General features: G+C 45.4%; 1 protein-coding gene across 1 annotated transcript; it reads left to right on the top strand.

Moving 5' to 3' along the window:
- Positions 1 to 26559: 26559 nt before the first annotated feature.
- Positions 26560 to 62448, top strand: LOC141155003 (cytochrome P450 2G1-like). Its single transcript, XM_073641595.1, has 9 exons — positions 26560 to 26827; positions 27314 to 27476; positions 33043 to 33195; positions 52297 to 52457; positions 52813 to 52989; positions 54093 to 54234; positions 59540 to 59727; positions 59846 to 59987; positions 62184 to 62448. The coding sequence occupies exons 1-9, from the start codon at positions 26648 to 26650 to the stop codon at positions 62363 to 62365; spliced, it is 1488 nt and encodes a 495-aa protein (XP_073497696.1). The 5' UTR covers positions 26560 to 26647; the 3' UTR covers positions 62366 to 62448.
- Positions 62449 to 72089: the final 9641 nt, after the last annotated feature.

Genomic DNA, 72089 nt, shown 5'->3' with positions numbered 1-72089 from the left:
CGTCTAAGCACAATAGCCAGCCCTCGGTCCCTCAGATGTGGACAAGTAAAAGACCATTTCCTCCTAGCCATGAGAAAGCTAAGAGGTTGAATTTCACCATCTGCAAGCTCTTGGCTACAGAAATGCTGCCTTTCCACCTGGTGGACACAGGATTTTCGAGACCTTATGTCCGTCGCAGTGCCCCAGTACCAGATGCCCAGTCGGCACTACTTCTCAAAGAAAGGTGTGCCTGCGCTCCACCAGCATGTCGCACACAACATCACCGCTTCTTTGAGAAACTCTGTGTGTGACAGGGTGCATTTCACCACAGACACTTGGACGAGTAGGCATGGACAGGGGCGTTACATGTCGCTGACTGGGCACTGGGTAACTATGGTGACAGCAGGACAAGGGGCTGCTGTGAAAGTCTTGCCATCCCCACGAGTTGTGCGTCAATCCTCTTTATGTCAAAGTTCCTCCACTGCTTCTGCCTCCTCAACCTCCTCTCGGTCTTCCACCTGCACCCAAAGCCTGTCTGGTCATGCCACAAGCTTTCTAACTGCGCAGAAGGGATCCTGCACACCTCCTTACTATGCTGGCAGTGGGCTCAACGTCATCAGGCGGTTTTTTTCTTTGAAATGTCTGGGAAATGTGAGTCACACAGCTAAGGAGTTGTGGTCAGCTCTGGAGAACCAATTTCATGAATGGTTGTCTCCACTGGACCTGAAACCAGGGAAGGCCGTGTGCGACAATGCTGCAAACCTGGGTGCGGCCCTTCGCCGGGGCAATGTCACACACGTGCCTTGTATGGCTCAAGTGTTGAACCTGGTTGTCCAGCAATTTTTAGCACACTATCCCAGACTAGATGGCCTTCTGCAGAGGGCACGGTCACTGTGTGCTCACTTCCGCCGTTCGCATCCCGCAGCTCAGCGACTTACATCTCTACAGAAGTCGTTGGGCCTGCCACTTCACCGGCTAAAATGCGATGTGCCTACCCGGTGGAATTCAACTCTGCACATGTTGCAGCGACTGTGGCAGCACCGACAAGCCCTGGTGCAATACGTTCTGACATATAGCCTGGGCCAACGAGATCCAGAGGTGGGGCAAATCACGCTGGAGGAGTGGTCTCAGATCAGGGACCTATGCACCCTTCTGCACAGTTTTGAAATGGCGACGAAGATGTTTAGTGCTGACGATGCCATTATCAGCATGACTATTCCGGTGATTTACATGCTGGAGCACATGTTAAACAGAATTCGGAGTCAGGAGGTGGCACAAGAGGAGGTGGAGGAAGTAGAGGAGGAGGAGTTGTATGCGGAAGGGCTAACATCTGCAAGGTCCAGACGGTCGGCAGCACCAAGGCGGCAGGCATGTGAGGGTGGGGGAGATGGTTTTACCAGGGCGCATGGTAGCAGCCAAACTAGTGAGGAAGGTGCAGGAGCCCAGGAAGAAGTGGAGGACGAACTGATGGAAGACTCATCAGATTAGGGAGACCTTGATCACATTTCTGTTGTGCGAGGTTGGGGCGAGAGGACAGAGGAAGGAAGCATGATTGTTACCTCGCCACCAACACAACAGGGACTTGGTGCTCCTGGATGCGCAACACACATGAGTGCCTTCTTGCTGCACTACCTGCAACATGACCCTTTCGAATTGTGAGAATTAGAAATAATCCTGACTACTGGGTTGCCACACTGTTAGATCCCTGGTACAAAAGTAAATTTGCTGAAATTATTCCTGCCATAGAAAGGGATGCACGCATGCAGGAGTATCAGCAGAGACTGTTGCAGAATCTTACATGTGCTTTTCCACAAAACACCAGTGGTGCACGTAGTGAATCTCACAGTTCCAACTTGCCAACCGTGGAACCGTCAAGTGTTCAGCACTCAAACCGTAACAGAACCACAGTATCTGCTGGTAACATCAATTTTGCGGAATCATTTCACCACTTTTTTAGCCCATCCTTTGCAAGGCCACAGGAGACAAGAAGTCTGACACATAGTCAACGCCTAGAGACGATGGTACAGGAGTATCTCCAAGTAAACATTGAAGCCATGACTGTGTCACTGGACCCTTGCTCTTTTTGGGCTTCCAATCTGGATAAATGGCCGGAGCTAGCCACTTACGCCTTGGAGATCTTGTCATGCCCCGCAGCCAGCGTTCTGTCTGAACGTGTGTTCAGCGCTGCTGGTGGTGTGCTGACAGATAAGCGCACGCGGCTCTCCACTGATAATGTAGACAGACTCACGTTCATAAAGATGAACAAATCATGGATCCGAAACGACTTTTCTACCCCTGTGTCATCCTGGGGAGAGTAAAAGCTTGATGATTGGTTAAAATCACCCTACCAACCGTTTTAAGCTTTCAAATTACTAATCATGTTTATCTGTATCTTGGCTGGAAAATAATTTGGGCTTTGTAGCAGTGTGCAGCACTGATTCTATTAGGCCATCTATAATAAGCTCCACCAGATTTAAAATTACTAATCATGTTTATCTGTATCTTGGCTGGAAAATAATTTGGGCTTTGTAGCAGTGTGCAGCACTGATCCTATTAGGCCATCTATACTAAGCTCCACCAGATTTAAAATTACTAATCATGTTTATCTGTATCTTGGCTGGAAAATAATTTGGGCTTTGTAGCAGTGTGCAGCACTGATCCTATTAGGCCATCTATACTAAGCTCCACCAGATTTAAAATTAATAATAATTTTTAGCTGCATCTAGCCCGGAAAATAATTTTGGGGCTCCGAGATGCGCAAGACACATAAGTGCCTTCTTGCTGCACTACCTGCAACATGACCCTCATATTGTCAGAATTCGAAGTAAACATGACTACTGGGTTGCCACACTCTTAGATCCCCCAAACTTTTCAATCAACCTTTTCATTTTAATAAAGACCAAAAAAATGGTCATTTTTGAAATTATAAGCATTAGCAGGTTATTAGAAATTGAAATCAAACAGTTTTCAACTCAAAACTTTATTCTAGGTGATGTTACAATTTCACATAGGACCCCTTCTTCGAAAGGAGCTTCTGAACTCTCTCGTCCATTGAATTTGTCAGGTTTTGGATGGTTTCTGCTTCAATTGTTTTGCATGAGGACAGAATACCCTCCCAGAGGTGTTGCTTAGATGTGAACTGCCTCCCGCCATCATAGACACTCCTTTTGATGATGCTCCAGAGGTTCTGAATGGGGTAGAGGTCAGGGGAGCATGGGGGTCACACCATAAGTTTGTCCCCTTTTATGCCCATATCAGGCAGAGATGCAGATGTTTTATGTGCAGCATGAGATGGTGCATTATCATGCAAAAAAATGATCTTGCTGTGAAATACACGGTTCTTCTTCTTGAACCATGGCAGGAAGTGCTGTTTGAGAAAATCCACATACATTATGGAGTTCATCTTTAGCGCCTTCAGGGATCCTAAAGGGGCCGACAATCTCTCTCCCCATGATTCCAGCCCAAAACATTACTCCACCTCCTCCTTGTTGGCGCTGTAGCCGTGTTTGCGTGGGGTGTCCATCAACCAGCCATCCTCCACTCCATCCATCTGGACCATCGAGCGCTGCACGGCACTCATCCGTGAACAAAACAGTTTTGAAATCAGTCTTCATGTAATGTTTAGCCCACTGGAGCCGTTTCTGCTTGTGTGAAGTGGATAAAGGAGTTCGACAGGATGGCGTATGCACAGCTGCAAACCTCTGAAGGACCCTGCATCTTGTTGTTCGGGGGACGTTGGAGGCACCAGCAGCTTCAAAAACTTGTCTGCTGCTATGACAAGGCTTTTTTGCCGCTGCTCTTTTAACTTGACGTAATTGCCTGTAGGAAAGAGTCCTCAATTTGCCCTTATCAGCACGCACACGTGTGTACTGTGAATCAGCTACATACTTCTTGATTGCCAAGACACTTCATCCTGATCATCGCACAATGTTGATTGTAGTCATGCCTTGACCTAAACACTCCACAATTTGTTGCTTCTCAGCAGCCGACACATCCTTTTTCTTTCCCATTTTGGCAGAAAATGTAGGCTGCTTAATAATGTGAGACAGCCTTCTTAAGTAGTCTTGCCTTTCATTGGACACACCTGCCAAACTAATTAGCACAGGTGTCTCCAATTGCTTACAGTGATATAAAGAGCCCTGACACACATCACCATCAATGAGTTTAACTGACAAACAAACAAATTCTTCCCTTATCACTCCTAAACACTTTTTGCATAATAATTTGGAACACAGTGTACATGTGCTTTTCCACAAAACACCAGTGGTTCACGTAGTGAATCTTACAGTTCTAACTTGCCAACCGTGGTCTGTATGGAGTTGTTCAATAAAGGGCCCAAAATTAAGATAACATAGATGGGAGAGGTCTCTATGAATAGGAATTCCTAAGTATTTGATACCCTGTGAGGGCCAGGCAAAGGGAAAGTTGGACTGGATGGAATCCTATATGGATTTGGGGAGGGAGACATCGAGGGCCTCAGACTTCGCTGCATTGATTTTAAAATTTGACCATGTAACAAAGTGATCTATTTCAGCCATAACAGCATGGATGGATATATGTGATTGAGTGATATATACTAGGACATCATCAGCAAATAGAGAGCACTTGTACTCGGTGCCTCCCACCTCAATCCACCTAATATTGGGCTTATGGCGAATTGATGAGAGCAGGTGCTCCGTCATTAGGATGTATAAGAGAGGGGACAGAGGACATCCCTGCCTTGTCCCATTGGTGATTGTGAAAGGTGATGAAAATTTTCCGATGCACCCCCTGGGCCTTGGGCCCCCCCTCGAGCCGGACCCTTTTGGGTGGATGCTGGTGGTTGTAGTCTTCGTGGCGGCGACCCGGTTCCGTGGCTCAGGGTAGTCAAACCAGTGGCGGAACTATTTATGTGGTTTTGATGTTTAAATGTCCGACTACGCCACCCGTGGATTGCGGTCAGAGTGAACCGCAGGGCAGACCGCTGAGTCTGGTGTTGTGGGTGCAGCAGAGCGTAGCATAACTCCCCACGGGAGGAGTATAGCCTCAGGGCAGTGTATGCGGAGGATGGGGGTGATGGTGCAGGGCAGCAGCAGTAACGACACGGAGTCAGTGATGCAGTCCAGGGCCTTTACTCACAGTTCTTATTATCCAGACCACGTCTGCAGGTAACGGCTGCCCACGTCGTACTGTGCTCACCAGGTGAGGGGCTCAGACAACTCCCAGATAACTTTGGAGCGCTTCACAGGACCCCCTTTGTGTGTCCTTTGTCTGGCCTTTCTTACCAACCCTTCTGTCTGGCTGCCTCGGGCCTCCTCTTGGTAAACTTGGCGCCAGTTTCCCTGACCCTATGTGGTGCCTTCCTAGCGGGTGTAGCGAGGGGCTGCGTCACATAAAATGTCAGAGCCTCCGGTTTCTAACTGAGGGTCGTTTCCTGCCTCCACTAGTTTGGGGGACCGGTCTCCCCCTTTGGCCTGACCCCTCCACGCAGGTGGATTCGGGCGTGCAGTGGCGACTCGCCCGTCCGCACCCCTGGGATCCCTTCATTCCTCGTTCCTGGAGCCTTCTCCGCTCCTCTTCCTTCCTTCTCCCTCTTCCAGGCCTGGGCCTCTGTTACTAGGCCCGCCTCCGGAGCAGAGCTCATGCAGAGCCCCTGCTCCCTGCCACTTCTGCTCAGACTTCTCTGCACTGAACTAAGATGGTGCCCACCTTTTATACTCCCTTCTCAATGCACCCAGGAACTGCTTCCTCCCTGCTCCTGCACTACAGGGTTCCCCTTCCTCAGTGTTCCCTCCCCCCACTCCAGCCAGGGACAGGGACTGTCGTGCCCATCTCAGAGGCATATTGGTCGCCCTGCCCCACGGCAATGTGGTGTAATGCATGCAGGTGTCGGGTCCTGATCCACACTCCATCCTTACCTGAGAGTGAGATATCACACCTCTGGGTGAGGTGCAATACCTCTGTAGCAACCGAGCCCTCAGGGTGCTACAGTTCCATTTATCTTCAGCCTAGGTGACGTATTGTGATACAGGGCCGTGATTTTGGCTATAAAAGGGTCCCCTAGACCCCTACCCCAAGCTTTTTAAGAGAATCATATATGGCGTGCCAGGAGACTCTATGGAATGCTTTCTCAGCATCCAACGAGAGTATCTAATTACAAATTTTTAACTGCATCTAGCCCAGGAAATACTTTGTGCCTAGTAGCAGTGTCTGCTAGTCAGCGGATTATCCCGGCTGTTAAGCAAGCTACACCACCTGTAGTTTGGACACTTAATTTTTTCAAAGGAAATGCTTCGGGACCACGGGATACTCAGTGAAGAGCATCAGGAGGCACCCCAAGGCATAGGGGCTGGGACTGGCAGTAGGATGCCTTGCGGTGGACAGCCGAGCTCGATCCTTATAAAAGCTTTTTAACTGCAGCAGCTTTAGTGGACACTACTGGAGCTGGAATTACGCGGCTGCTGGCATGAGACTTGCCCTCCAATAGATCCTTGTAAATGGATTTAAAGTGTATTCATTCAAATTAGAGAGACAATTTAAATTAAAAAGTTTAGAGCTGCCTCCACCACAGGGGGGCTCGCTCGACCCACCAGCGGACAGGCACCAGTATTGGGAGAGGGGGGCTGGCCGTCAGGGTTCACCGCGGCTCTGGCACAAACCCGGCGACACGGAGGTGGCACGGGCAGGAGCGGACTGAACGTGTCGGCTTCTCACTTTTTGGATTTTAGAAGGGCATGACATGCCTTTATTTGTGTCTCCCCCTCCTTTTACTCCTCCACCTCTTTTCTTTTCGCATGACTATATGTACTTGTCACTTTTCCATGTGTTAGTTGTGTCTTCTGAGCAGTTTGTCAGCTTTTGGACACCTTTGAAGGTGTTTTCTATGTGTTTCTATGTGTTTTTGTTTGCCTGCCATTGGTTTTAACGGTGTTCGAAGGTGTTCGACGAACAGTTCGACGAACAGTTCGGCAAACACACGGGTGTTCGACGAACCGAACCGAACTCGAACACTACGGGGGTGGCTCAACACTACTAAATAGCTGTAATACGCTATCCCTAGTGCAATAGTTCACTGTACATGAAATTCAGATAAGAGAGGTAATATTGTAGAATATAAAATTGATTTAAATCTGCCCTGAAAAGATTTCAATGCACAACTGGCGCAGTTTAAATAACGTAGAAAATTTTCATGCTGAGAAAACATTGCAGTATTTGTATCGCAGTAAAATTTGCCCACGTCAGATGGATTTGTTACACTGCTATTGCAATATAACAATGCTATTGCTTATCGGCCAAGTCTGAATGTAAGTTTTCAACGCACAACTGCCGCCATTTAAATAGCATACAAAGTTTTGATGCTGAGAAAACTTTGCAGTATCAAATTTAGCACACCTCAGATGGATTTTTTTCACTGCTTCCACTGTATAGTATTGCTATTGCAACCAGCCAAGTGTGCCTATATGCTTTTAACACCAAATGGATCAGTATAAATGGTGTATAATATTTCTTTTCACAACAATTTGCATGAATAAGAGCAAAAATAATATTTGCAGCCCTGAGAAGGGCTATTGATATGAGTTCTAGCAGCAGAAAGAACGTGCTGTGAACCCGTTCCTGTCCTACAATATTCCTCCACAATCTCTCCCTTACTACTGCTATCAGCACAGTATTAATATTGATTAGAATGAGCCCTAATAAGGGCTGTTGTTGCAGATTAAACAAATAAATGTAGTGTGGAATCCCTGCCTATATGCAGCTGAAATTCTCTCCCTCGCACAGGAGCAGCTCTCTCTACTCTGTCTGTTTCCGGAGTAGACTGACGAGCATAGAGTCCCGTGTCTCTAATAGACCCAATGACGCTATGCGGCCAGCCAATCACTGTAATGCCACAACCAACGTGGCTACAGCATTACAGTGACTGGCAGGCAATCCCTCTATGTTTATTGGCTGTCTATAAAGCGACAAACATGCAGTATGGGGACTCGAGCTTCCGCCCGAGCTCTAAAAGCTACTTGCTGAGTAATGAGCATCTCAAACACAGTGCTGCTTGGACAAGTAACGAGTAGTGACGAGCATGTTCACTCATCACTAGTCTTGACCTCACTGTACATACCTCAATGCTGATTGTCTGCCATTTAGTTATTTTTTTAAATTATACTTATAATGCTCTATCATGTTTTTATAGTGTTTTATGGAGAACCTTTTGCAAAACTTTTCATGTAGAACTGGATGAATGATGTAATACTGACTGCACATTGGAATAAAACTATTTGCTTTTTTAATTTCGCCTCTCACCTTACGGAGAGGTTAGCAAGTCCAAGTAGATGTTATGAGATAGTTTTCACTGTGGGTGTGTAGCTATTCTTCCTGCATGAGTTGCCTAATTATAAGAAGGCAGAATCATCACAGAAAAATAAAACACCCACACCATAGCTTAGGATTCTCAGTGTGTGATAAGTAGTGTTGAGCCACCCCCGTAGTGTTCGAGTTCGGTTCGGTTCGTCGAACACCCGTGTGTTCGCCGAACTGTTCGTCGAACTGTTCGTCGAACACCTTCGAACACCGTTAAAACCAATGGCAGGCAAACAAAAACACATAGAAACACATAGAAAACACCTTCAAAGGTGTCCAAAAGCTGACAAACTGCTCAGAAGACACAACTAACACATGGAAAAGTGACAAGTACATATAGTCATGCGAAAAGAAAAGAGGTGGAGGAGTAAAAGGAGGGGGAGACACAGATATAGGCATGTCATGCCCTTCTAAAATCCAAAAAGTGAGAAGCCGAGACGGCCAGTCCGCTCCTGCCCGTGCCACCTCCGTGTCGCCGGGTTTGTGCCAGAGCCGCGGTGAACCCTGACGGCCAGCCCCCCTCTCCCAATACTGGTGCCTGTCCGCTGGTGGGTCGAGAGAGCCCCCCTGTGGTGGAGGCAGCTCTAAGCTTTTTAATTTAAATTGTCCCTCTAATTTGAATGAATACACTTTAAATCCATTTACAAGGATCTATTGGAGGGCAAGTCTCATGCCAGCAGCCGCGTAATTCCAGCTCCAGTAGCGTCCACTAAAGCTGCTGCAGTTAAAAAGCTTTTATAAGGATCGAGCTCGGCTGTCCACCGCAAGGCATCCTAGTGCCAGTCCCAGCCCCTATGCCTTGGGGTGCCTCCTGATGCTCTTCACTGAGTATCCCGTGGTCCCGAAGCATTTCCTTTGAAAAAATTAAGTGTCCAAACTACAGGTGGTGTAGCTTGCTTAACAGCCGGGATAATCCGCTGACTAGCAGACACTGCTACTAGGCACAAAGTATTTCCTGGGCTAGATGCAGTTAAAAATTTGTAATTAGATACTCTCGTTGGATGCTGAGAAAGCATTCCATAGAGTCTCCTGGCACGCCATATATGATTCTCCTAAAAAGCTTGGGGTAGGGGTCTAGGGGACCCTTTTATGGCCAAAATCACGGCCCTGTATCACAATACGTCACCTAGGCTGAAGATAAATGGAACTGTAGCACCGAGGGCTCGGTTGCTACAGACGTATTGCACCTCACCCAGAGGTGTGATATCTCACTCTCAGATAAGGATGGAGTGTGGATCAGGACCCGACACCTGCATGCATTACACCACATTGCCGTGGGGCAGGGCGACCAATATGCCTCTGAGATGGGCACGACAGTCCCTGTCCCTGGCTGGAGTGGGGGGAGGGAACACTGAGGAAGGGGAACCCTGTAGTGCAGGAGCAGGGAGGAAGCAGTTCCTGGGTGCATTGAGAAGGGAGTATAAAAGGTGGGCACCATCTTAGTTCAGTGCAGAGAAGTCTGAGCAGAAGTGGCAGGGAGCAGGGGCTCTGCATGAGCTCTGCTCCGGAGGCGGGCCTAGTAACAGAGGCCCAGGCCTGCAAGAGGGAGAAGGAAGGAAGAGGAGCGGAGAAGGCTCCAGGAACGAGGAATGAAGGGATCCCAGGGGTGCGGACGGGCGAGTCGCCACCGCACGCCCGAATCCACCTGCGTGGAGGGGTCAGGCCAAAGGGGGAGACCGGTCCCCGAACTAGTGGAGGCAGGAAACGACCCTCAGCTAGAAACCGGAGGCTCTGACATTTTATGTGGCGCAGCCCCTTGCTCCACCCGCTAGGAAGGCACCACATAGGGTCAGGGAAACTGGCGCCAAGTTTACCAAGAGGAGGCCCGAGGCAGCCGGACAGAAGTGTTGGTAAGAAAGGCCAGACAAAGGACACACAAAGGGGGTCCTGTGAAGCGCTCCAAAGTTATCTGGGAGTTGTCTGAGCCCCTCACCTGGTGAGCACAGTACGACGTGGGCAGCCGTTACCTGCAGACGTGGTCTGGATAATAAGAACTGTGAGTAAAGGCCCTGAACTGCATCACTGACTCCGTGTCGTTACTGCTGCTGCCCTGCACCATCACCCCCATCCTCCGCATACACTGCCCTGAGGCTATACTCCTCCCGTGGGGAGTTATGCTACGCTCTGCTGCACCCACAACACCAGCCTTAGCGGTCTGCCCTGTAGCGGCGGTTCACTCTGACCGCAATCCACGGGTGGCGTAGTCGGACATTTAAACATCAAAACCACATAAATAGTTCCGCCACTGGTTTGACCGCCCTGAGCCACGGAACCGGATCGCCGCCACGAAGACTACAACCACCAGCATCCACCAAAAAGGGTCCGGCTCCGGGTGTCCCAAGGCCCAGGGGGTGCGTCAGAACATTTTCATCACCTTTCACAATCACCAATGGGACAAGGCAGGGATGTCCTCTGTCCCCTCTCTTATACATCCTAGTGACGGAGCACCTGCTCTCATCAATTCGCCATAACCCCAATATTAGGTGGATTGAGGTGGGAGGCATCGAGTACAAGTGCTCTCTATTTGCTGATGATGTCCTAGTATATATCACTCAATCACATATATCCATCCCTGCTGTTATGGCTGAAATAGATCACTTTGTTACATGGTAAAATTTTAAAATCAATGCAGCGAAGTCTGAGGCCCTCGATGTCTCCCTCCCTAAATCCATATAGGATTCCATCCAGTCCAACTTTCCCTTTGCCTGGCCCTCACAGGGTATCAAATACTTAGGAATTCCTATTCATAGAGACCTCTCCCATCTATGTTATCTTAATTTTGGGCCCTTTATTGAACAATTCCATACAGACCACGGTTGGCAAGTTAGAACTGTAAGATTCACTACGTGAACCACTGGTGTTTTGTGGAAAAGCACATGTACACCGCGTTCCAAATTATTATGCAAAAAGTGTTTAGGAGTGATAAGGGAAGAATTTGTTTGTTTGTCAGTTAAACTCATTGATGGTGATGTGTGTCAGGGCTCTTTATATCACTGTAAGCAATTGCAGACACCTGTGCTAATTAGTTTGGCAGGTGTGTCCAATGAAAGGCAAGACTACTTAAGAAGGCTCTCTCACATTATTAAGCAGCCTACATTTTCTGCCAAAATGGGAAAGAAAAAGGATGTGTCGGCTGCTGAGAAGCAACAAATTGTGGAGTGTTTAGGTCAAGGCATGACTACAATCAACATTGTGCGATGATCAGGATGAAGTGTCTTGGCAATCAAGAAGTATGTAGCTGATTCACAGTACACACGTGTGCGTGCTGATAAGGGCAAATTGAGGACTCTTTCCTACAGGCAATTACGTCAGGTTGAAAGAGCAGCGGCAAAAAAGCCTTGTCATAGCAGCAGACAAGTTTTTGAAGCTGCTTGTGCCTCCAACGTCCCCCGAACAACAAGATGCAGGGTCCTTCAGAGGTTTGCAGCTGTGCATACGCCATCCTGTCGACCTCCTCTATCCACTTCACACAAGCAGAAACGGCTCCAGTGGGCCAAACATTACATGAAGACTGATTTCAAAACTGTTTTGTTCACGGATGAGTGCCGTGCAGCGCTCGATGTTCCAGATGAATGGAGTGGAGGATGGCTGGTTGATGGACACCCCACGCAAACACGGCTACAGCGCCAACAAGGAGGAGGTGGAGTAATGTTTTGGGCTGGAATCATGGGGAGAGAGATTGTCGGCCCCTTTAAGATCCCTGAAGGCGCTAAAGATGAACTCCATAATGTATGTGGATTTTCTCAAACAGCACTTCCTGCCATGGTTCAAGAAGAAGAACCGTGTATTTCACAGCAAGATCATTTTTCTGCACGATAATGCACCATCTCATACTGCACATAAAACATCTGCATCTCTGGCTGATATGGGCATAAAAGGGGACAAACTTATGGTGTGACCCCCATGCTCCCCTGACCTCTACCCCATTCAGAACCTTTGGAGCATCATTAAAAGGAGTGTCTATGATGGCGGGAGGCAGTTCACATCTAAGCAACAGCTCTGGGAAGGTATTCTGTCCTCATGCAAAACAATTGAAGCAGAAACCATCCAAAACCTGACAAATTCAATGGACGAGAGAGTTCAGAAGCTCCTTTCGAACAAGGGGTCCTATGTGAAAATGTAACATCACCTAGAATAAAGTTTTGAGTTGAAAACTGTTTGATTTCAGTTTCTAACAACCTGCTAATGCTTATAATTTCAAAAATGACCATTTTTTTGGTCTTTATTAAAATGAAAAGGTTGATCGAAAAGTTTGGGGGATCTAAGAGTGTGGCAACCCAGTAGTCATGATTACTTCGAATTCTGACAATATGAGGGTCATGCTGCAGGTAGTGCAGCAAGAAGGCACTTATGTGTCTTGCGCATCTCGGAGCCCCAAAATTATTTTCCGGGCTAGATGCAGCTAAAAATTATTTTTAATTTTAAATCTGGTGAAGCTTATTATAGATGGCCTAATAGGATCAGTGCTGCACACTGCTACAAAGCCCAAATTATTTTCCAGTCAAGATACAGATAAACATGATTAGTAATTTGAAAGCTTAAAACGGTTGGTAGGGTGATTTTAACCAATCATCAAGCTTTTACTCTCCCCAGGATGACACAGGGGTAGAAAAGTCGTTTCGGATCAATGATTTGTTCATCTTTATGAACGTGAGTCTGTCTACATTATCAGTGGAGAGCCGCGTGCGCTTATCTGTCAGCACACCACCAGCAGCGCTGAACACACGTTCAGACAGAACGCTGGCTGCGGGGCATGACAAGATCTCCAAGGCGTAAGTGGCTAGCTCCGGCCATTTATCCAGATTGGAAGCCCAAAAAGAGCAAGGGTCCAGTGACACAGTCGTGGCTTCAATGTTTACTTGGAGATACTCCTGTACCATCGTCTCTAGGCGTTGACTATGTGTCAGACTTCTTGTCTCCTGTGGCCTTGCAAAGGATGGGCTAAAAAAGTGGTGAAATGATTCCGCAAAATTGATGTTACCAGCAGATACTGTGGTTCTGTTACGGTTTGAGTGCTGAACACTTGACGGTCCCACGGTTGGCAAGTTGGAACTGTGAGATTCACTACGTGCACCACTGGTATTTTGTGGAAAAGCACATGTAAGATTCTGCAACAGTCTCTGCTGATACTCCTGCATGCGTGCATCCCTTTCTATGGCAGGAATAATTTCTGCAAATTTACTTTTGTACCGGGGATCTAACAGTGTGGCAACCCAGTAGTCAGGATTATTTCTAATTCTCACAATTCGAGGGTCATGTTGCAGGTAGTGCAGCAAGAAGGCACTCATGTGTGTTGCGCATCCAGGAGCACCAAATCCCTGTTGTGTTGGTGGCGAGGTAACAATCATGCTTCCTTCCTCTGTCCTCTCCCCCCAACCTCGCACAACAGAAATGTGATCAAGGTCTCCCTCATCTGATGAGTCTTCCATCAGTTCGTCCTCCACTTCTTCCTGGGCTCCTGCACCTTCCTCACTAGTTTGGCTGCTACCATGCGCCCTGGTAAAATCATCTCCCCCACCCTCACATGCCTGCCGCCTTGGTGCTGCCGACCGTCTGGACCTTGCAGATGTTAGCCCTTCCGCATACAACTCCTCCTCCTCTACTTCCTCCACCTCCTCTTGTGCCACCACCTGACTCCGAATTCTGTTTAACATGTGCTCCAGCATGTAAATCACCGGAATAGTCATGCTGATAATGGCATCGTCAGCACTAAACATCTTCGTCGCCATTTCAAAACTGTGCAGAAGGGTGCATAGGTCCCTGATCTGAGACCACTCCTCCAGCGTGATTTGCCCCACCTCTGAATCTCGTTGGCCCAGGCTATACGTCAGAACGTATTGCACCAGGGCTTGTCGGTGCTGCCACAGTCGCTGCAACATGTGCAGAGTTGAATTCCACCGGGTAGGCACATCGCATTTTAGCCGGTGAAGTGGCAGGCCCAACGACTTCTGTAGAGATGTAAGTCGCTGAGCTGCGGGATGCGAACGGCGGAAGTGAGCACACAGCGACCGTGCCCTCTGCAGAAGGCCATCTAGTCTGGGATAGTGGGCTAAAAATTGCTGGACAACCAGGTTCAACACGTGAGCCATACAAGGCACGTGTGTGACATTGCCCCGGCGAAGGGCCGCACCCAGGTTTGCAGCATTGTCGCACACGGCCTTCCCTGGTTTCAGGTCCAGTGGAGACAACCATTCATGAAATTGGTTCTCCAGAGCTGACCACAACTCCTCAGCTGTGTGACTCACATTTCCCAGACATTTCAATGTAAAAACCGCCTGATGACGTTGAGCCCTACTGCCAGCATAGTAAGGAGGTGTGCAGGATCCCTTCTGCGCAGTTAGAAAGCTTGTGGCATGACCAGACAGGCTTTGGGTGCAGGTGGAAGACCGAGAGGAGGTTGAGGAGGCAGAAGCAGTGGAGGAACTTTGACATAAAGAGGATTGACGCACAACTCGTGGGGACGGCAAGACTTGGACAGCAGCCCCTTGTCCTGCTGTCACCATAGTTACCCAGTGCCCAGTCAGCGACATGTAACGCCCCTGTCCATGCCTACTCGTCCAAGTGTCTGTGGTGAAATGCACCCTGTCACACACAGAGTTTCTCAAAGAAGCGGTGATGTTGTGTGCGACATGCTGGTGGAGCGCAGGCACACCTTTCTTTGAGAAGTAGTGCCGACTGGGCATCTGGTACTGGGGCACTGCGACGGACATAAGGTCTCGAAAATCCTCTGTGTCCACCAGGCGGAAAGGCAGCATTTCTGTAGCCAAGAGCTTGCAGATGGTGAAATTCAACCTCTTAGCTTTCTCATGGCTAGGAGGAAATGGTCTTTTACTTGTCCACATCTGAGGGACCGAGGGCTGGCTATTGTGCTTAGACGGGGTTGATAAGGGTGTCCCCGGCAAACTGCCGGTCTGTGAGGAAGATGCAGGCGGACATGTTAGGTTGCCTTGATCCAAAGGTGGTGCTATCGATGTCGGACAGCGCTCAAGACCAGCTGGTGTTACCACCTCCAAAGAAAATGATGACCTGCCAATCACGCTGGCTGTTGCGGGTAAAGAGGTGGCAGGTCTGCGCCCCAAAACAGGTGTGACTGCTGTCCCCCCAGTCACAGAGGATGAAGAGGCCGCGGATGCACAAGATATGGCAGACGGTGGTTGGCCCGGCCGGCTAGGCCGCATTGTAGCACACTGAGCTTCCCACTGCAACTTATGCTTCATGTCCATGTGCCGGTTCATGCATGAAGTACTCAAACTATGTATTTTTTGGCCTCTACTTAGCATTTGCTGACAAATGTTACAGATAACACGAGTTGGGTCATCTTTATCGATCTGAAAAAATGCCCAGGCTATGCAAGGCTTAGCACCCATGCGACCTGAAGAGCCACCACGACTTGTGGTGAGAGGCAGAGTTGTGTTTGAGGATGCAGTTGTTGACGTGCTTCCAGTACTACGTCTCTGTCCAGGAAGGCGCAACCTGACCTCGTCGTCACTAGCATCTTCCTCCACCTCCTCTGCTGACCTCATCTCTTGGCTGACTGTGGGTTGACAGTAAGTGGGATCTCCGACCTCATCATCATCACCCTGTGCGTTATCACACCCGTCGTCCTCAGAGCCAACCTGTTCCTGCCCTGACAAAAAACTAAAGTTGTCGCTCCAATCAGGTATTTGAGTCTTATCATCGTCTTCCTCATTGTCTCCACCAACAGGAGTTACAGTTTGGGAATGAGGGTCTACATTATGGTCAGAACCTTCTGCGTCTGGTCCTGGATCCGACTCATAAAGATTCTGGGCATCAGTGCAGATCATTTCCTCGTCTGGATTCACAGAAGCGCTGGAGTCGACCTCTGATTCCCAGGCTATAGTATGAGTAAACAGCTCTGCAGACTCAACCATCTGTTCTACCTCATACTCAGACGGGCAGCTGGAGATTTGGGAGCTGTGAGGAAGCAAGTGCGATTTGGGTGACACCTTTGAGGACTGGAGTATTTGTGATGTTGAAGTTGATGTGGAGGAGAGCCCACTTAAAGGAGCACTTGATATCCGTTGAAGCACCTGCTGTTTTTGTGCCTCATCTGGAATTTGTAGCGATTGGCGTGGCTGTAAGAAAGGGATCTTATCACATTGTACGCTAAAAGAAGTAGACATTTTAGTTTGGCTGGAAGATGGTCTTTCTTCTGCACCTACCCCACGGACACAACCTTTTTTCCCCTTCCCAACACGCCTATTCCCCTTTCCACCAGCAGCAGGCCTTTTTCCACTCATTTTGGTGGTTAACTAATTCACAACTCTGGAGTTGTTTGCACAAAAAAACAATGGATGGTAACCGAGCAGAGCTGAGTGGCCAAACTGTGGTATTAGGCCAAAACTATTGGCTGGGTTAGATGCAGAAAAAAATTATTTTTAATTTGCAACCTGATGGAGGTCAGTATAGATGGACTAATAGACCAAGTCCCACACACCGCTAGAAGCCCAAATATTTTTTCAGAGCTAGATGCAGAAAAAAATTATATTCAATTTGCAACCTGCTGGAGGTCAGTATAGAAGGACTAATAGAACAAGTCCCACACACTGCTAGAAGCCCAAATATTTTTTCAGAGCTAAATGAAGAAAAAAATTATTTTTAATTTGCAACCTGATGGAGGTCAGTAAAGATGGACTAATAGACCAAGTCCCACACACTGCTAGAAGCCCAAATATTTTTTCAGAGCTAGATGCAGAAAAAAATTATTTTTAATTTGCAACCTGATGGAGGTCAATATAGATGGACTAATAGACCAAGTCCCACACACCGCTAGAAGCCCAAATATTTTTTCAGAGCTAGATGCAGAAAATTTTTTTATTCAATTTGCAACCTGATGGAGGTCAGTATAGATGGACTAATAGACCAAGTCCCACACACTGCTAGAAGCCCAAATATTTTTTCAGAGCTAGATGCAGAAAAAAAATATTTTTAATTTGCAACCTGATGGAGGTCAGTATAGATGGACTAAAAGACCAAGTCCCACACACCGATAGAAGCCCAAATATTTTTTCAGATCTAGATGCAGAAAAAAATTATATTCAATTTGCAACCTGCTGGAGGTCAGTATAGAAGGACTAATAGAACAAGTCCCACACACTTCTAGAAGCCCAAATATTTTTTCAGAGCTAGATGCAGAAAATTTTTTTATTCAATTTGCAACCTGATGGAGGTCAGTATAGATGGACTAATAGACCAAGTCCCACACACTGCTAGAAGCCCAAATATTTTTTCAGAGCTAGATGCAGAAAAAAATTATTTTTAATTTGCAACCTGATGGAGGTCAGTATAGATGGACTAATAGACCAAGTCCCACACACTGCTAGAAGCCCAAATATTTTTTCAGAGCTAGATGCAGAAAAAAATTATTTTTAATTTGCAACCTGATGGAGGTCAGTATAGATGGACTAATAGACCAAGTCCCACACACTGCTAGAAGCCCAAATATTTTTTCAGAGCTAGATGCAGAAAAAAATTATTTTTAATTTGCAACCTGACGGAGGTCAGTATAGATGGACTAATAGACCAAGTCCCACACACCGCTAGAAGCCCAAATATTTTTTCAGAGCTAGATGCAGAAAAAAATTATATTCAATTTGCAACCTGCTGGAGGTCAGTATAGAAGGACTAATAGAACAAGTCCCACACACTGCTAGAAGCCCAAATATTTTTTCAGAGCTAAATGAAGAAAAAAATTATTTTTAATTTGCAACCTGATGGAGGTCAGTATAGATGGACTAATAGACCAAGTCCCACACACTGCTAGAAGCCCAAATATTTTTTCAGAGCTAGATGCAGGAAAAAATTATATTCAGTTTGCAACCTGATGGAGGTCAGTATAGATGGACTAATAGAATGATGCTATGCCCAAAAGATTTTACTTCACTAGGTGCAGTAAAAAAATTGGTATTCTATACACAGGTGGTATATCTTGCAACACAGATAGGCTACTCCACTGACTAACACACTCTGCAATAGGCCAAAAAGGATTAGCTTTGCTAGATTCAGCCAAATGCTGTGAAAAAAACTTGCACAGCACTGGCACAGACCTGCCTGGCAAAAACTGATAGGAACTGATGTAACCTAGTCCTGAAAAGGACTCCAATTACAATTAGTCTTTACTCCCACAATCTATCTATTTAAGAGCACAGACCTGCTTGATAAAAGTCGTAGGAAATGCTGTAACCTAGTCCTTAAAAGGACTGCAATCACAACTATTCCCTACTCCCAAGCTATCTGTATATTTGTGCGAAAATTGGCTTGAAATTAACAAGGTATAGCGCACACAGCAACAGCGGTGCCGTCTAACATGCAGCTGCAGCAGTGAGAAAATGGTGGCGACGGGGAAAATGGCTTGGTCTTATAGGGCAAGGACATGTGACATACACTGCCAATCACACATGCCCTTGCTTGTGTGAAAAAAAGCACTTCGCTCCGTGTGTGCGCTGCTGATAGGCTGACAGATTGCACCTCCCCACTGCAAATGCGGGAAAGAGAAAAAAAAATGGAGATCTTCATTGTTCCTGCAGAGATCCATCCCCTGCCCCTCCCCCCTCCCCGCTGTACACTCAAACTGCGTATTAACATTAATTTTCATCATTACTGAGAAAAAATCCAGTTATGATTTTGGTGCACGAACAGTTATCGAACATAACCTCGAACAGCCGAATTTTTCTCAAATTGTTCGTGTTCGCCGACCGGCTCGAACACTGCCCAAAACAGCTCGAATTTGAGATTGGCGAACAGTTCGAGTAGAACAACGCTCATCTCTAGTGATAAGTAACATACAGAGCGGATCAACTAGTCTAACATCTTGCACAATTAGAGAGTACAGCTTAGTTTAGCTATACCGTATTACATATTACTCTTTAATCCGTTTTCCTTCTCTCAAATCACAGTCAGCTCTACTGTACTGCCCCTTCTCCTACACTGCTTGCTTGGAGATGCGTCACATATACTGTATGTCTTTTGTGCTAAGTGAAACTTGTTATCACTCTGCAGTGAAATCAGAAAAGCCTACATCTGTGTTAGATGTAATGATACCCTTCTCTGATCTCACTGTACAGGGTTTATAAGATGCTGTGAACACAATATACATAAGCATGACTCCTCTCTAGACTTGAGAAGGGGGAGGAGTACAGCAAAACTGACACAGCTATGAAAGGATGAGAGCTGATAACAGGGTTTGTAATGTGACACAGCTAAACTCAGCTGCACATTCTAACTTTCTAATGAAGCAGGAGGTTAGACCAAGAGATCAGTGCTGTATCAATATATCACACAGTGGGAAAAATAAGCTATGTTGGAGGCATGTTTTTTCTCTAGTATGTTGCTGCCTACTTTGATTGTCAATATCTCTGCACTGGAGAGTCAAAATAAAAAAAACAGTTTTATTCCCCTCTGCAGTCATTCTTATGTAATGTGTCCAGTTTAACATGAAAAATTTGATGAAAGGTCCGCTATAAAGACATTATCATCACTGTCCCCATTGGGGCTCATAGTGTAAATTAGGGAAATCTCCAGAAACTGGCTCATATAGAAAATAGAATGTGTTACTCTAGATGCCTGCATCAACTTTATCTGTGATTTTATATTTGCTTCTCACAAATGTGTATGAGGTTGATACAGGTTTAGAGGGATGCTACTCTTGACTAGGAATATATACATGCAACTACATGAGCAAACTGCTTCACAAATTCTAAGGACAATTGATTTTCAAATTCTCCCATCCAGGCACTAACCAGGCACAACCCAGCTTAGTTTTCGTGATCAGATCAGATGGGGAATGTTCAAGGTGGTGTGGCTGTAGGCAAATTCTTTTTATATTCTATGCTGTACCCATGTGCATAAAAAAGGGGATTTTCCATTACTACCTAACAAATCAAGTAAAAAAAGTTACATTTTCTACACCAATAAAGTTTTCTTTGTTGTTTTCTGTCGTCAATATTAACTTTTAAAATCATTCTGGTTGTTTTCGACCCCTTAGGAATGGTTTTCACAAGCAACATGAAAAGATGGAGGGAGCTTTGTAGATTTTGTGTTTCTGCAATGCGGGATTTCGGCATGGGAAAAAGGACTATAGAGGATCAGATTCAAGAAGAAGCTTTGTGTCTAGCGATGGAATTCAAGAAAATAAAAGGTGTTTACAGGCGATAATAACATTGATGTTTTATGTAATGATTTCCAAAATCGAAGCAATTTTTGTTTTAGGAAAAAAATCTTATTACCCAGAAAAAAATAAAAACCACATCACATATATATAGCAACATGGATATGAAGTCATACACGTACAGAGAGTCAAATGCTTGCTATATCTTTGTGGATTACATTGGAAGCAATTATCATCCAGGCTTTATTTGTAAAAATATAAAATTGACAAAGCGGCAACTTGACTAGACTTTGACACATTTTATCTATTTTATTTATGCTGTAATATTCCAAAGCGCTTTACCGACATCATCAACACTGTCCCCATTGAGGCTCACAATCTACATTCTCACTCAGTATTAGTGATGAGCAAGCATGCTCATCACTACTTGTCACTCGCCTGAGCAACACAGTGCTCGGGATGCTCGTTACTCAGCAAAAAATATTTTTTCAATGTTCGGACGGGAGATCGAGTCCCCGCCCCGCATGTTTGGAGCTTTTTAGGCAGCCAATAAAAATGCGAGGATTGCCTGCCAGTCACTGTAATCCCGTAGCCATGTTGGTTGTGGCATTACAGTGATTGGCTGGCCGCATAGCGTCATCGGGTCTATATAAGATTTGGGACCCTATGCTCGTCACAGTCTACCCCGGAAACAGGCAGAGTAGGGAAATGTGCTTCAGCTGAGCAAGGGAGAGAATTTTATTTGCACTTAGGCAGCGATTCCACACCACATTTATTTCTTGTATCTGCAACAACAGCCCTTGTAAGGGCTCATTCTATTGAATATCAATACTGCAGTAAGGAGTAGTCAGGGAGAATATTGTAGGACATAATAGGGTTCATTGCATGTTTTTTCTGCTGCTGGAACTCATATTGTTTGCCCTTTCAGGGATAATAATATTCTATTTACTCTTAATCCAGCTAATTGTTGTGAAAATAAATATAATAAACCATTTATACTGGTCCATTTCTGCGTTAAAAGAATAAAGCCAGACTTGGTTGATTTGAATATCATCGCTATATAGTGCAAGCAGTGAAAAAGTCCATCAGAGGTGTGCTAAATTTGCTTAGATCCAAATACTGCAAAGTTTTTTCAGCATCAAAATATTCTGTGCTAATTTAACTGCGACAGTCGTGCGTTCAAAACATAAATCCAGAGTTGGCCGATAGCCAGTAGCATCACTATATTGCTATTGCGCTGTACCAAGTTGTTCTGAGGTGGAAAAATTTCACTCCACAGTTTTCTCAGCAGAGGAATATCATACCTCATACGTAAATTGAAATGGGCAAGGCTTGTGGTAAGGGACGAGGAAGTGGATGTGATGCTGATGGTGAGTGCAGAGGCCAAAGCTATGGACAAGTTGAAACCATGCCTGCTGCTGGAGCACAACAAACACACATCGTGTCGACCTATCTTCCTGTTGCACTTTTTAGGGTGTGCGGAACACCACTCTTGAAGACAGAGCATTGTGAAAAGGTTGTTGGTTGGATAGCAGATAATGCTTCTAGTCAGTTTGCAAGCACCACTCTGTCTTCCACACAGTTAAGTCTCAGTAGCCGTGACTCTGGAACACAAAATCCTCACCATGTTCCTCCTTCCTCCCACCATGTCGAATGCCCAGAGACAAGTGATCCCACACTTGGACAATCTAAAAAGCTGTTCACATTTCCATTTATAGATTCTGGCCTTTCGCCCTACCAACTTCAAGTGGAACATAAGGAGATCGCATGTAGCAATGCCCAAATATTTGAGCAGCCACAGTCACAAAAAGATGTAATGGGAAAGTGTAATTACTGTTGCAAGAGGTGGATGATGATGAGACACAATTGCCAGCAAGTTAGGAGGAGGATCAGGGTGCGGAAGTAGAAGATGAGGTTGAGTACGATGAAGTCAGTGACCTAACCTGGGAAGGTGACATGCACGGCAAGGACAGCAGCTTTTGAGGTGGATGGAGACACAAGGTGGGCAACTGTTCCCCAGAACACCAACATGACAGAAGATGCCAGTCCAAAGGTTAGGTCTTCCCATGTATGGCGCTTTTCTAAAGACTGTCCAGTTATCCCAAAACAAGACCATTTGCAATATCTGCCATGCCAGCATCAGGAGGGGCAGCAAAACTACCAGCCTGACCACCACCGACATGCTGAGGCACATGAGAGCAAAGCACCTGACTAGTTGGGTGTAAACGCCAAAGTACAGAAACAGTGTCTGCGGGTGTCACTACTGCCTCTTCCCCTGTTGTACATGCACGCCAATCCCCTGTCCATGATACAGGCAAAGATGCCTCCCACCCTGCACCTGTCGTTGCACACTTGCAACCACAATAGGCAACCACGTCCACGTCCTTGACCTAGCACAGCGTTCAGTTGTCCCTACCCCTGTCCTTGGAACACAAGCACAAATATGCAGCCACCAACCCACAGGCCAAAATACTAAAAGGCCATATTTCCAGACTGCTTGCACTGGCAATGTTGCCGATTAGGCTTGTGGAGATGGAAGCTTTCCACAGCCATATGGTGGCGGCCATCCCTTGGTACTCGTTCCCCAACTGACGCTATTTCTCCTTGTATGCCATACCCACCTTACACAAGCATGTGTCCCATAACATTACCTGTGCCCTCACCAACGCAGTTACTGGGAAGGTCTACTTAACCATGGATACATGGACAAGTGCTTGTGGCCAGGGTTGCTACATTTCTATGATGGCACACTGAGTGAATATTATGGAAGCCGGGACCCAGTCAGCCCCTGGGATGGAACTCATGGGATGGAATAGCGACAACAGGCTCAGCTGAAGCTAATCTGCTCAGGTGACAAATTGCACACCACGGCAGAATTGTTGAAAGGTCTAACAGACCAGACTGATCTGTGGCTCTTGCCTCTGAACCTACAGTCAGGCATGGTGGCGGCTCTGAAGCTTGGCAATTTTACACACATACCATGCCTGGCCCAGGTGCTCAACTTAGTGGTTCAGGGGTTTCTCAAAACTTACCTTGATCTACCTGAGCTGCTTGTACAAGTACGCTGCGTGTGTGTCCATTTCCGTAAGTCAGCTACAGCTTCCTCTGCCCTAACAGTGCTTCAGAAGCATTTGCAATTTTCAGCTCACCGACTGATGTGCGATGTCACCATGCATTGGAACTCAACATTATACATGTTGGCAAGGCTTTGTGAGCAGCAGAGGGAAGTAGTTGGATTCCAGTTCCAACATGTCCATCAGTAATCCGGTCGGCCTCCGCAAATAAGAGCCAAAAAGTGGGCATAGATGTCTGGCATCTGTGCCATTCTCCAAAATTCTGAGGACTCGACCAAAATGGTTATTTGGCAATTATGCCGTAATCAGCATAATCATCCTTCTTCTCTGTCTACTGAAACGCTCGCTGCTCACAATTAAAGAGGAGAAGAAACTATATAGGGTGATGCTACAGATCCCAGACTCATCTCATCTTCTCAACAGATTGGGTGGATTGGGTGATTTGGGTGAGGAGGAAGAACAGAAGCTTGGTATGGGTGAGCTATCACACTAGGGATAGCGTATTACACGCATCTAGTCAGTGATTTTTACCTTATACTCCTTGCTGCTGCAACTGAACAAAAAAAATTATATTCTATTCCCTATTAACCCTCAACTGGTGAGGTGGGGCTTTTGTCACGCAACTGGTGATGTGGGGTTTCCTATACCCCAGTGTTTAGAAATCTCTTATTTTTTCAGAAAATGCAAAGATCACATTTGTTTTAATCGTTTTCTTATTGGTGATTGATTACACATGACTATAACACATTTTTGACACCCACAAATGGATGGAAGCTAGTGAGACACGTATCCTCATACCAGCATTTTTCAATGAATGGCAGTCGAACAAAAATTCCCTGTGGTGTGGCAAACTCCACCTCACTAGTTGAGGGTTAATACCACTGTTAGCTACATTTAGTATAGGGACTCGTGATAGGTATCATCTGGTGGATATGGGTGTTCATTGTCTGCACACACATCTCTTCCACTGTCTATAACTTGATTGCTTTATTACAAAAAACTCATTAACAGATTTGTGATGTTGTACTTAGAAATTCATCAAAGCAGGCAAAATTAAGTGATTTAATATGTCCGTTCACAGCTACTCTGTAGCATCTGTTTGTAAGAGGTAGTGGTGGGAGACTTTGCGCTACTGGAGCTGTAAAACTTCAGAACTCTCCAGTGCTTTACTTCTATACATTTCTAGGTGCTTCTTGAAGTATGTTTAGGGTCATTGACCTGTTGGAAGACCCATTATCTAGAATTCAAACCCAGCTTTCTAACACTGGGCACTACAATGCGACCAAAAATCTTTTGGGAAGCTTCACATGTCATTATGTCATTATTCACATGTCATTATTCACAGTCAAGGCACCCAGGGCCTTTATTGGTAGGCCTCATTCCATTTACAGTAAATGGTTGAATGATGTGCTTTAGCAAAAAGCTCTATCTTGGTTTCATCTGATGACTGCTGGCCGTCTATAAATACTTGAGGCCCCCTGCTGACGCTCTATAAATTGAGGGTGCCGCCTGCTGGCACTCCAAGTTTCAAACTTTGCAGAATATATACAGTGGGGAAAAAGGTATTTAGTAAGCCACCAATTGTGCAAATTCTCCCACTTAAAAAGATGAGAGAGGCCTGTAATTGACATCATAGGTAGACCTCAACTATGAGAGACAAAATGAGAAAACAAATCCTGAAAATCACATTGTCTAATTAGTAAAGAATTTTTTTTCAAATTTTGGTGGAAAATAAGTATTTGGTCAATTACAAAAGTTCATCTCACTACTTTGTTATATATCCTTTGTTGGCAATGACAGAGGTCAAATGTTTTCTGTAAGTCTTCACAAGGTTGTCACACACTGTTGCTGGTATGTTGTCCCATTCCTCCATGCAGATCTCTTCTAGAGCAGTAATGTTTTGGGGCTGTCGCAGGGCAACACGGACTTTCAACTTCCTCCAAAGGTTTTCTATAGGGTTTAGATCTGGAGACTGGGTAGGCCACTCCAGGACCTTGAAATGCTTTTTACGAAGCCACTCCTTTCTTGCCCTGATGGTGTTCTTGGGATCATTTTCATGCTGAAAGACCCAGCCACATTTCATCTTCAATGCCCTTGCTGATGAAAGGAGGTTTGCACTCAAAATCTCACTATACATGGCCCCATTCATGCTTTCATGTACACGGATCAGTCATCCTGGTCCCTTGACAGAGAAACAGCCCCAAAGCATGATGTTTCCGCCCTCATGCTTCACAGTAGGTATGGTATTCTTTGGATGCAACTCAGCATTCTTTCTCTTCCAAATACAACGAGTTGTGTTTCTACCAAACAGTTCTACTTTGGTTTCATCTGACCATATAACATTCTCCCAATACTCTTCTAAATCATCCAAATGCTCTCAAGCAAACTTCAGACGGGCCTGGACATGTAATGGCTTAAGTAGGGGGATAAGTCTGAGTCCGTGGCGGCGTAGTGTGTTACTGATGGTAGCCTGTGTAACGTTGGTCCCAGCTCTCTTCAGGTCATTCACTAGGTTCCCCCATGTGGTTCTGGGGTTTTTGCTCACCATTCTTGAGATCATTTTGACTGCACGGGGTGAGATCTTGTGTGGAGCCCCAGATTGAAGGAGATTATCAATGGTCTTGTATGTCTTCCATTTTCTAATTATTGCTCCCACAGTTGATTTCTTCACACCAAGCTGCTTACCTATTGCAGATTCAGCCTTCCCAGCCTGGTGCAGGGCTACAATTTTGTTTCTGGTGTCCTTCGACAGGTCTTTGGTCTTCACCATAGTGGAGTTTGGAGAAAATCAGAGAAAATGAAAATTTTGCAGTGGTCTGTTAATTTTTGCTTTATAGGAATACATAAAACCTGAATCCAAGCAAGAAAAGTAGCTCCTGCTTGCCCCAGCTCTTGGGGATTGCATTATTATATAGGGTATTTTGTAAAATATTACAAAGCACCCAGTTCATTAAACACAGTCTCTTTCTAAACCTAACCCCGAAAGTTTCTAAAAATTTCCTGAATTAATATTGAACAAAACACATGTCAAATGAGGCCACACTTAACCTCACCCATGTTCTAATCCTTACTTGACATAGTAAGAGCAGAACTGTCTTCAAGCAAGAAAACATCTGAAGAACAATCAGAAGCCAGAATGCATCTCTCAGAAAATATTACCTTCCTTCTTACAGCGGTGGTGTCCTGTCTTATCTTAATCATAAGTTTTATGCATTTTTGGAGAAAGGGGAACTTACCACCTGGACCCACCCCACTGCCAATATTGGGAAACCTACTACAACTAAGCAAAGGGGGCATAGTGAAATCTCTGCTGAACGTAAGTGTTTACCAAGATCTGATCAATCTATTAGTAAGTAATAAAAAGTTATATTTGCTTTTTGAACTGTATAGACACGCTATTGTGCCAGCAGAAGGGACAAATGCCGGTCTCTGCTGCCATCACTGAATCAACAATGGTCGTGACTGACCGAGGTTAGAGACAAGGGCGCAGTGGAAGGGATGGCACTATTGTAATATTGAAGGTCAAAAAATTGACTCATTGATCAGCACTGAGTATTTATGTAGTAAATCACCCTTTTTTGCAGTACCATCTGAGGAAAGAGACTCTCATGTAAAGATTTTGCTCTCATTAGGGCTAATAAGCAACAGACCACTTGTGGAAGTCACTATCGATTTATTTGCATTACAATAAAGTCATTTTTCATCCCCAGTGGAAACCTCAGATTTATAGGGCTCTTGTTTAAAATATTAAGGAAAGTTTATTATTTTGACATGGCAATATCCATTTTCAAATTCCATTCAGCTTAGTGAGAAATATGGAGAAGTGTTCACAGTCTACCTGGGTTCCCGACCAGTCATAGTGGTCACAGGATACAAAGCTGTGAAAGAAGTTTACGTGGACAGAGGAGATGATTTCTTAGCTCGAGGTGACATCGCTTGCTTTGATTCTGTCTACAAAAATTATGGTGAGTCTCTCTTTCATCACTTTAAAGTGTTCAGAGGCAGCAATGGTGGAGGTAGATGGCAAAAGCCATCTGTTAAAAAAATATCTGTGTTGGTCTTCAGATCTTTAAGAGCCTTTGGACAAAGAGATTACCACCTAATGGATCTCTAGCAAATATACCAATTTCAATTATTTTAGCTCCATCATGTTTATACAGTGTTTTAAGGAGGACCTTTTTCATATTGAACTGGATACATGATGTAGTAGTGACTGCGCAGTGGAATAAAACAATTAGATTTTTTAATTTCGCCTTTCCATAACAGAGATTTTAGCAACTCCAAGCAGGTGTTAACAGATAGTTTTCACTGTGGGTTTGTAGTTATTCTCACTGTATAAGTCGCCCAATCATAAGAAGACAGAAACACAGCAGGAATAGAACACACCCACACCATAGCTTAGGTTTCTCAGTGTGTGAGATGTAAGGATACTGAGCTGATCTCCTAGTCTAACTTCCTGCAGGATTAGAAAGTACAGCTGAATTTAGCTGTGTCGTGTTACATAGGTTTATCAGTTTTCTTCCTATCAAATTACTGTCAACTCTTCTGTACTGATCATTCATCTACACTGTTGTTTGCAGATGAGACTCATTTATGTTTTTTGTGCAGCTTGTTATTGCTCTGCAGTGAAAGCAGAAAAGACTATTTTTCACTGCACATGGATTACAAGACGCTGTGAACACATTATACATAAGTGTGATTTCTCTCCTGACAGGGGGATGGTGGGTGGAGTACAGGAAAGCTGACAGTGCTATGAGGAGATCAGATAAAAGGTTTGGAATGTGGTACAGCTAAACTCAGCGGCATTTCCATATAAAGTAGGAGGTTAAACCAAGAGATCAGAACTGTATCGTTATAGCTCACCCGGAAAAACAAGCTGTGGTGGAGGTGTGTTTTTTCTGTACATCTTGCAGCGACTGTGGCAGCAATGACGAGCCCTTTTTCTGTATGTCATTTTGCATGGTTGCGCACAGATGAACGACCTCTGCACAGTTTCGATATGGCTACTAAGACTGTTAGCGCTGACGATGCCATCATCAGCATCACTATTCCGGTCATCCACATACTGGAGCAAACGTTGAACAGTCTGCCGGAGGAGGTTCTGATTAGTGATGAGCGAGCATTAAAATGCTCAGGTACTCGTTGTTTGGGTCGAGCAAATTGGAATGCTCGAGTGCACGGTCTGAGTAACGAGCCCAATGTAAGTTTATGGGAAACTCAAGCATTTTTTTTGCGGCTCCCCCGGCGGTCTGCAGACGGCCTTAAAATTGCCCAAATCAATGGAAACAGTGCTAAAATCAAATGGGAACAGCATAGGGATGATCCCTGGAAGCATTTCTGACTCCCAGGTCACTGCTGTCAACAACGCTGTCAGAGGTATTACGCCACTTTTATGGACTCACAATAAAACATGCAAAAATGAAAACAAAAAGGATTTTCCTGGGAAATATGTTAAAAAACATCCTTTCCATGGTAATGACTTGTATATAAGGCAAAATAAATAACAAAAAACTAAAATGCTCTTCCACACCTTGGGCTATGTTCACACATAGCGTTTTTGATGAGTTTTTGCACTGCTTTCAACCAAGACAAATTGAATTCACTGGGAAATGTCATTTTAACATTTTACAACCTTATCTGGCCATGTGGTGTGTGACACATCATCAGACACATGCATACAGTGCAGAAAAGACATGGAAACAGCATGGGGAAGACCCCTTTAAGCATCTCTGACTCCCAGGTCACTGCCTAAAATTGTGCCCATCATAAGTGATCCTTGGCACATGCGAAGATGCCTCCCACCATGCACCTGTCGTTGTAGACTTGCAACAATCACCGTCCATGTCCTTGTCCCAGCGCAGCATTCTGTTGTCCCTACCCTATTCCTTGGAATGCAAGTGCAAGTATGCAGCCAGCCGCCCACCCACCCACAGGTTGCAATACTATACTGCTAAATTTTTAGACAGCTGCTTGCACAGCCATATTCTTTAGCTTGGTGAAAAGACATGGGAAACCGTATCTATTCCAGCTGCCATTTCTCCTAGGAAGTCCTCTAAAGCTGCTTGCACTTGAAATGTGGCCTTTTAGGCTCATGGAGGTGGAAGCTGTCCACAATCTCATGGTGACGGTGGCCGGATGTCCATACTCAGTCCCTAGCCGCCACTAAATCTCCCTGTGTTGTCTCCGCCTTCCACAAGCACGGGTCCCACAACATTACCCGTGCCCTCCCCAGTGCACTCACTGGGAAGGACCGCCTAACCACAAACATGCCACAAACACGTGGTCAAGTGAATGTGGCCAGGGACAGTACGGAGCCAGTCTACAGCTTTTTTCTGAGAGTTGTATGTCACCACAGCCATATTCTTTAGCTTGGTAAAAGGACTTGGGAAACCATATCTATTCCAACTGTCACTTCTCTCAGGAAGTCCTCTAAAGCTGCTTGCACTTAAAATGTGGCATTTTAGGCTCATGAAGGCGGAAGCTGTCCACAACCTCATGGTGGCCGGGTGTCCATACTCAGTCTCCAGCCGCCACTATTTCTCCGGGTGTCGTCTCCACCTTCCACAAGCACGGGTCCCACAACATTACCCGTGCACTCCCCAGTGCACCTACAGGGAAGGACCGGCTAATCACAAACACGTGGTCAAGTGAATGTGGCAAGGAATGGTGCGGAGCCAGTCCACAGCTTGTAGGTGAGTTGTATTTCCCCATAGCCATATTGTTTAGCCTAGTGAAAGGGCTGACTTTTGGGAAACCATATCTACTCTGGCTGTCATTTCTCCGTCACCAGGTTCTGCCCATTGTCACACACGAGCATGTCTGTCTGTATGTTGAGCGGTGAGAGCCACAGATCACGCTGCTCTGTTTCGCTTTCAACAACTCTGCAGTGGTGGGCGGTTTGTCACCTAAGCATTGAGTATGTTATCTTCAACACAGCCTGTTGCCGCTTGGCCAAGGCAGTGCTGCAGTGCTTTCAGCTTGTGACTGATGTGGTCTTTCGGAGATGGAGGCCAAACTGGAGGAGGAGATGAAGGAGCTGAACAATGTGATTACATTGAGGTTACATCGGCGACACTGGTTTTTATACTAAAGAAAGATCCTACTGTGTTTTTTTTAATGTTATTTTTTAAGACAAATGCATTCACCAGGAAACATAATTTTAACATTTACAACCTTATCTGACCATGTGGTGTGTGACACATCATCAGACACATCCTTATTCATTTATGATGGAGGGACTCTGAAAGTCACAAAGCCTATTTTTATAGGGCCATCAGGCGGCCCTTATTATTCTTAAAGGGCCAGCAGTTGGCCCTCGCTATTGTTAGAGAGCCATCAGCCAGCTATGTTTTGTTGTTCCCATTATTAACGAGTGGGTCTCCTATACTGTTATTGCGCATGCAGTAACTGCAAGGGCTGCCAAAAATTTGGAGGCACTCCAATGCCCCTTGCAAGAGATGTAGAGGTCAGTGAGCGTCCTAAAAACAATGTTCCCATTATTAGGAAGTGGGTCTCCCATAGTGCTTGCCTATGCAGTGAAGCAACGGCTGCCAACAATTTGGAGGCACTCCAATGCCCCTTGCAAGAGATGTTGATATGTTGATATGGTGCATATGGTGGTGATATGGTGGTGGAGGATGGGGATGCAGAGAAGGAGGAGGACAAGAACAAATAGACAAAATAAGGAAGCGTATGCCCATGTCTGGGTATGAAGACAGAGGAGCATGGGAATAGAGTTAGAACTCCCCAAAAAAAGACACTGTATTTGAGTTTATGATACACTTCTATCATTCGGTGGTGTTGAGAAGTCTGGCCCAATCCAGCCCTTGTTCATTTTTATAAGTGTCAGCCTGTCAGCATTTTCAGTTGTCAGGCGAATGCGCCTATCGGTTATAATTCCATTGGCATGACTAAAAACCCGCTCTGACAAAACGCTAGCGGCAGGGCAGAAAGGACCTCCAAGGTGTATAGAGCCAGACTTGTCCAGCTTGGATACTCAATAACTATAAGGCACAGAGTAATCACGGAGGACGTTGGTACGGTCGGCAAGGTACTCCCTCACCATCTTCTGAACTTTTCCCTCCTTGTGAGAGTACCCTCCGCCTCAGGGCCTGTGCGATGGAAGGGTCTGAGAAAACTGTCCCAGAACTTAGACAGTGTTCCCCTGCCTCTGCTGGATTGCATTTGTGGCTCTGTTGCCCGTATTCCTTGGTTGTCCAACTAACTGCTGCCAGCATTTTCAGATGGGAATTTTTTCATTAATTCCACAACAAGGGCCTACTCATACTGCTCCATTTTATTAGGCCTGTCCTGCAAAGGAATAAGAGATATAAAGTTCTCCCTGTACTGTAGGTATAGAAGCGTCACCAACCAGTAATGACTGTCATCCAAAATTTGGACAATGCGAGGATTATGGGAAAGGCAGAGTAACATAAACTCAGCTATGTGTGCCAGACTGCAAAGAGGCAAGACTTTCGTGTCCTCACCAAGAGGACGACTGACCATGCTCTCCTCATCCTCCTCTTCTTCCTTCTCCTCCCTGTCCTCAGGCCATCCACGTTGAACAGACGGTATGGCAGTTGTGCAGGCAGTACCATATATAGTGCAGGAAACTAGCTCCTGTTCTTCCTCCTCCTCCTCTTCCTCATTGTCACCCCTTCCACGTTGGGATGAGATGAGGCTGGGCTGTGTATAATCATCCTGTATGGTTCCTTGCTCCATCTCATCGTGCTCTGCCTGCAATGCATCCTCTTTAATTGAGAACAGAGAGCGTTTCAGAAGACAGAGAAGCAGGATGGTGACGCTAATTATGGCATCATTGCCGCTCACCATCTTGGTGGAGTCCTCAAAGTTTTGGAGGATGGTACATATGCCTGACATCCATGTCCAACCCTGAGGTTTTATGTGTGGAGTCTGACCTGAATGCCGACGGCCATGTTGATACTGGTAGTTAATATCTGCCCTCTTCTGCTCACAAATCCTTCCCAACATCTGCAGTGTAGAGTTCCAACGTGTGGGGACATCGCAGGTCAGTTGGTGAGCTGGAAGCTTCAAATGCTGCTGAAACACGGCAAGAGCGGCGGAAGCTGTAGCTGACTTTCTAAAATGGGCACACAGGCGGCATACTTTGACAAGCAGATCCGGCAGATCTGGGTAGGTTTTGAGAAATCGCTGAACCATGAGGTTAAGCACATGGGCCAGGCATGGTACATGTGTGAGCTTGCTTCGCCTCTATAGCATGTCTATTTCTTACACATTCCTCACATGTATTAAAGCTGTCAAACAGTTGCAAATCATGCACACGGGAGTGATTCAAACATAACACCGAGCAGCTGTAAATACTCGGTGCTCGCCCGAGCATACTCGGCGAAAGGGTTAACAAAACATACTCGCTCATCAGTAATAACTACCTAACAAAACAAGTAAAAAAAAAGTTATATTTTCTACACCAGTTGATTTATAGTTTGCTATGTTATTTGACTGCATGAATATTAACTTGTAAAATTATTCTGGTTATTTTCAATCCCTTAGGAATTGCAGTCGGGAGCAACATGGAGAGGTGGAGGGAGCTTCGTAGATTTTCTGTTTCTACATTGCGAGATTTTGGCATGGGAAAAAAGACTATAGAAGATCAGATTCAAGAAGAAGCTTCGTGTCTAGTGACAGAATTGAAGAAAACAAAAGGTTGTCATAGTAGATAATAACCTGATCTCTTATGTGATGGTTTCAAAAAAATTGAAGCATTTTATATTTTAGTAAAAAAAATCTCATTACAAAGCAAAAATATAAGATAAATCACATACATATAGAGACATGGGTATAAAGCCACACATGTACAATGAGTAAAATGGTTGCTATATCTTTGCAGATTACTTTGGAAGCAATTATCCTCCAGGCTTTATTTTTAAAAATCTAAACTTGGCAAAGAGGCAACTTGTCTAAGCTCTGACATGGGGTGTTTGCCGCTAACATCTTTAATTTATTGATTCTAATCAAAAGGGAAAATTTATTTATTTTACGCGCTAATATACAGTATAGTGCCATCATATTCTGCAGCGCTTTACAGACATCATCATCATTGCTGTCCCCATTGGGACTCACAATCTACATTCTCAATTAGTATGTCTTTGGAGTGTGAGAGGAAATCAGAGAATTCAGAGGAAGGTCAGACAAATCTGGATAAAAAAACATATAAACTCCTTGCAGATGTTGTCTTTGGTGGAATTTGAACACAGTGCTGCAAAGAAAGAGTGCTAACCACTGAGCCACCATGATGGCCAAAGAATGAATCATTCTCTTCTTTTTTTAGATCCAATCCCAGATTTACACAAAAAGTGAAAATAAACAAGGAGAGCAGGAAATACAGTAGAAAGTCGGTGACTGAGTCCAATCTTGTGTCCCATTTATTTGGCTGTAAAATCCTGACCCAGGAACAAGTCTAATGTCTTAAAATAAGAAAATGATAGCTCCCAGTTAGTTCAGATTATTAGCTTTATATTAAAAAAAGGTTTTATACATGGTCATTGGAACAATTGCACAGGGGGACTGATAAGGTTTGTTATGGTAAATATTTATTCTTTGTTTTGATTATTATTTAGACAATTAAATCTACCTATATATCTTAAGATAATTTTGTATTTTAGTATTAGCTTTATAAATTTTACTAGATGGTGGCCCGATTCAAACGCATCGGGTATTCTAGAATATGTATGCAGTACACCGGGCGCAATCAGCACAGCGGTTTTTAAATTTGGCGCCAATATGGCTGATTGGTCACGCCCGCCGGCCGCGACCAATCAGCACAGCGGTTTTTAAATTTGGCGCCAATATTGCTTATTGGTCGTGGCCGGCGGCCGCGACCAATCAGCACAGCGATTTTTAAATTTGGCACCAATATCGCTGATTGGTCGTGGTCAGCGACCGCGACCAATCAGCGAGCCGTGTTAGTGAGGGACGGAGAGCCTGGCGCTGCGGGAGATGACCGGCTGCTCGCAGCAGAAGTATCCCGACCGGCGGCGCCGCTCCCTGGTCCTCCCTTCACACTTGCCGTTGGGAGATCAGCGGCCCTAGCCGCTGATCTCCCGACGGTAGCCGCATGGAGGTCAGCGGCGCCGCCGGTGGGGGTGTACTTCGGAAGCATCGCCACTGACCTCTGTGAAGAGCGGTGTTTAAAGTTGGTGCCAATATCGCTGATTGGTCGCAGCCGGCGGCCGCGACCAATCAGCAGATCAGTGTTTAAACTTGGTGCCTATATAGCTGATTGATCGCACCCGTCGGCAGTGACCAATCAGCGTCGTATTAGTGTGGGCCCGGGAGCGGCGCTGCTTGTGCGGGTACTTCCGCTGCGAGCAGCTGGGAGATGACCGGCTGCTCGCAGCAGAAGCATCCCGACCGGCGGCGCCGTTCGCCGGTCCTCTCTTCACATTTGCTGTCAGGAGATCAGCGGCCCTAGGCGCTGATTTCCCGACGGTAGCCGCATGGAGGGCAGCGGTGCCGCCGGTCGGGGTCCTTCTGCTGCTAGCAGCCGGGAGATGACCGGTCATCTCCCGGCTGCATCACCGCTGACCTCCGTGCGGCAGATGAGCCGCTAACGGCCGCCATCTTTTTTCTGAAATCCCGCGTCGCTGATTGGCCGCGGCCGGACCAATCAGCAACGCGGGATTTCATGGACAGACAGACAGACAGGCTAATACAATTATATATATTAGATTCAATAAAGCAATAACACAAGGCATTGTCTCTGATATAGAGGTGTCTTTGTGTTAACTTTTCTTTGATACAAAAGTGTAACACGGGTACTTTAGATGAAGTGACACAGAAACACAGAGCAGCCAATACGGGGTTTATAAACAGGGGAGGTTTATGATAACAGGGTCAATCTCCACACAGGGAGTAACACGGGAAAATATGGGGGATAAACAAGCGAAAAGCAGGTAAAAGTCTATCACTGACAGTTCACAGTTTAACTGGATGTAGCAGAGTCGAACCGGTTATAATCGACAGTTTTTTAACTTAGCTGACTCTTGCTCCCCACAAGGAAGTTGCCAGCTGATGCCGGTGTTGATTTTTCAGGCTTCCCCACCCAAACAATGATTCCCGTCTTCTGGCGGCAGCGGGCGGTCTCCGGTTTTACCCGCTGAGCCCCTAGTCCATAACACGACACCTCACATACCCGGCTCCACCGACCCTGCTTCTCTTCTCTAGTCGGCTTGACTCCTCCGGACCACTGCACTCGGCTCTTGCTCCCAGTCCTGGAGCCAGGAGCCTGGACCCTCTCACGCTGCTCTGCTGAGCAGGACCCCACTCCGCTTTCCCGTGCAAACGTCCTCATCTCTTCCTCTCTCTCCCCACGTCACCAGTCTCTCGGTCACCTGACCTCCCAGCTCTCACTCTGGACATGCCCCCAGCTTCCCAGTCACCTGACTCTCGTTCTCGCAGTCTATCTTCCCCCTGCAACCAGAGGCACGGCCTCGTCAGTTCCGGATCCCTTGCTCTGAAAGCACTTACACCCCGGTCTTCCCCCTACAGAAGGCATAGAAAGCTGGTTAGAACCAATTTCAAGGTATTTAGCAGTTTCCTTAATTTACGACTTTGTTATTCACAATTAAAATATCTTCTTCTTTAGGTAATGTAAAGCCATACCCCTTTTCATATCTTTGTAGTTGTAATAAAAACTTGTGACTGAGCATCTGAGATCAGACAAGAACGTACACTAACAGAAACTGATTAGTGCTCCAGCCTCCGATCGATGACTTTCTGATTTGATCAAAACTGGAAAATGTGTGAAACCTTGTGAGTAGAGATGAGCGTTGTTCGACTCGAACTGTTCGCCAATCTCAAATTCGAGCTGTTTTGGGCGGTGTTCGAGCCGTTCAGCGAACACGAACGATTTGAGAAAAATTCGGCTGTTCGAGGTTATGTTCGATAACTGTTCGTGCACCAAAATCATAACTGGATTTTTTCTCAGTAATGATGAAAATTAATGTTAATACGCAGTTTGAGTGTACAGCGGGGTGGGGGGAGGGGCAGGGGATGGATCTCTGCAGGAACAATGAAGATCTCCATTTTTTTTTCTCTTTCCCGCATTTACAGTGGGGAGGTGCAATCTGTCAGCCTATCAGCAGCGCACACACGGAGCGAAGTGCTTTTTTTCACACAAGCAAGGGCATGTGTCATTGGCAGTGTATGTCACATGTCCTTGCCCTATAAGACCAAGCCATTTTCCCCGTTGCCACCATTTTCTCACTGCTGCAGCTGCATGTTAGACGGCACCGCTGTTGCTGTGTGCGCTATACCTTGTTAATTTCAAGCCAATTTTCGCACAAATCTACAGATAGCTTGGGAGTAGGGAATAGTTGTGATTGCAGTCCTTTTAAGGACTAGGTTACAGCATTTCCTACGACTTTTATCAGGCAGGTCTGTGCTCTTAAATAGATAGATTGTGGGAGTAAAGACTAATTGTAATTGCAGTCCTTTTCAGGACTAGGTTACATCAGTTCCTATCAGTTTTTGCCAGGCAGGTCTGTGCCAGTGCTGTGCAAGTTTTTTTCACAGCATTTGGCTGAATCTAGCAAAGCTAATCCTTTTTGGCCTATTGCAGAGTGTGTTAGTCAGTGGAGTAGCCTATCTGTGTTGCAAGATATACCACCTGTGTATAGAATACCAATTTTTTTACTGCACCTAGTGAAGTAAAATCTTTTGGGCATAGCATCATTCTATTAGTCCATCTATACTGACCTCCATCAGGTTGCAAATTGAATATAATTTTTTTCTGCATCTAGCTCTGAAAAAATATTTGGGCTTCTAGCAGTGTGTGGGACTTGTTCTATTAGTCCATCTATACTGACCTCCATCAGGTTGCAAACTGAATATAATTTTTTTCTGCATCTAGCTCTGAAAAAATATTTGGGCTTCTATCGGTGTGTGGGACTTGTTCTATTAGTCCATCTATACTGACCTCCATCACGCTGCAAATTCAAAATAATTTTTTGTCTGCATCTAGCTCTGAAAAAATATTTGGCCTTCTAGCAGTGTGTGGGACTTTCTCTATTAGTCCATCTATACTGACCTCCATCAGGTTGCAAATTCAAAATAATTTTTTGTCTGCATCTAGCTCTGAAAAAATATTTGACCTTCTAGCAGTGTGTGGGACTTTCTCTATTAGTCCATCTATACTGACCTCCATCAGGCTGCAAATTAAAAATAATTTTTATCTGCATCTACCTCTGAAAAAATATTTGGCCTTCTAGCTGTGTGTGGGACTTGTTCTATTAGTCCATCTATACCAGGGGTCTCAAACTCGGCTGGGTATATGGGCCGCACATGGAAAAAATTTGAATTTGGGGGGCCGCATTCTTTGTTCATTGTGACATTTTTAGTGATACCATTTTTTTTGTATACACCTTTTGAACATTTTTACCGTGTTTATTTTTTTATGGCTTGGGTCGTTATGGATGTGGCGATAATAAACGTGCACTTTTTTGTGTTTACTTTAGTTTACATATAAAACAGCATTTTTAGTGCCCAATATTTTTTCATGCTTTATTTTCTTTTTTCTTTTTTTTACAATTTTATTTCCCCCTATTGGCCACATACAGTAATATTGTCTTACAATTAGCATCATATAGTATTAATGGAAAACATCTTGTAGTAATGTTCCCCATCCAAGTCCCCATCTTGTACTAATGTGCCCCATCCAGGTCCCCATCCTGTGGCTATGTGCCCCATCCAGGTCCCCATCCTGTGGCAACGTTCCCCATCCTGGTGCCCATCTTGTACTAATGTGCCTCATCCAGGTCCCCATCTTGGGGCTATGTGCCCCATCCAGGTCCCCATCCTGTGGCAATGTGCCCCATCCAGGTCCCCATCTTGTGGCTATGTGCCCCATCCAGGTCCCCATCTTGTGGCTATGTGCCCCATCCAGGTCCCCATCTTGTGGCTATGTGCCCCATCCAGGTCCCCATGTTGTGGCTCTGGTCCCCATCTTGTGGCTCTGTGCCCCATCCAGGTCCCCATCTTGTGGCTATGTGCCCCATCCAGGTCCACATCTTGAGGCTCTGTGCCCCATCCAGGTCCCCATCCTGTGGCTATGTGCCCCATCCAGGTCCCCTCTTGTGGCTATGTGCCCCATCCAGGTCCCCTCTTGTGGCAATGTGCCCCATCCAGGTCCCCATCTTGTGGCTATGTGCCCCATCCAGGTCCCCATCTTGTGGCTATGTGCCCCATCCAGGTCCCCATGTTGTGGCTCTGGTCCCCATCTTGTGGCTATGTGCCCCATCCAGGTCCCCTCTTGTGGCTATGTGCCCCATCCAGGTCCCCATCCTGTGGCTATGTGCCCCATCCAGGTCCCCATCCTGTGGCTATGTGCCCCATCCAGGTCCCCATCCTGTGGCTATGTGCCCCATCCAGGTCCCCATCCTGTGGCTATGTGCCCCATCCAGGTCCCCTCTTGTGGCTCTGCGCCCCATCCCGGTCCCCATGTTGTGGCTCTGTGCCCCCTGTGCTGTTCTTCACACACATAAAATAAAAAAAAAAAAAGATGATTCTCACCTGTCCTCCGCTCCCTCGGCGTCCTTCCTGGAGATGTGGCCCGCAGGCACCACAGAGTCCGACCCCTTGACGATCCCGACCTGGTCCAGGAGGAGCCGCCGACAGCAGCGCTGCATTGCCGCACAGAGACTGTCTCCCAGCACAGCATTTTCAATGTCAGCCGCCGGCCAATCAGAGACCAGCAGCTGACATCTGCATATGGCAATGACGTCATACTCGCTGCGCCGACACGCAGATATCAGCTGCTGGCCTCTGATTGGCCAGCGGCTGGCAATGGAAATGCAGTGCTGGGAAACAGTCTCTGTGTGGCAATTCAGCGCTGCTGTCGGCGGCTCCTCCTGGACCAGGTCGGGATCGTCAAGGGGTCTGTGCCTGCGGGCCGCATAAAGCAGCCTCAGGGGCCGCATGCGGCCCGCGGGCCGCGTGTTTGAGACCCCTGATCTATACTGACCTCCATCACGCTGCAAATTCAAAATAATTTTTTGTCTGCATCTAGCTCTGAAAAAATATTTGGCCTTCTAGCAGTGTGTGGGACTTTCTCTATTAGTCCATCTATACTGACCTCCATCAGGTTGCAAACTGAATATATTTTTTTTCTGCATCTACCTCTGAAAAAATATTGGGCTTCTAGCTGTGCGTGGGACTTGTTCTATTAATCCATCTATACAGACCTCCATCAGGTTGCAAACTGAATATAATTTTTTTCTGCATCTACCTCTGAAAAAATATTTGGGCTTCTAGCTGTGTGTGGGACTTGTTCTATTAGTCCATCTATACTGACCTCCATCAGGTTGCAAACTGAATATAATTTTTTTCTGCATCTAGCTCTGAAAAAATATTTGGCCTTCTAGCAGTGTGTGGGACTTTCTCTATTAGTCCATCTATACTGACCTCCATCAGGTTGCAAATTAAAAATAATTTATATCTGTATCTAGCTCTGAAAAAATATTTGGCCTTCTAGCAGTGTGTGGGACTTTCTCTATTAGTCCATCTATACTGACCTCCATCAGGTTGCAAATTAAAAATAATTTTTTGTCTGCATCTAGCTCTGAAAAAATATTTGGCCTTCTAGCAGTGTGTGGGACTTTCTCTATTAGTCCATCTATAATGACCTCCATCAGGTTGCAAACTGAATATATTTTTTTTCTGCATCTACCTCTGAAAAAATATTGGGCTTCTAGCTGTGTGTGGGACTTGTTCTATTAATCCATCTATACAGACGTCCATCAGGTTGCAAACTGAATATAATTTTTTTCTGCATCTACATCTGAAAAAATATTTGGCCTTCTAGCAGTGTGTGGGACTTTCTCTATTAGTCCATCTATACTGACCTCCATCAGGTTGCAAATTCAAAATAATTTTTTGTCTGCATCTAGCTCTGAAAAAATATTTGGCCTTCTAGCAGTGTGTGGGACTTTCTCTATTAGTCCATCTATACTGACCTCCATCAGGCTGCAAATTAAAAATAATTTTTTGTCTGCATCTAGCTCTGAAAAAATATTTGGCCTTCTAGCAGTGTGTGGGACTTGTTGTATTAGTCCATCTATACTGACCTCCATCAGGTTGCAAACTGAATATATTTTTATCTGCATCTACCTCTGAAAAAATATTTGGGCTTCTAGCTGTGTGTAGGACTTGTTCTATTAGTCCATCTATACTGACCTCCATCAGGTTGCAAACTGAATACAATTTTTTTCTGCATCTACCTCTGAAAAAATATTTGGGCTTCTAGCTGTGTGTGGGACTTGTTCTATTAGTCCATCTATACTGACCTCCATCAGGTTGCAAATTGAATATAATTTTTTTCTGCATCTAACCCAGCCAATAGTTTTGGCTTAATACCACAGTTTGGCCACTCAGCTCTGCTCGGTTTCCATCCATTGTTTTTTTGTGCAAACAACTCCAGAGTTGTGAATTAGTTAACCACCAAAATGAGTGGAAAAAGGCCTGCTGCTGGTGGAAAGGGGAATAGGCGTGTTGGGAAGGGGAAAAAAGGTTGTGTCCGTGGCGTAGGTGTTAAAGCAACAGTAACATCTGCAGAAGAAAGACCATCTTCCAGCCAAACTAAAATGTCTACTTCTTTTAGCGGACAATGTGATAAGATCCCTTTCTTATGGCCACTCCAATCACTACAAATTCCAGATGAGGCACAAAAACAGCAGGTGCTTCAATGGATATCAAGTGCTCCTTTAAGTGGGCTCTCCTCCACATCAACTTCAACATCACAAATACTCCAGTCCTCAAAGGTGTCACCCCAATCGCACTTGCTTCCTCACAGCTCCCAAATCTCCAGCTGCCCGTCTGAGTATGAGGTAGAACAGATGGTTGAGTCTGCAGAGCTGTAGCCTGGGAATCAGAGGTCGACTCCAGCGCTTCTGTGAATCCAGACGAGGAAATGATCTGCACTGATGCCCAGAATCTTTATGAGTCAGATCCAGGACCAGACGCAGAAGGTTCTGACCATAATGTAGACCCTCATTCCCAAACTGTAACTCCTGTTGGTGGAGACAATGAGGAAGACGATGATGAGACTCAAATACCTGATTGGAGAGACAACTTTAGTTTTTTGTCAGGGCAGGAACAGGTTGGCTCTGAGGACGACGGGTGTGATAACGCACAGGGTGATGATGATGAGGTTGGAGATCCCACTTACTGTCAACCCACAGTCAGCCAAGAGATGAGGTCAGCAGAGGAGGTGGAGGAAGATGGTAGTGACGACGAGGTCAGGTTGCGCCTTCCTGGACAGAGACGTAGTACTGGAAGCACGTCAAAAACTGCATCCTCAAACACAACTCTGCCTCTCACCACAAGTCGTGGTGGCTCTTCAGGTCGCATGGGTGCTAAGCCTTGCATAGCCTGGGCATTTTTCAGATCGATAAAGATGACCCAACTCGTGTTATCTGTAACATTTGTCAGCAAAAGCTAAGTAGAGGCCAAAAAATACATAGTTTGAGTACTTCATGCATGAACCGGCACATGGACATGAAGCATAAGTTGCAGTGGGAAGCTGAGTGTGCTACAATGCGGCCTAGCCGGCCGGGCCAACCACCGTCTGCCATATCTTGTGCATCCGCGGCCTCTTCATCCTCTGTGACTGGGGGGACAGCAGTCACACCTGTTTTGGGGCGCAGACCTGCCACCTCTTTACCCGCAACAGCCAGCGTGATTGGCAGGTCATCATTTTCTTTCTAGGTGGTAACACCAGCTGGTGTTGAGCGCTGTCCGACATCGATAGCACCACTTTTGAATCAAGGCAACCTAACATGTCCGCCTGCATCTTCCTCACAGACCGGCAGTTTGCCGGGGACACCCTTATCAACCCCGTCTAAGCACAATAGCCAGCCCTCGGTCCCTCAGATGTGGACAAGTAAAAGACCATTTCCTCCTAGCCATGAGAAAGCTAAGAGGTTGAATTTCACCATCTGCAAGCTCTTGGCCACAGAAATGCTGCCTTTCCGCCTGGTGGACACAGAGGATTTTCGAGACCTTATGTCCGTTGCAGTGCCCCAGTACCAGATGCCCAGTCGGCACTACTTCTCAAAGAAAGGTGTGCCTGCGCTCCACCAGCATGTCGCACACAACATCACCGCTTCTTTGAGAAACTCTGTGTGTGACAGGGTGCATTTCACCACAGACACATGGACAGGGGCGTTACATGTCGCTGACTGGGCACTGGGTAACTATGGTGACAGCAGGACAAGGGGCTGCTGTCCAAGTCTTGCTGTCCCCACGAGTTGTGCGTCAATCCTCTTTATGTCAAAGTTCCTCCACTGCTTCTGCCTCCTCAACCTCCTCTCGGTCCTCCACCTGCACCCAAAGCCTGTCTGGTCATGCCACAAGCTTTCTAACTGCGCAGAAGGGATCCTGCACACCTCCTTACTATGCTGGCAGTAGGGCTCAACGTCCTCAGGCGGTTTTTACTTTGAAATGTCTGGGAAATGTGAGTCACACAGCTGAGGAGTTGTGGTCAGCTCTGGAGAACCAATTTCATGAATGGTTGTCTCCACTGAACCTGAAACCAGGGAAGGACGTGTGCGACAATGCTGCAAACCTGGGTGCGGCCCTTCGCAGGGGCAATGTCACACACGTGCCTTGTATGGCTCACGTTTTGAACCTGGTTGTCCAGCAATTTTTAGCCCACTATCCCAGACTAGATGGCCATCTGCAGAGGGCACAGTCGCTGTGTGCTCACTTCCGCCGTTCGCATCCCGCAGCTCAGCGACTTACATCTCTACAGAAGTCGTTGGGCCTGCCACTTCACCGGCTAAAATGCGATGTGCCTACCCGGTGGAATTCAACTCTGCACATGTTGCAGCGACTGTGGCAGCACCGACAAGCCCTGGTGCAATACGTTCTGACGTATAGCCTGGGCCAACGAGATCCAGAGGTGGGGCAAATCACGCTGGAGGAGTGGTCTCAGATCAGGGACCTATGCACCCTTCTGCACAGTTTTGAAATGGCGACGAAGATGTTTAGTGCTGACGATGCCATTATCAGCATGACTATTCCGGTGATTTACATGCTGGAGCACATGTTAAACAGAATTCGGAGTCAGGTGGTGGCACAAGAGGAGGTGGAGGAATTAGAGGAGGAGGAGTTGGGCTAACATCTGCAAGGTCCAGACGGTCGGCAGCACCAAGGCAGCAGGCATGTGAGGGTGGGGGAGATGGTTTTACCAGGGCGCATGGTAGCAGCCAAACTAGTGAGGAAGGTGCAGGAGCCCAGGAAGAAGTGGAGGACGAACTGATGGAAGACTCATCAGATGAGGGAGACCTTGATCACATTTCTGTTGTGCGAGGTTGGGGGGAGAGGACAGAGGAAGGAAGCATGATTGTTACCTCGCCACCAACACAACAGGGACTTGGTGCTCCTGGATGCGCAACACACATGAGTGCCTTCTTGCTGCACTACCTGCAACATGACCCTCGAATTGTGAGAATTAGAAATAATCCTGACTACTGGGTTGCCACACTGTTAGATCCCCGGTACAAAAGTAAATTTACAGAAATTGTTCCTGCCATAGAAAGGGATGCACGCATGCAGGAGTATCAGCAGAGACTGTTGCAGAATCTTACATGTGCTTTTCCACAAAACACCAGTGGTGCACGTAGTGAATCTCACAGTTCCAACTTGCCAACCGTGGGACCGTCAAGTGTTCAGCACTCAAACCGTAACAGAACCACAGTATCTGCTGGTAACATCAATTTTGCGGAATCATTTCACCACTTTTTTAGCCCATCCTTTGCCATCTATAATAAGCTCCACCAGATTTAAAATTAATAATCATGTTTATCTGTATCTTGACTGGAAAATAATTTGGGCTTTGTAGCAGTGTGCAGCACTGATCCTATTAGGCCATCTATACTAAGCTCCACCAGATTTAAAATTAATAATAATTTTTAGCTGCATCTAGCCCGGAAAATAATTTTGGGGCTCCGAGATGCGCAAGACACATAAGTGCCTTCTTGCTGCACTACCTGCAACATGACCCTCATATTGTCAGAATTCGGAGTAATCATGACTACTGGGTTGCCACACTCTTAGATCCCCCAAACTTTTTGATCATCCTTTTCATTTTAATAAAGACAAAAAAAATGGTCATTTTTGAAATTATAACCATTAGCAGGTTATTAGAAACTGAAATCAAACAGTTTTCAACTCAAAACTTTATTCTAGGTGATGTTACATTTTCACATAGGACCCCTTGTTCGAAAGGAGCTTCTGAACTCTCTCGTCCATTGAATTTGTCAGGTTTTGGATGGTTTCTGCTTCAATTGTTTTGCATGAGGACAGAATACCCTCCCAGAGCTGTTGCTTAGATGTGAACTGCCTCCCGCCATCATAGACACTCCTTTTGATGATGCTCCAGAGGTTCTGAATGGGGTAGAGGTCAGGGGAGCATGGGGGTCACACCATAAGTTTGTCCCCTTTTATGCCCATATCAGCCAGAGATGCAGATGTTTTATGTGCAGCATGAGATGGTGCATTATCATGCAAAAAAATGATCTTGCTGTGAAATACACGGTTCTTCTTCTTGAACCATGGCAGGAAGTGCTGTTTGAGAAAATCCACATACATTATGGAGTTCATCTTTAGCGCCTTCAGGGATCCTAAAGGGGCCGACAATCTCTCTCCCCATGATTCCAGCCCAAAACATTACTCCACCTCCTCCTTGTTGGCGCTGTAGCCGTGTTTGCGTGGGGTGTCCATCAACCAGCCATCCTCCACTCCATCCATCTGGACCATCGAGCGCTGCACGGCACTCATCCGTGAACAAAACAGTTTTGAAATCAGTCTTCATGTAATGTTTGGCCCACTGGAGCCGTTTCTGCTTGTGTGAAGTGGATAGAGGAGGTCGACAGGAGGGCGTATGCACAGCTGCAAACCTCTGAAGGACCCTGCATCTTGTTGTTCGGGGGACGTTGGAGGCACCAGCAGCTTCAAAAACTTGTCTGCTGCTATGACAAGGCTTTTTTGCCGCTGCTCTTTTAACCTGACGTAATTGCCTGTAGGAAAGAGTCCTCAATTTGCCCTTATCAGCACGCACACGTGTGTACTGTGAATCAGCTACATACTTCTTGATTGCCAAGACACTTCATCCTGATCATTGCACAATGTTGATTGTAGTCATGCCTTGACCTAAACACTCCACAATTTGTTGCTTCTCAGCAGCCGACACATCCTTTTTCTTTCCCATTTTGGCAGAAAATGTAGGCTGCTTAATAATGTGAGACAGCCTTCTTAAGTAGTCTTGCCTTTCATTGGACACACCTGCCAAACTAATTAGCACAGGTGTCTGCAATTGCTTACAGTGATATAAAGAGCCCTGACACACATCACCATCAATGAGTTTAACTGACAAACAAACAAATTCTTCCCTTATCACTCCTAAACACTTTTTGCATAATAATTTGGAACACAGTGTACATGTGCTTTTCCACAAAACACCAGTGGTTCACGTAGTGAATCTTACAGTTCTAACTTGCCAACCGTGGTCTGTATGGAGTTGTTCAATAAAGGGCCCAAAATTAAGATAACATAGATGGGAGAGGTCTCTATGAATAGGAATTCCTAAGTATTTGATACCCTGTGAGGGCCAGGCAAAGGGAAAGTTGGACTGGATGGAATCCTATATGGATTTGGGGAGGGAGACATCGAGGGCCTCAGACTTCGCTGCATTGATTTTAAAATTTGACCATGTGACAAAGTGATCTATTTCAGCCATAACAGCATGGATGGATATATGTGATTGAGTGATATATACTAGGACATCATCAGCAAATAGAGAGCACTTGTACTCGGTGCCTCCCTCCTCAATCCACCTAATATTGGGGTTATGGCGAATTGATGAGAGCAGGTGCTCTGTCACTAGGATGTATAAGAGAGGGGACAGAGGACATCCCTGCCTTGTCCTATTGGTGATTGTGAAAGGTGATGAAATGTTCTGATGCACCTCCTGGGCCTTGGGACACCCGGAGCCGGACCCTTTTTGGTGGATGCTGGTGGTTGTAGTCTTCGTGGCGGTGACCCGGTTCCGTGTCTCAGGGTGGTCAAACCAGTGGCGGAACTATTTATGTGGTTTTGATGTTTAAATGTCCGACTATGCCACCCGTGGATTGCGGTCAGAGTGAACCACCGCTGCAGGGCAGACTGCTGAGGCTGGTGTTGTGGGTGCAGCAGAGCGTAGCATAACTCCCCACGGGAGGAGTATAGCCTCAGGGCAGTGTATGCGGAGGATGGGGGTGATGGTGCAGGGCAGCAGCAGTAACGACACGGAGTCAGTGATGCAGTCCAGGGCCTTTACTCACAGTTCTTATTATCCAGACCACGTCTGCAGGTAACGGCTGCCCACGTCGTACTGTGCTCACCAGGTGAGGGGCTCAGACAACTCCCAGATAACTTTGGAGCACTTCACAGGACCCCCTTTGTGTGTCCTTTGTCTGGCCTTTCTTACCAACCCTTCTGTCCGGCTGCCTCGGGCCTCCTCTTGGTAAACTTGGCGTCAGTTTCCCTGACCCTATGTGGTGCCTTCCTAGCGGGTGTAGCGAGGGGCTGCGCCACATAAAATGTCACAGCCTCCGGTTTCTAGCTGAGGGTCGTTTCCTGCCTCCACTAGTTTCGGGGACCGGTCTCCCCCTTTGGCCTGACCCCTCCACGCAGGTGGATTCGGGCATGCGGTGGCGACTCGCCCGTCCGCACCCCTGGGATCCCTTCATTCCTCGTTCCTGGAGCCTTCTCCGCTCCTCTTCCTTCCTTCTCCCTCTTCCAGGCCTGGGCCTCTGTTACTAGGCCCGCCTCCGGAGCAGAGCTCATGCAGAGCCCCTGCTCCCTGCCACTTCTGCTCAGACTTCTCTGCACTGAACTAAGATGGTGCCCACCTTTTATACTCCCTTCTCAATGCACCCAGGAACTGCTTCCTCCCTGCTCCTGCACTACAGGGTTCCCCTTCCTCAGTGTTCCCTCCCCCCACTCCAGCCAGGGACAGGGACTGTCGTGCCCATCTCAGAGGCATATTGGTCGCCCTGCCCCACGGCAATGTGGTGTAATGCATGCAGGTGTCGGGTCCTGATCCACAATCCATCCTTACCTGAGAGTGAGATATCACACCTCTGGGTGAGGTGCAATACCTCTGTAGCAACCGAGCCCTCAGGGTGCTACAGTTCCATTTATCTTCAGCCTAGGTGACGTATTGTGATACAGGGCCATGATTTTGGCTATAAAAGGGTCCCCTAGACCCCTACCCCAAGCTTTTTAAGAGAATCATATATGGCGTGCCAGGAGACTCTATGGAATGCTTTCTCAGCATCCAACGAGAGTATCTAATTACAAATTTTTAACTGCATCTAGCCCAGGAAATACTTTGTGCCTAGTAGCAGTGTCTGCTAGTCAGCGGATTATCCCGGCTGTTAAGCAAGCTACACCACCTGTAGTTTGGACACTTAATTTTTTCAAAGGAAATGCTTCGGGACCACGGGATACTCAGTGAAGAGCATCAGGAGGCACCCCAAGGCATAGGGGCTGGGACTGGCAGTAGGATGCCTTGCGGTGGACAGCCGAGCTCGATCCTTATAAAAGCTTTTTAACTGCAGCAGCTTTAGTGGACGCTACTGGAGCTGGAATTACGCGGCTGCTGGCATGAGATTTGCCCTCCAATAGATCCTTGTAAATGGATTTAAAGTGTATTCCTTCAAATTAGAGAGACAATTTAAATTAAAAAGCTTAGAGCTGCCTCCACCACAGGGGAGCTCGCTCGACCCACCAGCGGACAGGCACCAGTATTGGGAGAGGGGGGCTGGCCGTCAGGGTTCACCGCGGCTCTGGCACAAACCCGGCGACACGGAGGTGGCACGGGCAGGAGCGGACTGAACGTGTCGGCTTCTCACTTTTTGGATTTTAGAAGGGCATGACATGCCTATATCTGTGTCTCCCCCTCCTTTTACTCCTCCACCTCTTTTCTTTTCGCATGACTATATGTACTTGTCACTTTTCCATGTGTTAGTTGTGTCTTCTGAGCAGTTTGTCAGCTTTTGGACACCTTTGAAGGTGTTTTCTATGTGTTTCTATGTGTTTTTGTTTGCCTGCCATTGGTTTTAACGGTGTTCGAAGGTGTTCGACGAACAGTTCGACGAACAGTTCGGCGAACACACGGGTGTTCGACGAACCGAACCGAACTCGAACACTACGGTGGTGGCTCAACACTACTTGTGAGTTTCTCAAAGCTTTCTATACAGGATTCCACATCAGGTTTAGGTGAAAAGTCTGGACTATCTGTTACATCTGTATAGTGTACCTTACTACATAAACAGTATTGATTCCCTATGGAGAGGTTGAAGTAAATTTAGGGATTTAATTCGACAATCGGCTCTTGTTTTCTATTGGATGGTTGTTTTACAATATGTTTAATCAGGTTAATCACTCTTCTCATATGCATAAAACAATCAGTAATTAAAGGGGTTGTCCACTACTTTATATGATCTCCCAATGTATTCCCCCAGGGCCCATAAGTGTTTCTCTAAATACCTTGTGGTGCCTTTTCTGCCTGTGAGCGGCGCTATCACTGACCTCTCACAGGCATCACGTGACCCCTGGCTGCAGCTGGCTCTGACATCCGCTGATGTCACGTCAAGTTCCGGCTGCAGCATGGGGTACTCACTTCTGCGTTCCACGATGGACACCGGGCTGCGGGCGGGTTACCCAGCGCGTCACACCCGACATCCACTGCTCGCTCTCCCTCTCCTTGTTCACTGGGAAAGCACCCGGTGGATGCAGGGTGTGACGCACGGGGTAATCTTGTCCTCAACCCAGCATCCACCGCGTCACTGATGTCACTCCTCACTTGACGTGACATCAGTAACGGGTCACGTGATGCCTCTGAGCGGCCAGCGATAGCGCCGCTCAGAAGAAGAAAAGGCACCACAAGGTATTTACAAAAACACTTCAGGGCCCTGGGGGGATACATTGGGGGGTTCATATAAAGTACTGGACAACTTCTTTAATGTACATAAGCTTTTATTGTTCTTGGCAGCACACATCCTGTATAGACAGGACAATATGCTTCAGAGAATGTAAGCCTGCTGGATAAGCATTGTACAAAAGAAAATCTATGAAGTGCCCTCCACTTTTCCATGTCACTTAGGAAGGTGATTCCTGAAAGGTGAAAATATCAAGAATTAATTTATTTTGCTAATAACATCACAAACTATGTCAAGAGGTGAAGAAATAAAACTTTTTTATGTCTTTTGTTAGATTGTTATTGACGCGCCCCTGGGCCTGTGTCGCGCTGCGTTGCGCACGCGGGAGCCTACCTGGAGCCGGATCAGTGGAGGGTTGTAGTCTCGTGGCGGTGACCCGGTCCGTGCCCAGGGAGTCAAACTAGACGGCAGTCTATTAGTAGTAAATAGTTGATGACTACGCCACCCGTTGAGTGCAGCCAGGAAGCTGCTGCTGCAGGGCAGACCGCTGAGGCCGGTGGTAGGATTGTGCAGCGTGATAGGATAACCCCCAACGGGAGGGGTATGGCCTCAGGGCAGCCGACGTGGATGATGGGGGTAGCAGGAACCACTCAGAGACGGTACGGTGTAGTTCAGGGTCTTTACTGGTAACAACAAAAGACCCTCCCGGAGTACTTGCTAGCGGATGGGGCCTGGTCAGTCCTTGAGCAGATGGGATCTCCCCTGGCCAGGCGTAGTTGTAGGCCTCCCAAACTGACTGTACTCTTCTGGCTACCTTGCTAGGAGCTGATGTAAGTAGCCCACGTCCCTGAGTGTACCGTGTGGTGCTCACCCGTATGGCCGGTGACTCGGGGCCTTCTAATGGCTTCCGCTCCACGATGGCGGTGCTGGTCCCACGCGTGTGACCGTGCCTTCGGGCTTCTGGGCCAGAGGACCTGAAATCCCCTGCCTGACGGATTCTGCTGCTGGGCAGGAATTAGTCCCCACAGCCTCGGACTCCGGGTCCGGTAAAAAGTCTTCTTAGTCAGGGCGAACTCTGCAGCTGCCAGCCCCTGACTCCTTGCAACTGCTGTTTCTTCCTATGCTGTCTCTACTTCTTCTCTTCTTCTACTCCACTTGTCTGACTCACCCTGCCTCAGCCCCGGGTTTATACAGGGGAAGTTCTTCCCCTCCCAAGACTGGGCAGGAGGTGTGGCATGCACAGGATCCCTGACCAAAGGACCTCCCACCTGCTCTCAGACATAACATTACATTACTGTGGAAAACCAGACCCCTGGGGTGCCACATTATTTTAAACCCCCTCTTTGTATACCCGCCTTAGTAGAATCAGGTGTTTGGGAGCCTGTTTACACCTCCCATTTATCAGGAAACAATCATTTCTAGGAACGCTCACTTACGATATAAGCCAGTGTAAATGCACCTTTAGGCGATTATTTACTGTAAAGCCGTTTTCTCACTGCAGTTTAATGCTAAACTAGATTCAGCAGACTAATTGTAAGATAAATCAAAGCACTTTTTAAAAATTTGAGGAATAAACTATAACCAGTGGTGAGGCCAAGAGAAAAGATGAAAAAGCTGCAATGAAGGGTAAAGATCTCCTGTTGTCAACCTTGTAAATTAATGCAACCCTTTAAATATTTTTGAAACATGAATTACACAAAGTATCTTGCCAACCAAAAGCCTGTTCTTAACTAACCAATGTCATGCTCTAAAGAGTTTTAGAGAGTCAGACATTGACTCAAGCGGAAAGCGCACATAAATGGATTTCTTACTCTTTTTAGGAGCGTTATTTAGCTTTTTATTTGAGACCTTTTCAAAGTACTTTTTGTGATATCCTATACCTAAAACATGTCTATGACAAATATTTTGCAAAGCATCTGACCTTCTAGGACCTTCATATACTGAAACGTTTCACAAGTACTAATGAGTACAAGCTGCCATGGCCAAACCATTGGCAGCAATTCAGATTTGTATTCGGAGGTCAACCGAAATTACTTTATGAGAATCATAGTAATCAATGATCGTTTTAGCTCAAGGTCGTTTGAAGGTTTTTCCTCTTTTATTTTTACCAATGCAGGTGTGACGCTTGTAAGCGTCACTTCTCACGGACAAGCCATGAGGTAGGGGAGTCAAGAAGTTTGGGGTCAAATATTTAGAGAGTTCATAATAAACAGAAGGGCAAAACAAAGGAGTAATCAGGTCATAGTCTAAGGTCAGAATGACGGGGAGGTAGCGGATCTAGACAAAGGGGCTAGGCAAACGCATGGTCAAAGACAAGGTCCATAGTCGGGCAGCAAAAGATCAAAATAACAGAGCACTAGAGAACAGGGCACATATACCACTGAGCTGAAAGTAAAACTGGCAATGATCTAACCATTTTCAGCTAACTAAGTAGTCAGGCAATCATTCAAAATGGTAGACACCTGGATAAAAACCAGCACGCCTGGACGAAACCACTGATTGCGAGACTGGCCTGTCATTCACAATACCGACAGTCCAACATGACCCCTGCTGCTGATTGTGCAGTTGAGCTGTCATTCACAAAATTGACAGCTCAGCACGCCCCTGCATTTTATAGAGTGGCTGAACTGTCTTTCACTGTGTCCCTGGGGCCTCATAAATGGCAGGATCGTGACAGCAGAAAAGTGATAGGTCATGGGCTTCTATACTTTCATTTGGTGCTTCAAATGGACTGCATGTAGTTTTTTGGTGCACATGGGGTGGGGAATAAACCCAATATGTATAAATGTCTAAATTGTTCATGCATATAATTTTCTTTCTCTAGAATCATTGGTGGAACCTCGCCACTTCCTCAGTAAAGCCACCTGTAATGTTATCTTTACCATCATGTTTGGAAATCGTCATGATTACGAGGATGCAGAGCTCCTGAATGTTATCTCCTTGATTTATACTACATTCTTAATCTCCAGCTCGAAATGGGGCCAGGTAAGAAGTCAGGACAGATTGATTCCAAATAGAGATGAGCAAAGCTTTGACTTCTGAAAAGATTTTTTTAATGTTTAGCATTTTGTAGTAGTCTGATTGATAGCGGTCATAGTCAGTCTCATGATCTAGGCCGTAAATGGGGCAGGGCTTATACATTTCAGTTTTAGTGACTAGGGGTTTTTAGGAGTGTTCCTCGGAGATGAAAAGGAGACAGAGTGAAAGCATTGTATGATTGCCTGGTTTGATGGCGATTTTGGTAAATTGTTTTTCTATTATAAATTAAATGATGTTGACAGTTTATCAAAATTGTTATTACTATTTTGCTCTAAACACCAATTTCTTTTCTTAACTTTAGTTATATGAGATGTTTCCCTGGGTCATGCGATATATTCCTGGGAGACACCAGAAGATCTTTATTAGTCTAAAAAAACTCATTCAGTTTGTGGAAAAAAGAGTTGAAATGAACAGAAAAAATCTGGATGAGTGTGACCCGCGGAGTTATGTTGATGCCTTTCTCATTAAAATGGAAAAGGTAAATACAAAGAGCCGCATGCACAGGACTCTCCCAGCCGATCACTGCAAAAAATGCAAGCGGCTTATAAAAATATATTTAGACCCCTACATTAATATCAAACATTAGACCAATTCTAAATTTTCATGTAAGACCTTAGCAGTGTTCTCACTCACCTCTGTTACCATACTACTTTCCCTTTCACGCTTTTCATGTACCGGACTACCATGTTCTTTCTCTTAAACGGAACGTGTCATCAGAAAATGATGTCTTTGTTTAAAGGGAACCTTTAACCAGGAAAAATACTAATAACCAGCAAATTTGGGGTTAATCTGAAAATTAACTTTAAAGTTGGGGTTTCAGTCATGGGGGCGAAGCCAGCGCTGATTAGATGCTTTAATGCAAAACATGTGGTTGGAGTCTGTTTATTGCGGCTAATATACATGTGAATTTCCAGAAAAAAAAACAAGAATTAAAGTCTAAAAAAAAAGCTCCCGTGGGCAGTGTGAATATTGTAATATGGAAAAAAATTCAAATAAGTTTGAAAAAATTTAATGCATTGGACCATTTTTTTGATGACAGTCTCTTTAAAGCAGTTGACAAAAGCACTGTTCTTGCTCACTTCATGTAGTACTTCACTGCTTCCAAACAGCCCATAACACAGAAATTATCCTTCCATACTTAAACAACGTATCATCCAATTCATAAATAATCTAAATATGCCATGGCAACTAGTAGGGTAGATTGTCATCTGTCCGGTACATTGCCGGCTCAGCTGATATCACCTTTCACCAACAATATTAACTACAGAATTTTCATAAAATGTGGCACCCTACTTATTGTGACCCGAGGCTACTGAAACCACAACAATCAAGTCGCACAAGGTCCAACTGTGTTTTGTTGCTTTGCAACTTGTTTGTTGCAGCTGTACTACCCTCCTGTTCATAATGTGACCCCATTCACTTGTATTGATCTGCAATGTGGCAATGGCACCTAGAAGATTTTGTTGTTCTCGCAACAGGTGAATTGGCCAAACTCGCCGTGAAGCCCTAGTCTTAATATGACAAATAATCACAGTCTACAGTATAATACATATGTAAATGTGTTTCCTCTTTCATACACAGGAAAATGCTAATCCCAAAACTGAATTCCATATGACCAATTTATTGAACAGTACTTTACAGATCTTCTTTGCTGGAGTGGAGACCACCAGTACAACTCTGATTTATTCTCTGCTTCTTCTTATGAAGTACCCAAACATCCTTGGTAGGTAAATATGGTGAGCCACGGAGGAGGTGCCAGATGTTGGTAGATAAATGTGATGAACCACGCAAAGGGGCCAGCTAAGACACGTATATCCACTGGCAGCTGGTGGTAATGTCATGGTAGATGAAGAGGGCTGCTGGTCCCCTAAACACTTCTCTCATGTCCACAACAATTGTCAATATCGGGAGGGTGCACTTATGAAGATTGTAATGACCTCCTGTTGGTGTGCCTATAGAAGTGGTGTCTGGTTGCAGATACTGAAGTGCCCGTGGTGATAGTGCAGTTAGAAGCAACCAGAGACACGGGTGGAACTTCCAAGCATAAGACATTACTGAAGGAAATATTAGTATAAAGGCTCCCTTCAAAACACAGTCCACAGATTAGAATACACTTTTTGTGTATTTTATGTACAGTACAGACCAAAAGATTGGACACCCCTTCTCATTTAAAGATTTTTCTGTATTTTCATGACTATGAAAATTGTACATTCACACTGAAGGCATCAAAACTATGAATTAACACATGTGGAATTATATACTTAACAAAAAAGTGTGAAACAACTGAAAATATGTCTTATATTCTAGGTTCTTCAAAGTAGCCACCTCTTGCTTTGATGACTGCTTTGCACACTCTTGGGATTCTCTTGATGAGCTTCAAAAGGTAGTCACCGGAAATGGTTTTCACTTCACAGGTGTACCCTGTCAGGTTTAATAAGTGGGATTTCTTGCCTTATACATGGGGTTGGGACCATCAGTTGTGTTGTGCAGAAGTCTGGTGGATACACAGCTGATAGTCCTACTGAATAGACTGTAGAATTTGTATTATGGCAAGTAAAAAGCAGCTAAGTAAAGAAAAACGAGTGGCCATCAATAATTTAAGAAATGAAGGTCAGTCAGTCCGAAAAATTGGGAAAACTTTGAAAGTGTCCCCAAGTGCAGTTGCAAAAACCATCAAGCGCTACAAAGAAACTGGTTCACACGTGGACCGCCCCAGGAAAAGAAGCCCAAGAGTCACCTCTGCTTCTGAGGATAAGTTTATCCGAGTCACCAGCCTCCGAAATCGCAGGATAACAGCAGCTCAGTTTAGAGACCAGGTCAATGCCACACAGAGTTCTAGCAGTAGACACATCTCTTCAACAACTGTTAAGAGGAGACTTTGTGCAGCAGGCCTTCATGGTAAAATAGCTGCTAGGAAACCACTGCTTAGGACAGGCAACAAGCAGAAAAGACTTGTTTGTGCTAAAGAACACGAGGAATGGACATTAGACCAGTGGAAATCTATGCTTTGGTCTGATGAGTCCAAATTTGAGATCTTTGGTTCCAACCACCATGTCTTTGTGTGACGCAGAAAAGGTGAACGGATGGACTCTACATGCCTGGTTCCCACCGTGAAGCATGGAGGAGGAGGTGTGATGGTGTGGGGGTGCTTTGCTGGTGACACTGTTGGGGATTTATTCAAAATTGAAGGCATACTGAACCAGCATGGCTACAACAGCATCTTGCAGTGGCATGCTATTCCATCCTGTTTGCGTTTAGTTGGACCATCATTTATTTTTCAACAGGACAATGAACCCAAACACACCTCCAGGCTGTGTAAAGTATATTTGACCAAGAAGGAGAGTGATGGGTTGCTACGCCAGATGACCTGGCTTCCACAGTCACCAGACCTGAACCCAATCAAGATGGTTTGGGGTGAGATGGACCGCAGAGTGAAGGCAAAAGGGCCTACAAGTGCTAAGCATCTCTGGGAACTCCTTCAAGATTGTTGGAAGACCATTTCCGGTGACTACCTCTTGAAGCTCATCAAGAGAATGCCAAGAGTGTGCAAACAGTCATCAAAGCAAAAGGTGGCTACTTTGAAGGACCTAGAATATAAGACATATTTTCAGTTGTTTCACACATTTTTGTAAAGTATATAATTCCACATGTGTTAATTCATAGTTTTGATGCCTTCAGTGTGAATGTACAATTTTCATAGTCATGAAAATACAGAAAAATCTTTAACCCCTTAATTACCGGGGACATATTAGTACGCATATTTGCGTACTGCCCGTTCAGTGAGGGCTGCTGCGCTGAGCCCTCACTGAACGGAGCACATGTCAGCTGATTCTTACAGCTGACATGTGCCCGCAACAGCCGCGGGTGGAATCGCGATCCACCCGCGGCTGTTGACATGTTAAATGCAGCTGTCAATCTCTGACTGCAGCATTTAACGCGCGCTTCCGGGTAGCGCGTCATAAGCCCTGCCCACCGGCGACCCCGTCACGTGATCGCGGGTCGCCGATGGGTGGGCATGACAACCCAGGGTCTGCAGCAGACGCCTGTGGTTGTCATGATCTTGTCGCTATGAGCGCCACCTAGGACCATTTCTGCTGCATGCAGGGGACCTGCTCGTCCCCTGTATGTAGCAGAGGCGATCGGATAGTTGCTGCTTCTAGTCTCCTATGGAGACTATAGAAGCATGCAAAAAGTAAAAAAAAAAAGTTTTTAAAAATATAAAAAAAAATCAAAAAATATAAAAGTTTAAATCACCCCCCTTTTGCCCCATTCAAAATAAAATAAAAAAAAATAAACCCCACATACACATATTTGGTATCGCCGCGTTCAGAATCGCCCGATCTATCAATATAAAAAAAGAATTAATCCGATCGGTAAACGGTGTAACGAGAAAAAAATTCTAAACGCCAGAATTACGTTTTTTGGTCGCCGCAAAATTGCAATAAAATGCATTAACGGGCGATCAAAACATCGGATCTACCCCAAATGTTATCAATAAAAATGTCAGCCCAGTGCGCAAAAAATAAGCCATCAACCAGCCCCAGATCACGAAAAATGGAGACGCTACGGGTCTTAGAAAATGGCGCTTTTTTTTATTATTTTTTTACCAAATTTTGGAATTTTTTTTCACCACTTAAATATAAAAGAACTTATACATGTTTGGTGTCTATGAACTCGTAATGACCTGTAGAATAAGAAGGGCAGGTCAGTTTTAGCATTCAGTGAACGTGGTAAAAAAAATAAATAAAAAACAACTGTGGTATTGCACTTTTTTGCAATTTTACCGCACTTGGAATTTTTTTCCCATTTTCCCGTACAGGATATGGTAAAACTAGTAATGGCGTTGAAAAGTATAACTCGTCCCGCAAAAATAAGCCCTCACATGGCCATATTGACCAAAAAATAAAAACGCTATGGCTCTGGGAACAAGGGGAGCAAAAACGAAAATGCAAAAACGGAAAATGCTCCGGGGCTTAAGGGGTTAAATGAGAAGGTGTGTCCAAACTTTTGTTCTGTACTGTATAAGAGGAGGTTTCGGGCGTCTCAGAGCAGCTAAAATACAGTTCATTTCACTTACTATTGGAGGAATTGTTAGAGGAAAGCATAGTCCAGGTAATACTTTACTGAAGGAGGGACCTTCATGTTTTGGCTCCCACACTATTAATTTGGAGTTACTCACAGTTTTAATCCCTATCGTTCTCTGTTGCAGTGGTTAGGTCAGACACTGTTTGTGTCATAGAAGTCATGTTGCACAGGTTCTTGCCCGAGGTGCATTGCAAAACCAGTATACAGGAGATAACTTGTTTAGCCTTTATCTCTCTTTACTGTATGAAGCTTCACTCCTTTATGGAAGTAACTACAGTATATAAAGCAAGATGTCCTCTCAGGATGAGCTGGAATAGAGATTCTGGGAGTAGTAGTGTTTCCTTCTTCTCGTGAACTAGACTAGACAGAGCTTGTTTGTATCAGCCGTGGGGGTTTCAGCTCATTGATAGTTGTTTGTACATGCACTGGCAAATGGTTTTAAGATCGAAACAAAATAAAGTTTAAAGTCCTTCATAAGTTTATCAGATCTAAATGAAAAAAGCTTTGTTCAGAAAAAATGAATGACAAAGCAATCACTTCTTTGGCTAAGGCAAAATAAGTCAAACAGTCTCACCAACTTGGTGTCATAGAAACCTTCCAGATTAGAACATAAATCATCCACCATGAACTGTCTTTCTCCAGCCTCAGCAACACTACATTCAGAGCTGGTGTAGCTGCCTTTATTTGGCCCACAAGATCCAAACTAGAGTATGTGGTGTCCTTTCCCACCCAGGCTCTTTTGGCCACTCCTAAATCCTAGACCCAGAATCTACTCAAACAAACTACTCAGTAACCTAGTGTTACTGGAACAGAATTCAAAGGATTTACATCATCGAGGCCAGCCACTTTGGTGACACATACACGCTGTCAACCACTTTACCTGATGTCTTCTTGTACAGTTTACAGGAAGTGTCTCAGCACAAAGATGGGAGGCTAAGCCCAATCATTTATATGGTAGCTTGTTGTGAGGAGATTGAGTATCTAGCTTTCGTACCATAGGTCAGCAAGTAGATGGCAGCAACAAAGCATAACAAACATTTACCAATTTTTAGTGTATGATTATATATCTTCTAACTCACAGTGCCCAAAATAATTCTGGCACACTGGATCAGATCTACTGCCACACAACAACAGCTTCACTCAGCAGTACTAGAACAGGTACTTGGTACCACAAAAAGACCTAATATATTCATTTTATGTCTATAGACTGGATATTAACACATGAAAGGGGGTGATTGTATCATTTTACCTGCCAGCTTTACCCAAGCTAAGTGATGTCAGTGTCGTCTTTGAAGCCAGATAATAGGCACAATGCACATTTGCTGACTGTGTGGGTGCAGGAGACGATCCCTCTTGTGCCCTTGATTGATATGAACCTCTCTGGCAACTACAAATTTTACAAGTTGCTTCCACACTCTGGTATTTAAGGACCTGAGTTAGAGAGCTAAAGAAAGATTTGAAAGTGGGACCCATTGTAGTGGGGAGATGAAGCTGCAGACAGCACTTTGAAGGACAATGACCAAAGACCAGAGTTACTTAGTGCATATTTCAACATGTGTAAAATGGTCATTAAATGACTGTCAATCAACTAAATGCGAGCTTATCGGCAGTTATTTAATAGCTGTGTAGCCAGGTTGGCTAATGTTGTGTACACACAGAACGATTGTTAGCGCAATCATTCTGTGCGAATAAAACATCATATTATCCACAAAACAGAAGCAAAGTTTTTGAGTTATAAAAACTCATGTGGCGACCTTAGTACCTCTGGCCTAGCAGCTAGGTCCAAATAGTTATTGCCAAAGTGTCTTTGTTGAAATTATATGAGAAACTACAAGCTATAAAAATTTGTAATGAGGACATTTTCCATGAGATTTGGCAACCATAGAATTAGAGCCTAAGTCATGAAATATATATCATTTATTAATATTTCCCATTTCAATCAGAAAAAGTCCACAAAGAGATTGACCAAGTAATTGGTCGTGATCGATACCCTAAGATGCAAGACCAGAGCCAGATGCCGTTCACTGATGCAGTTATTCATGAAATACAACGATTCACAGATTTGCTACCAATGGCTATACCACGGAAAACAACAAAAAACATTACATACAGAGGGTACTCCATTTCTAAGGTGGGTATCCCAAATATTCAAATGTTTACTATTTAATTTAATGTTGGTTAAAATGTAAAATCCTTTGAGTAGGCGGTTATGATTTGTCAAACATAAACTGTACTGGTTGTTTTTCCAGAACACCAATATATTTGTTATGTTGACCTCGGTGCTGAAAGACCCTACCTGCTTTCTGTACCCAAATGAATTCAACCCCCAAAATTTCCTGGATGAAAATGAGGAATTTAAAAAGAATGATGCCTTTATGCCTCTGGCTGCCGGTACGTTTTATATCTAATTTAAGCATCTTGAAGGGCATGGATGGGAATCTTTTTTCTGCCAAAGTCCATTTGGATATTTATACCATACTTCGGGGGCCATACAAATTGTGCACTAATCCCACACATAGAGTACACCCTGACGTTGGCACTGGTGTCAGGATGTCATTTTTCATTGCACACATCTCAGTGTTCAGTAATGAACACTACGTGCGCCTGCTTACAGAGCAAAAGGAAATTAATGGGCCAGAGGCCGGCAAAATACATCTGCCAGCCGGCCTAATAACTGTGGTCCCCGGTAATCTTCCCAGGGGTCGGAAAAAAGTGAGCAAGGCGGCCCGAGGGCCCTAAGGCTCCCAAACCCTGTCAAAAAGTAAAGTTAAATTAAAGAAATGTTCTTTAGTCTGTTATCATTATAACGTAGGTTTGGCTTCAGGGTTGGCTGGGACTCATCAGTGTAAAAAATAATTTTGGCCTGAGATTGAAAATTTGTTCCTATGACAGATTTCTTTGAATTAGAATGTTTGCTAAAAACCTAAAGGATTCTGTGCTAAATTTCCCTACTTGTTTCAAACAGGTATGAAAGTTGCATCTCCAAGAGAGATCATGTCATATGTAACTTCTATATTCTTGGAAGTTGTGAAGTGTCTTTCTGATTTGACTGCTATCGGGATGAGAATAGGGCAATGTATCACACATACACATTTGGCTGCAGTCAGATGGCCGTATAAATCGGACTGAGATCTCACCACAATGCTTTGACTGGCTGGCGGTTTGATTTATGCGGCCGTCTGACTGCACCCCTAGATTGTCAATTTTGTGAAATTTGTAGGGTTATTTAGTGGGTTACATTTATCCCTTCAGTTTATATTGGCCATCTTAACTTTAAAGGGAAACTGTCATTAGATTCATGTCACCCGAACTCCAGGCAGCTTCAATCAAAGCTTGGCTGCACATTTGCAGCCAGGTATGTTTTACTCTGAAATGCAGCAGAGTTACAGAGAAAATATATCTTGAAAAGGTGGCTGAGGACCATAGAGATAGTCCTCACTATTCGGCTTCTCTAGTTGATTAACAGGTCTCTCCTTATGTACATAAAGACAATTCGTCTTGTCAGGTCTCTCACTATGGGTCTTGTCTGGCTTTGAAGCACCACAGCATTTCAAAGTAAAATATACCTGACTACAATAACGTAGCAAGGCTCAAATTTATGCTGCCCATGGTCTGGGCAGAATTAATCTAATGTCAGGCTCCCTTGAGTATGTCTCAAAAGGTCTATCTGTCTCCATAATTTTCCTACCCGATCAAAGAATACCATAAAGTAGGGGCAGAAACCCTGATTTCAGAAATGGATCACTAACTGGGCTCTTTGCTGTAGTTTTCATAAAAATCACTGATTTGTCTGCTGCAGCTCTGCTGGTCTTCTCAAAGATGAATTTGTGCTATGTAGTTCTCCATATTTATGAGCTCTTGCTATCTCTCTTGCTTACAACTGATTGACAGCTTTTTCTCCATGAGCAATGTTGGTAGAAAGCTGTCAATTTTAGTCAAGAGTTAGATAGGGCTTATCATTGAGAGCACTAGCAGAGCTGCAGCCAACAAAACAGTGATCCTATAAAAAATTACAGTAAGAAACCATAAATGGTTCAAGCTGGAAAATGGAACTGGTTTAGTTAAGGACAAAGCCAAAAACACGGCATCCTTTAAGCTTGTGACCAACAGGAAAAAAATGGTAAGGTTATAGTTTCTGATTGTGATGGAACAAAAGCTAAAGTGGATCTTTCAGGACTGCGAGATGTAGGCTGAAAATCTTGCCAATAGCACAGTAGTCACAATAATTGTGTTTTTGAGGAGCTTGCAAATCGAAATAAAACTTATGGCTCTTGAAACCCCTCTAATAAACCAGTATGTTCCTGATCTTTGCCTTTTGGTCCAAAATATTATTATTTAATGCTATGTAGTAATGGGTCATATAAAATTTTTGGAACATAAGATAATATATTCTAAAATAAGCGACAGAATGTTTGACCGAAGTTCATGGTGCTAAAAGGTGGACATTGACTTTCAGCTTGGTCTATGGCTGCTGTCGGCTACTCCTTTCCCATTTTGTGGCAGAAATCACCCATGCCCTGGTTTACTATAAATGTTGAGTTAAATTATAATGTTGTGACTGATGCTGTTCATTTTCTTTCTGCTCAGGTAAAAGGATTTGCTTGGGAGAAAGCCTGGCTCGAGTTCAGGTGTTTATTATATTAATTACCATATTGCAAAACTTCAACTTGAAATCGCCGGTTCCTCCGGAGGATTTGGATATCACTCCTGAGATTTCTGGGTTGGGAAATGTTCCCAAACAATTCAAACTTGCCTTTATTCCTCGTTAAGTGTTAAAGGGAAACTGTCATCAGAAAATGAAGTGGTATAAATTAGACTTTTGTTAACCTCATTAAAACGCAGCCAATTTTAATTTTTACTGTTTCATTTTTTTCTTCCCTTTGTCCAAACACCATAACTTTTTTTTTTTCCATCAACATAGCTATATGAGGGCGACCATTATTTTAGAACAAGTTATAATATTGAAAGATATGATTAATTTTACTCTGGAAAAAGGAAAAACAATGTGAAATTGATAAAAAATTTACTTCTGCCATGGTTCTTTGTGCTTCATTTTTAGAGCATTTAATGTGCATTAAAAATGACCTGATAAAATTTATTTCCTAGGTCAGTATGTTTAGAGTTCACAAATAAAGATGAGTGAACCCCAACTGTAAAGTTCAGGGTTTGAACTGGTCACCTAGTTTCTGGTGCTGAACTCTGTACATGGACTTCTTACGGAAGTCCGTTTTACTGTTCAGAGTTTGGAAGCTCAATAAAGCTTGTTGAAAGGCTGTAGCACTGGCAATCAACAAGCTTTTTATCTGTGGGCACTTCTGCAGCCATCACAACCATGCCGAGTATTGTTATGGCTGTCATTGGCTGCCACAACACGTGACCTGGCCTGAACAACCACTGGAACACGAGTGGTTCTGCCATTCTGCTCTGACAAACGTAGGGACAGGACAAGGCTCAAATGAGGAACAGTCTTAGGTTCTGTAGGGGTACTCTGCAAAACAGTCTCATAGTGGTTACTATGCAAAACAAACTTTGTGGGTGTACTCTGCAAACCCATCTTTGTGGGGGTACTCGGCAAGACAGCCTCTGTGAGTGTACTTTGCAAAATATCTTCTGTGGGAATTCTCTGTAAAACAGCCTCTGTGAGTGTACTTTGCTAAATATCTTCTGCAGGAATTCTATGCAAAACATCCTCATTGTGGGTACTCTGCAAACCAGTCTTTGTGGGGGTACTCGGCAAAACAACCTCTGTGGGGGTACTCGACAAAACAGCCTCTGTGGGGGTACTCGGCAAAACAGCCTCTGTGGGGGTACTCGGCAAAACAGCCTCGTGGGGGTACTCGGCAAAACAGCCTCTGTGGGGGTACTCTGCAAAACAGCCTCTGTGGGGGATACTCTGCAAAGCAACCTCATTGTTTTTTTGTTTTTTAATTTTAGGAGGCCCCAAAACATTGGGAATGGCAAATAGAATGAACAAACTGCTGTGGAATATAAAAATGGCTGGATGCAGCTGGTATACTTCTCTATTCAGCCAAAATCCTGTGGGATCCGCGTTTGGTTTATTTTAATGAATGTGAGCTTGCCCAAGTTGGCTGTGGACAGGCGGATGCGCTTTTCTGTGATCACAGCCCCTGCCGTGCTAAACACACATTCCAATAGTAAATTTGACGCAGGGCAGGCCAGCTCCTCTAAAGCGTAAAGGGCAAGCTCAGGCTATGTGTCCAATTTGAAGACCCAGAAGTTAAATGGGGCAGATCCATCACTTAGTACATGGTGACATGTGATCACTTACTCTTCCACCATGTTGTTGAAACGCTGCCTCCTGCTAATACAGACCGTATCAGATTGTGGTGCTGTATGTTGTGGTGTGCAGAGGTTTTTCACATTCTGGCCATGCCAACCTTGTGGTGCTGGTGCCACAGCTGTGTTTAGTGACTTGCTTCTCCTCTCCCTTTTACTTTCACTGAGTCCCCACTGCCAGGTTAGGATGCCGTCAGTAGTGCATCTACCAGCGTGTGCTTGCATTTCCACATTTTCCGATAATGCTTCAGTGATGGAAGTCCTTGTATCGGGGTCCAGCAGGGTGGCCTCCCAGTAATCTGCACTTGTAACAATACGGGCAACTTGGTGGTTGTTGACCAGGCACAGCTGCATGTATTCACTCATGTGTGCCAGGCTGCCCAGAGGCAACGATAAGCTCTCATTGGTGGGAGGTATATTGTCTGTGTTCTCTGTTCCCTCCCAACCATGCTCCAGTGATGCCTGAGAGCTTGTAATGACCGGAGGTCCGAGAGAGATCCAGTGAGACACAAACTGAGACAGAGACAGAAATAAACAACACTTTCTTTACTAAAACAGGGATAAGACTAAAATTCAGTATTGCATGAATCAGTCTCAGGTTCTTCCTGGGACACTGTCTCTACTAACTACACACAATCAGCAGAAGCTGAAATCAATGTGCCAATCTCAAGGTTTCCAGTTTATGTGAATTATACTAAAGATCTGGAACAATTTTACCTAAACACTCTGTCAGTCTAGTGTGGGTGTTCTATAGGGACCCCTGAGATGGCACAGAGAGTACAATCCTACCACTATTAACAATAACAATGCATGAAACTATACCAATTGCTCTTATACCCCTACTATAGGAATACCGGGTATCTTACAGTTACGTTACCGTAAACCTCAGATGTGGTCTATCATAGGCCTGTGAATCGCAATGGCTGCAGCCAGTCCCGGAAAACTTTGGCGCCAAATAAAAAGCAACGTTCACAAAAACAGCAAAGGTTCCTTGTCTTGTCGGCTGATGCCGAGCCCACACGCCGGGGACTTTAGTCCTGTAGCCTCAGGTTAAGGTCCTTGAAGAACTCTTTACAAGGCTTGTCAGTATCCTCTCAATGTGAATGGCACCGGACCCCATCTCTCCTCTCGCAGTCACTCACTGTTTTCCAGACCACCAACCATGCGCTCCATCACAGAAATGATATCCTCAGTCTCTTTCCCTCTCACTCGACACTTGGCTCGTTCAGCACAAAGTCTCTAGTCCACTCAGCATGGACTTTCACAAAACTCCAAAGAGCAGCACAGCTTTCCCCAGCTCAGCACTCGTTCTTAAGCAGGGACACAGCTTCACCAGGGCCAGGGGTTAACAACCCCCACCGGAAAGCTTGTAGAGAGAGAGTCTTGTTGCAGTTAAGTCCTCACAGTTCTCCTCAGACACCCTGTCCACCATCTCACACAGCAGACACCCTCAGAACACACTGGGTCTCCCGATCTGCCCCTGCTCTGAGCTCAGCCAGGCAAAATCCACAGGGTCCTAATGCTCTTCCGCTGCTTTCACAGTTCACACTCTCACAAGCTTCTTTGAGTGCCACCCTGCTGTGAACATGGTTCCTTTTCCTCCTCCAAATCCTGTACTAACAGTGACCAGGCTGGACAGTTGTATGCCGGGCCACAGTTAGTACAGGAATCGACCCTCTGAGCCAAATGTGGATGGCTGGCCTGATAATGGTGTGAATGGTCCCGTTCCTCCTCTTCCTTCTCCCGGGCCACCACCTCATCCATCATTACCTGAAATGTTTTTTCCAGGAAACAAAGAAGTGGGATAGCAACACTGATTATGGCGTCATCAGTGCTGGCCATGTTCATGGAGTACTTGATACAACATAGCAAGAAACAACAGGTATGGATGCCCACTCATTGGTGGTGAAGTAGTGTTGTTCTGCAGAGTGACTCCCCCATACATGTTGCAGCTGAAACTTCACTATCGCCTGCTGCTACTTGTAAGTGTGTGACAGGGTCTGTCATATGCCTCTCCCTTCTGTCAACAGTTTTTCTACCAAGTGTATGAGTTTCTTTTATTTTTGTGACAATAATATAATATAATATTAACCCCTTTCCAACCTCGTCAGTAATAGTACCCACCAGGTCGGAAAGGCCGGCTCCGGCGCTGAGGCCACACTGAACCGAGCACATATCAGCTGATTTATACAGCTGACATGTGCCAGCAACAGCCACGGGAGGAATCGCGATCCAACCGCGGCTGTTAACTAGTTATAAATGCCATTGTCAAACTCTGACAGAGGCATTTAACATCGCCGCGCCGGAAGTGCGGCATTAGCCCCACCCATCGGTGACCCTGTCACATGATCGCTGGTCACCGATTGATGGGCATGATAACCTGGGGTCTGCAGCAGACCCCTGTGATTGTCATGTCCTGACTACTATGAGCGCCATCCAGTGGTCAGTGCTCATAGCAACTGATGATTACTTCTGCATACAAGCGATCTGATCATCGCTTGTATGCAGCAGAGGCAATCTGACAACTGTTGCTTCTCGTCTCCTATGGAGACTATTGAAGCAAGCAAAAAGTGTAAAAAAAAGTTTTAAAAATAAAAAAAATATAAGAGTTTAAATCACCCCACCTTTCGCCCCATTCAAAATAAAATAATAATAATAATAATAAAAATAAAACACATACACATATTTGGTATCGCCGTGTTCAGAATCGCCTGATCTATCAGTATAAAAAAGAATTAATAAATTATAAAAGCTGTAACAAGAAAAATTCTAAACTCCAGAATTATGGTTTTTTGGTTGCTGCAGCATTGCAATAAAATGTAACAACGGGCAATCAAAACATAGAATCTACCCCAAAATAGTATCAATAAAAAAGTCAGCCCGATGGACAAAACATAAGACTTCACCCGGCTCCACATCCCGAAAAATGGAGACACTACGGATGTTATTTTTTTTTTAAGCAAACTTTGGATTTTTTTTTACCAGTTAAATAAAAAAGAACCTATACATGTTTGGTGTCTACGAACTCGTAATGACCTGGAGAATAATAATGGCAGGTCAGTTTTAGCATTCAGCAACCATGGCAAAAAAAACCACAAACACAACTATGGAATTGCATTTTATTGCAATTTCACCACCTTTGAATTTTTTTGCCCATTTTCCAGTACACGATATGGTACAACCAGCAATGGCGTTTAAAAGTCCAACTTTTCCTGCAAAAAATATATCCTCACATGTCCATATTAATGGAAAAATAAAAAGGCTATGGCTCTGGAAACAAGAGTAGCAAAAAATGAAAACGCAAAAATGGAAAATCCCAAGGTCATTAAGGGGTTAAGAAATGAATCTGTATTGTTTCATAGGCACTAAAGTGCTCGGGTACTCATTGTTCGGGTCAAGCAAATTGGAATACTCGAGTGCTTGGACCGAGAAACGAGCCCAATGTAAGTCTATGGGAAACTCGAGCATTTTTCCGGCGGCTCGCCCTGGCGGTCTGCAGAGGGCCTAAAAATTGCCCAAATCGATGGGAACAGTGCTCAAATGACATGGGAACAGCATGGGGAAGACCCCTGGAAGCATTTCGGATGCATCCTGTTTCATTTATGATGGAAGGGTTCTGAAAGGCACAAAGCCTAATTTTATAGCGTCATCAGGTGGCCATTACTATTCTTAAAGGGCCAGCAGTTGGTCCTCGCTATTGTTAGAGAGCCATCAGCCGGCTATGCTTTGTTGTTCCCATTATTAACGAGTGGGTCTCCTATACTGTTCTTGCATATGCAATGACTGCAAGGGCTGCCAAAAATTTGGACGCAACCCAATGCCCCTTTGAAGAGACATAGAGGAGGGTCTCGGTAAACAAAATGTTCCCATTATAAAGGAGCGGGTCTCCTATAGTGGTAATGCCCATGCTGTGACTGCAAGGGCAGCCTAAATTTTGGAAAAACCCCAATAACAACTTAATGACACATAGAGTGGGCCACAGTAACGAGTATGACATGTTCCCATTAGAAAGGAGAGGGTCTGCTATACAGTTATAGGGTATGCAGTGAGTCCAATGGCTGCCAAAATGTAGGAAAAACCCAACTATCAATTTAAAGACACATAGAGCAGGGCCACAGTAACAACATATTCCCATTAGAAAGTAGAGGGTCCTCTCATACTGTTTGCCTATGCAGTGACTGCAAATGCTGTAAAAAATTTGGAGGCACTCCAATGCCCCTTGCAAGAGACGTAGAGGTAGTAGGGCCTCCTTAAAACAATGTTCCCATTATTAGGAAGTGGGTCTCCCATAGTGTTTGCCTATGCAGTGAAGCAACAGCTGACAAAAATTTGGAGGAACTCCAATGCCCCTTGCAAGAGACGTTGAGGTCAGAGAGCCTCCTAAAAACAATGTTCCCATTATTAGGAAGTGGGTCTCCCATAGTGTTTGCCTATGCAGTGAAGCAACGGCTGCCAAAAATTTGGAGGAACTCCAATGCCCCTTGCAAGAGACGTAGATGTCAGAGAGCCTCCTAAAAGCAATGTTCCAAGTGGGTCTCCCATAGTGTTTGCCTATGCAGTGAAAAAATGGCTGTCAAAAGTATGGAGGCACTCCAATGCCCCTTGCAAGAGACGTTGAGGTCAGAGAGACTCCTAAAAACAATGTTCCCATTATTAGGAAGTGGGTCTCCCATAGTGTTTACCTATGCAGTGTAACAATGGCTGCCAAAAATTTGGAGGAACTCTAATGCCCCTTGCAAGAGACTTAGAGGTCAGAGAGCCTCCTAAAAACAATGTCCCCATTATTAGGAAGTGGGTCTCCCATAGAGTTTGCCTATGCAGTGAAGCAGCGGCTGTCAAAAATTTGGAGTAACTCCAGTGCCCCTTGCAAGAGATGTAGTTCTCAGAGAGCCTCCTAAAAGCAATGTTCCAAGTGAGTCTCCCATAGTGTTTGCCTATGCAGTGAAACAATGGCTGTCAAAAATTTGGAGGAACTCTAATGCCCCTTGCAAGAGACTTAGAGGTCAGAGAGCCTCCTAAAAACAATGTTCCCATTATTAGGAAGTGGGTCTCCCATAGTCTTTGCCTATGCAGTGAAACTGTTACTGCCAAAAATTTGGAAGAACTCCTATGCCCCTTGCATGAGACGTAGAGGTCAGAGAGCCCCCTAAAAACAATGTTCCCATTATTAAGAAGTGGGTCTCCCATAGTGTTTGCCTATGCAGTGAAGCAATGACTGCCAAAAATTTGGAGGAACTCCAATGCACCTTGCAAGAGACATGGATATGTTGATATGGTACATATGGTGGTGATATGGTGTTGGAGGATGAGGATGCGGAGAAGGAGGAGGACAAGAGCAAATAGACAAAATCAGGAAGCGTATGCCCATGTCTGGGTGTGAAGACAGAGGTGCATGGGAATAGAGTTAGACCTCTTCAAACAAAGACACTGTATTTGACTTTATGTTACGCTGCTATCATTTGGTGGTGTTGAGAAATCTGGCCCAGTCTAGTCCTTGCTCATTTTTATGAGTCAGCCTGTCACGATTTTCAGTTGACAGGCGGATGCGCCTATCAGTTATAGTTCCACTAAAAACCCACTCTGACAAAATGCTAACGGCAGGGCAGGCCGGGACCTCCAAGGCATAGAGAGGCAGTTGATGCCACGTGTCCAGCTTGGATACCCAATAATTATAAGGCACAAAGGAATCACGGAGGTCGTTGGTACAGTCGGCAAGGTACTCCCTCATCATCTTCCGAAACTTTGCACTCCTTGTGAGAGTACCCCCCACCTCAGGACCTGTGCTATGTGAGGGTCTGAGAAAACTGTCCCAGAACTTTGACAGTGTTCCCCTGCCTCTGCTGGATTGCATTTGTGCCTCTCTCGCCTGTACTCCTGGGTTGTCCAACAAACTGGGACCTCTGCTGCCAGAGTTTTCAGATGGGAATTTTTTCACTAATTCCGCAACAAGGGCCTTCTCGTACTGCCCCATTTTATTAGGCCTGTCCTGCAAGGGAATAAGAGACATCAAGTTCTCCTTGTAGCGTGGGTCTAGAAGCGTCAACAATCAGTAATTACTGTCACCCAAAATTTGGATAAAGCGAGTGTGGCACCCCAGGGGTCCGGTTGCCACAGTGGCATTGCCTCCCTCACAAGAGGTGATGCCATGCCTGGAAGCAAGCAGGTGTCCCCTAATCTGGTTTTACTAAGCATGCAACACTTTCCTGGCTCCAGACCAGCAAGGGGAGCTCCTCCCCTTGGCAACTGGGATCTGGGGGTGGGGTTAGTTAGATTTAGTGTGAGGAGAGGAAGTCAGGACGTCGAGGAGAGAGGAGCTGGGGACTGGAGCTGAGTGGCAGCTCACCCCAGAAGGAACCAACACAGAAGAACTGGACACCGGAGTCCGAGGCTGTGGGTGCACTGATGGCCCAACAGCAGAAACCAGAGGGCAGGAGACTGCAGGTCTCCTGGCCCCACCAGACGCCCAGAGGCTCAGCAGCACAGAGGGCCCAGCACCGCCACATGGGAGCAATGCACCAGCTAGGCCCGAGCTGCCTGCCATACGGGTGAGCACAGAAACATTGCACTCAGTGACGAGGGCCACCGCACAGCTACAAGTAGCAGGGCCAAAGAGATTAGTGGAAAGGGAAGGCCTCCAACTTCACCAGGCAAGGAGGATTCTTTACTTGCTTCCAGGCTGCCCGGACTTATACTTCTAGCCAGCACCGTAGTCCCGGCTTGCCTAAACACCACCAGTAAAGATAAGAGGAAACCGCCATTAAGTTGTGGACTGATTATTGCTGCGCCATCAACCCCTGCACTACAACGCCCAGCATAACCTATAACATCTACACTGCACTGGAGCTAAGCTCTACCTGTGGAGAGCCACACCATCCCTGCTGCACTCACATCAGCTCCAGAGGACCTGCTCCGCAGCGGCGGCTCCCTTTAGCCGCATACCACAGGTGGCGTCACAAACTTTATACAATCACTATAAATCCCCTATCAATAACCCCTTTTATTGACCGCCCTGGGTCACGGATCGGGTCACTGCCACTGTGACATCTCCCAGCCCGGCACCGAGTACCCCACGGCCCAGGGGGCGCGTCACGAGGGTCACGGGAAAGGCAGCGTAACAAAAACTCAGCCATTTTTGCCAGACTGCAAAGATACAAGAATTCCGTGTCCTCACCAAGAGGGCAACTGACCATGCTCTCCTCCTCCTCCTCTTCCTCCTCCTCCCTGTCCTCGGGCAATCCACGCTGAACAGACGATATGACAGTTGTGCAGGTAGTACCATCTATAGCGCAGGAAACTACACTGTGTTCCAAATTATTATGCAAATAATATTTTCTCAGATTTTCCCAAATTACCTATATGAATTGCAGTCATTGTAATTTTCCAGTCAAATAACTATTAGAGTACAATTGAAAGGTTTTTGTACAAATTGCCTATGATAACAGTATATTTTTAAAAAAATAAAACACTCAAACTGCACTCAAAATGCATGTTCCAAATTATTATGCACAGCAGAGTTTTCAACCTTTTCATTTTAATAAAGAACAAAAAATGGTCATTTTTGAAATTATAAGCATTAGCAGGTTATTACAAACTGAAATCAAACAGTTTTCAACTCAAAACTTTATTCTAGGTGATGTAACATTTGCACATAGGACCCCTTGTTCGAAAGGAGCTTCTGAACTCTCTCATTCATTGAATTTGTCAGGTTTTGGATGGTTTCTGCTTCAATTGTTTTGCATGAGGAGAGAATACCCTCCCAGAGCTGTTGCTTAGATGTGAACTGCCTCCCGCCATCATAGACACTCCTTTTGATGATGCTCCAGAGGTTCTCAATGGGGTTGAGGTCAGGGGAGCATAGGGGCCACACCATAAGTTTGTCCCCTTTTCTGCCCACAGCAGCCAGAGATGCAGATGTGCTATGTGCAGCATGAGACGGGGCATTATCATGCATGAAAATGATCTTGCTGCGGAATGCACGGTTCTTCTTCTTGAACCATGGCAGGAAGTGCTGTTTGAGAAACTCAACATACATTATGGAGTTCATCTTTACCCCTTCAGGGATCCTAAAAGGGCCGACAATCTCACTCCCCATGATTCCAGCCCAAAACATTACTCCACCTCCTCCTTGTTGGCGCCGTAGCCGTGTTTGCATGGGGTGTCCATCAACCAGCCATCCTCCACTCCATTCATCTGGAC

This window comes from Phyllobates terribilis, unplaced genomic scaffold (genome assembly GCF_046119375.1).
Source record: "Phyllobates terribilis strain yellow unplaced genomic scaffold, ASM4611937v1 Scaffold_7__3_contigs__length_470593459, whole genome shotgun sequence".
NCBI classification, from domain to species: domain Eukaryota; kingdom Metazoa; phylum Chordata; class Amphibia; order Anura; family Dendrobatidae; genus Phyllobates; species Phyllobates terribilis.
The sequence above is the reverse complement of the archived record's forward strand: the minus strand, read 5'-3'. Positions and strand labels throughout refer to the sequence as shown.

Bases quoted from the DNA above. Each gene is read 5' to 3' on its own strand.
- LOC141155003 (XM_073641595.1), top strand. From the start codon at position 26,648: ATGCATCTCTCAGAAAATATTACCTTCCTTCTTACAGCGGTGGTGTCC. The intron at 33,196-52,296 runs GTTGTCATAGTA...TTCTTTCTCTAG, and splicing joins AGAATTGAAGAAAACAAAAG to AATCATTGGTGGAACCTCGC. The intron at 52,990-54,092 runs GTAAATACAAAG...TTTCATACACAG, and splicing joins TTCTCATTAAAATGGAAAAG to GAAAATGCTAATCCCAAAAC.